The sequence below is a fragment of the Aphis gossypii genome, chromosome 2 (genome assembly GCF_020184175.1).
Source record: "Aphis gossypii isolate Hap1 chromosome 2, ASM2018417v2, whole genome shotgun sequence".
Taxonomy (NCBI): Eukaryota; Metazoa; Arthropoda; class Insecta; order Hemiptera; family Aphididae; genus Aphis; species Aphis gossypii.
Window position 1 is genome coordinate 38,444,509 of NC_065531.1, and position 72,089 is coordinate 38,516,597.

The 72,089-nt window shown below is 28.2% G+C and overlaps 2 protein-coding genes across 2 annotated transcripts; both read right to left on the bottom strand.

Moving 5' to 3' along the window:
* Positions 1 to 28,840: 28,840 nt before the first annotated feature.
* Positions 28,841 to 30,535, bottom strand: LOC126549777 (uncharacterized). The gene has a single exon (XM_050200147.1). The coding sequence runs from the start codon at positions 30,533 to 30,535 to the stop codon at positions 28,841 to 28,843; it is 1,695 nt and encodes a 564-aa protein (XP_050056104.1).
* LOC126550329 (uncharacterized) lies at positions 29,844 to 32,400 on the bottom strand. The gene is made up of 3 exons (XM_050201643.1): positions 31,533 to 32,400; positions 30,751 to 31,248; positions 29,844 to 30,648 (listed from the first exon to the last, which is right to left on the bottom strand). Exons 1-3 carry the CDS (start codon positions 31,956 to 31,958, stop codon positions 30,625 to 30,627), a joined length of 948 nt encoding a protein of 315 aa, XP_050057600.1. The 5' UTR covers positions 31,959 to 32,400; the 3' UTR covers positions 29,844 to 30,624.
* Between the last annotated feature and the right edge of the window lie 39,689 nt (positions 32,401 to 72,089).

Here is a 72,089-nt window from a genome sequence, read left to right on the forward strand (position 1 = left end):
AACTTTGGGGTAATCGATTAAAAATTAAAAATTAAAATAAATAAAATACAAAATACCTGAAATCACCTAAAATAAATGATAAAATTTCACTTGGATTTAAAATAGATAATCACTGAACAGCACTCGTTAAAAAGGAGTTTCAACAAAAATATTCGAAAAGTAAACTTATAAACGCAAGGAATATTACATATCTAGTTTTAGAACATTACAGTGTATTTAATAGTAATAAATTATTTAGTTTATAAGAGTTAAATAAAATAGGTAATATTTGTCATCGAATATTGATGAGGAAATTTAACCTGACAGGGCACTATATTATTCTGATATTAGTTAAAGTTGAGATTAATATTAATATTTTATTTTTATACCGTGTCCTATGTAAACCTATGTAAAGGTTGTTACTATTACACACTTTTACGTCGATGAGTAAACATTACTGTTTTAAAAATGATTAAATTATAAAAAATGAATGAGAACGTGACTTAATAATTGTACATCAAAATTATATATTTTTCAAAGAAAAAACATTTAAATGATGGTTTTTTTCTTTCAAAACTATACCAAAATGAAAATTCTATAGTTATTTTTCGATATGAATTAATACTTCATAACCAATAATCAAAAATCGGTTTACCTGGAAATATGAAATAGCTGACAAAGTATTTATAGACCATTAAAAACATTTGAGGAAAAGAAATCAACACTCCTGTAAAATTAAAATAATTATTAAATAATAATGAGATAAATCGAATACAAAAAATATATATATATATACACCATGAACATCGAAAAATGTATTGAAATCACACATATTGACCGATTACAAACAAATATTCATAAATATTTTTTATTGGATAATAACTTTGCATACATAATAATATTATATTATATTTTATTACATATTTTATTTTCAATCAAAAACATTAAATATATTCATGTAAAAATTTGATTTTTGTGAATGGTACTTTTACATTTTATTGTTCAAATTCATTTATCAAATGTTCGAATTGCATAAAAACATCTTTAAAATAATTAGTGCATTGAATTAGGTTTAATATTTATGCCAAATTTATACGTGATAGATTTTTGACAAGCAATCCATAATTCAGTTCATGAAATGTTCTTTTTATGTAAAATGATAAGTTGTGGATTTCTTTATTGAAAAATATAAAATTTGATACTTGTAATTGATTCAAAATCTAAAAAAAAAAAATACTATAAAATGCTTCGTAATATATATTTAATTTCAGCTAGAGTTGATGAAACTTATATAGATGGTTTTATATCAACTATTCCAGAGACTCACGCTGTTCAATAATTTAGTGACTACTTAGTAAATAATTATATTTCTAACTATGCACTTTTTATGTCTCATATTTATGCTTTAAATACAAATTCTAGTCATACGACTATAAATGTAAGTGAAATCGTCCACGCAAACTTATTTTTATTATCGTGTCCAAATATATTTGTATGTGATGATATATTAATACAATTATAAATAGATATAATAGATTTAGGTTTTAAAACTGAATACTGATGTAAAATCTACAAATTTATAGTAAAAAAAAATAATAAAAAAGTTGAAAAATAAATGAACTTGTATGCTCAAGAAGTGATTACTAGATAACAATTCTTAAATGTAGTGTATTTACTTTTGGTACTACCTACTATTACAAAAATGCTTTAAAAAAATGTTTAGAAAAATAATATGTCAAATATATTAAATATATATATAATATTTCAATTTCAACACATCAATGATTAAAATCATTATTACTGTTAAGCCTACAAATGAAAGGTAATTGAGGGATTTAAACTTAAACACCTTCAAATGATTAAAAATTTTTTCAAGATGCCAATTTTCAAAGTATACTTTGTCCAATACCTTTAGCCAATATATTTTTCTACAGAGGTCTTAATGATGTGGTATAAAATAATATAATACACATAATAAATTGTACGACAATTTGGTCCAAAAGGTTTTTACTGCACAATAGGTATGACATTGTATTATGTATAATATCAAACATGATTAAAACTTACCCCCAATCACGTTCTTGTAAAATAATAATCGTGTAATTAATTATTCAGAAATAAAAAGTATATTTCCGTAGACAATTTTGACTCAGTACCCTTACGCATAAATTCTACGAAAACTTAATTTCCAGTAGTTATTTCGTAATAATATAATCATCATGCTATTTATACATCTCATAGACTCTATGGTATAGATTATATAGAAAAAAAACAAATACTGTCACTGCAGTGCAGATGTATAGTAATTCAAGCAGTAAATGTCCTATAAAAGCAAAAATAAATTAATTTTCCCTTATTTGCATTGATTTGTAGACATATAGAGCTGGACCAAACAATTATTTAGGTCTAACACGCTGATATTGAAGTATGAAGAAAATATATAAAATAATATTTAGTGATACAAAAGCCTGTCATATGATTACCAACCTCATTGTATGACAAATATGTAAAATCTTTCCATGTACCTAACTATAAAACACAAATAAAAATATCAAATCCATATAATATTTCTTCTCTCCCCTTCACTAATAAACACTGATTTGAGAGAGACCACAATCAACACATACTATAGCTGTTTTGTAAAAATATTTAGAAAAAAAATATTTAATAAAGGAAATCAAAAGGCTCATGAATAATCCAAAGAAAACATTTAATCGAATTAAACTGTAATCAACATAAAAATTAACACCAGCTGCTGCCGAGCCACATTAACCTGGATACTTAATTCACATTTTCAAAACGTACCTACTAAGATACCTTGCAATATCATATTATTATCATTTTATCACACAAATATTGCTGTTAATAATATACATTTAGAAGTACCAATTAATATAACAATGATACTATCTAATAGTATTAATCTAACCGACGAATTGCCATCCTGTATATAGCTGTTTGCTATAATAACACAGTGATTACGTTCATTATTATACTTCAGAGGTATCGACTAAGTTCCGTTAAACATTTACCAACAGTTTCATTAATAGCTCATAGGAACGAAAATTATATAGTAATATAATGTAATATACATAATTTATTATATAAAATACTAACTGATTTAAAAATCTATTCAACAGAAAAAAATCCCAGATAGAATAGATTTAGTGATAAATCCTTTCAAAATGGTAGACTACAATTCGGGGGACAAGATTTTCCACTCTGGTTGAATCATATCTGAAATGTCTTATAACGTACACCAAAAATGATCTGAAAATGCTAAAAAATAAAAAAAAATATGAAGTAAAAGTCTCACCTTTGAAGTATTTGTTACATGAAACAAATTATTATATACTTGAAATGCGTTGTTCTAGAGGACTCAAAAAATAATACACTCCGCATTGAAATCCAAGTCCTACTCATAATACAATAATATAATTAGTCAGTGTTGTTAAAAACCTTTTATTTGTGCAGCAGTATTATTTTCACGTACAGCAATACAAAGACTGGCGCCAAACATATAGATTTACTTGCATGCTAACTTTTCAACTTCCAATCGTCCGTTTAACCGTTGGTTTTAAAAATTAATTACACACAATAAAATAAAATATACCGATTACAAAACTAAAATGTATACTTTAATAATATTATATAATTAAAGTTAATTCAACTTAAGCGGAAATTGTATCCAAATAATCTGTAATAGTACTATAATTATCAAAATAAATAGATGTAATTTTTTATCTAAAACCACCCTCAATGTTTAAAATCGAACAATGTTTTTGACTACTTACACTCACACGACCAATCATTGTAAAATTAAAGTTATCACATTCATCACTCATCTTTAAACATAAAATGTTTGTGCTGAATCTAGATATATGTTTTACTTAGGTTCACACAGGTGGGTATGCTTTTATTTTATATATAATATATTACATACTAGGCACTGCAAAGACATAAATTTGATGACGTGAGTGAACAATGGCTTGATATTATAATAAATAAAAAATTGTGTTTAAAATGTGGTTAATATAATAATACAACAATATATAATAAAACCAATTACGTATCATTGTAGTAAGACATTGAGATACGCATACGACGTAACGCGTGAAAAAAAACATGGTTAATACCACAGGTAGGCGTATTGGGTTAAAATCTGAACCGTATCGCATCAAGGTTTGTGATATAACTATACAGTCTATAATAATAATTATTATAATACCACAATAAACCACAATATTCTGCCGGGATTTAACGAAAACAAATCAAAGGCCGCTGGCGTTACGTATACGTCGGATGCTCGGAACGCATAATAACAATGTATCATATAATATTATGTTCTTAGTAGACTATATTATTATTAAACCGTTTATAATAATTGCTATAAAGTAGGAGTAAACGAGTTCATAGTAATTTATTGCATATTATAATATGTGTTTAATTTTATTTAGGTTATAATATGTGTAAGCTTGTGCTTCGAGCTATGTTGTATTTTTCATTAACAATGCAACAAGAAACAAAGACGCTTGAGACAACTTTTAACTTTTCGGGTATAATATTTTTCTTATTCTATATTGTATAGATTCAAGAAAAATGTAATATATGATGTTACGTTGACGGTCAGTATTATGAAGATGAGACTACAACAATACTGTGTAAACGCTTACCTATCTACGGACTATACGATAAGCGTTTATGATGATATATAGTCGAAAACTACATAATTAAAATAATAAAAATATTTGGTTTCTTGAGGTTCTCTTAGAATATAATTTATTGTATAATTGTAATAAATGTTATGAATAATTAGTGGATCTACAAGGACGATTATTTCTGTTTTATATTATTATTATAATAACTAGCAAAAGTGATTAAAAGCGCTAAATTTAACTTACGATTACTAGATTGAAATTTTGATTTATTTTTGGATTTTGACTATAATTAAAGATTATTTTATACTATTTAAGGTATTCCTTAATGTTCTATGGTGATATAGATTTTTGTTTCTCAAATGGGGGGGGGGTCTTTTTAAAATTATTTAATAGATAATTCTTTTAATATCGACATATCGATGATTCAAATGAGTAGTTCTCAGTTATTAAATGTTTATACTTAAAATATTAAATATTATAAACCGTTTTGTAGAAGTATAAAATACATCAACTATTCTTATAAACTATACATTTTAATAAGTGAATACTAATTATTATCAAATTAAAAATAGCCGTGATATCTTCAAAATACACTATTATGGACCTATTATAACTCATAACTAATTATTCTAACTACTTCGACTTTGATGTGTCAATATTTTCAGAAAAATCATCTACTAAATGGTTATTACAGTGAAAAAATGGGTTCTCAATTATTGAAAAATAGATGTTTGAATATTGAAAAGACATTTCTTAATTACTATAAAAAAACTCACAAAAATTTGAAATGAAGGTCTTTAAATGTATTTAGGAATTATAAAAATTAAACTTTCAAGTTTTTTTGAGCTCCAAAAATTATTTTATTGACAGTTAAAAAAAAAATACTTGGAAAAATCAAAAAAATTTAGTTGTCTATAAATAACTACAAAATATTTTAAAAATTAAATACTAATATAAACATTTGGTGAAAAGTTCAAGTATTTACAGTGATTCGTTTTTACAACAATATAAAAAAAAAATCGAAAACTGGTTTTGTGTAAAAATAACTGGTTTTCCGTCACTTTTTTTTTTTTATTTTTCTCGATTTCTTTGAAAACTGTTGGATAATTTATAAGATTTAACTTCTATAATGCACCAAGGATATTCACTTTTCCATCGGAAACCACTTCAGAATTTTAAAATTTAAGCTTTATTTCGACATATTATGTTGTACTCAGACACACAAAAAAAAAACACACACACATCATTATAAAATCAATACATTCATCACTTCGTTCAGAATTTAAAATATATGGTTTCAATAATCCGTGTCCAGCGTAATATTATAAACAGTTTATAATTTCCGATGAGATACTTAAAAAAGATATGGATGGTTCAAAAAATGTCCTATACATCGTCAAATTCAAAATACATTACCTATGTCCTATATTATAATCGAATCCCGATCGAGTGGTTTTTATCTATGTTGAACTACTAAAAACAGAATATAGGGACGTATTATAACAATAATAAATAATTTAGTCAATGTTTAAACATAATCGTCAAAAACAATGAATCATATAGCCAATAGTAAAAAAAAAAAAATTTAAAAAATCATTGAATTCCAAAAAGTTTTTAAGCCTCTCCATCGATCATACTGATCATAATGATAACGTTGAGTTGTATAAATATATTACAGTTCAACTATTTCAATTATAAGGATAACTAAATATATTTGAGTGTATAAAAAATTTGAGTAATAAAAAAAGTTACAAAAATTAAATTTGTATTGTTTTTGACAAAAATAATTTGTATACCTGATATCTGTAATAACAGATACATCCTATTGAAAAATTAATTCTTTTTAGTAATAATTAACCACTGTGTTATATTTTAATGATCTACTTATAAATTATAATATAATATCAATATTGTACCTGCTATAAAAATAAAATCTAAAAAATTATTATTTTCTTATGAGATTTTTTTTAACAAAAGAAGTCAATATTAATTCTTGTTCTACGTTGTCATATCCTAATTCGTCTTTATTTATAGTAACTAGGGCCAAAACATTCAACCTTTCTTCATTCATTGTATACATAATTATTATACTTATAAGTACATGTAGCATGTATAATAATAATTTATGACGTGTAAATTAGTAGCATTTCTCGCGGGACCCTCTATGTTGAACACGTATATGTCTGTGTAATACTCATATTTTGTTACTTGTAATACATATACATTAAAATATATTATAATATAGTGTTTTATACTAACCGTCTGTTGCTCCAAGGTAAATACGATTTATTAGTTTATTTAATTTTAAATCTAATGAGAATGCTTACAATTTTTGGATTAGTTTTATTTTGGGAAAAAATGTATAACATTATAATATAACTTCAGTATTCTCTTTATTGAGCGCTTGATGTAAGTAGTGAAGATGGATTATTAAAGATTTTGCGTCCTTCAGTTTATTCAGAGAAGTTGATCACTATATGATTGATTGAAAAATGTGCCTTATATACACCACAAACTGGTACCGATACTTTGCTTATAAGTATAGCTAGAATTTATAATAAGTAATATTTAAAAGTGGAGTGTTTTAAAATATGCAATAAAAATAAAATACAATGCACAGTGATTTTACTAATATTTTTAAAACTATCATCAAGTTAGTGAGAAGCGCATCTTATAATAGTACTCTAGAATTAAATAAAATCACTTTTAATGTAAACTTTATTAATTTTGTTAGCCTTAATTTTGAAAAATATCTAGCACTTTTATATCTTTTTTTCACAAATTCAAAATAACCGATTTTATGAATTCAAAATTATGAGCATTTTACAACATGGAATGTAGGTTTTTCACTACGCTTTTGTTTAAATATACTATAAAACATGACGTTTTCCTGTTTAATATACTTGTAATAAAAATAAGAAATAATATACATTTTACTTAAAATATGAAAAGTAAAAATAAATAATCTATACCAATGTCTCACCTGTGAACATTCCTAACCAAATTTCTAAAATTACGATTGCATAAAAATACACCAGTCATTCGCTTATAAGTTTAGGTCGAGTTCGGTGTGTGAGTTTGTGTTTTATTTTTATTTGAAAAATATAAAATTGTAATGTAGTTTTAAAAATGATGTCTGATAATTATTAAATTTAATTTACCATGACACTAAACAGACGTTTTTTGATGCGTTCGTTATTTCAGCTATATAACTGTTAATACTCAATTATTTCACTAATGATAATACCATACATATTAATTCTGAAAAAATAACAAAAAAAAAAAAAAAAATGTCTATTTCTTTTTTAAATTTAAAAGAAACGGACTTTTAGGTAAGTAACGAGTGCCATATATATCTATATATATGTTATGTATAGGTGATAGCATATTCGATTAGGAATCGTAAAAATGTATATATATATATATACCTAAGTATATACAGCAATTCCGTTTTATACTTACAATATTATACTTGTACACCTTTATATACGTTCACGTACCTTCCTGCGGTTTGTACTATACAAGAATTTTTATCTTCTTCAATGAATAAATATATATTATATACATTATATATATTTAGGTTCAGAATTTTATATTTATCTCTGGTTTTATATATTTTTATATTAGAGGTGAACAAGATATAACAATTTTCTAGTCCTCGTAAGGAATATATTGTTATAAAAAATTAATAAAAGAAAAGAGCCATAGAAAAAAAAAAAGGTTGATCGTTTTGTGTATATACATGCTATATATACATTCAACATTCAAATATATGTACTATACTCGTATGCATAACGCCTAGGTGGGCCACTGTACTGCATAGAATGAACGCATAAAAATGAATAATTTCACGATATAGTATTATACTTTTTCAAAGATAACACAGTATAGAAATTAGCTGAGATGTTATATTTTACTGCGTTAAAACAACAACAGAAACAAAACATAAACTAAAATAAAACTTATACATTATTTTATGCATATACGTAAATTGCTCCACTTCGACCAATGTGGCTGTGTACTTACCTATAACGTTAAAATATTATAAATAATTCATATTGAAAATGTTAAAGCTAAACACACACACACATACACAAGTATTCATGCATACACTTATGTAATATGCACACACTAAATTATGATGTATAATATTATTCAATTTTCTTTGCGCCGTAGGTAACGACTAACTTTCAACCTTTGTACAATATAATTATATTATGCGATACTAAAAGTCGAAGGTATGTGAGATTGCTACAGTTTCATCAGATATAAAATTAATACTCATACCTATTATGAGATGAAAAGATTATTTTCATTACTTAATGTTATACCGTTAGATCGTCTAAAGTAGGTAGGTATAATAATCCAACTACTCATAATAATATAATCTATTTTCTTTATACATACATTAGCTGAATGCCCAGTTTTACATGAGCGTGTGTTTTTGTATTTTCATTTTATTTATTAATTAAGTAAATATTATGGGTAATCTAAAAAGCAATCGATTTTCACATTTTAGGTTTAGTTAGTACTCCCGTTGATTTTTTTGTTGAGTCTTCATTCAAATATGTGATAAATGATAATTCATTTTGACTTACAAAAATCGAATAATTGTTTTTGTACGTTTAGGGTTGTCATTGGACACGAACAAAAAATAAAACAGTTATTGTTTGACCAAATGGCCACCAAAAATAAAGAAACAAAATAAAAACTATGATTATTTGACTGATTTTATGAATCTAAATGTTTTTTTATATTATTTATTTTTTTAACTAACTTTATGGACCTTATATTATATTTGTAAAATGAGTATTGGAATTCTTTATAAAAATTATTTCATATTTGACTAATTTTATGGACCGTGTTGTATATTAAATTAGTTAAATATGTATGGAAGTATTTAAAAAAAAGTATTAATTATTTGACGAATTGTATTTTTATATGTTAAAAATATAAAAATTAGTTAATAAACATTATATATTCGTATTAATATTATATTTGTGTGTTATACTTTTATGGCCCAATCTCCGGGTACATTTTAAAAATATAGATTTAATTTGTGGCCCAATTCCCGGGCCCCCATTTTTTATACATAATATACAAAACAATATATACATGTTTGTAATTTAAAGACTCAAGAACTACGCTATTAATTTCGATGAAAATGTCAGAGATTGTTTTCAGATATATCAAGAAAATTTAAAATTTAGAGAGTAGGTTAGACCATATTTGAAAATATTCTTTATTGTTTCATTTATTCTATCGCATATGAATTGTCCACATCGGTATAATTAATTCACAATGATATAGAGAAAAACTGACATCGAATTGTATAACACCATATTAATTGTTCATTTTTGCTTCGCTGGATCGGGTTTAATTTAACTATACGAAAAAAAATTATGATAAAGATGACCATAAAGGACCTTAAAATATGTATATATAAATATAATGTATAGTATTATCATAGTAACGGTCCGTTTAAAGTCACCCTAGTAGTAAGGTTATAATGCATGCACTAACATGTAGATTTTTATCTAAATGGTTGCGACCGTCGGGTACGCGATTCGGTGGACGATTTACTTAATCCGATGTGTTTTTAATAACCATACCAATTATATAGTAATAACATTGTATTTATTTTTTTTCACACGAATATAAGTACTCTTGTTTCCGCGTATTTGTTGTATTATTTTGTTGCGCGTTTAACTCACGATATATATTTTTTTAAACTTTTTAGTAAAACTACGCATAACGTCATATTATACTCGAATCGAAATAATATTATAAAAATAATAACGCCGATGCATTTTTTTATTTATTTTTTTTTTTTCATAACGCGATGTCGGTACAATCGGTACATCTGTATTCTTTGAACTAATATACATTACATTATTTTATTCCACTTAACCATACTTACAAACCGTATGCGTACACTTTCAGCTGCAAATCAATATATTATTTTCTCCTCCGCGCCGTTTAAGCATAATAATAATAACATCACGTAGAACACACCTCCGTCATAGTAAATCGTGTTATATGTATATATAATAACGCGCCGTACCCCGTCTGTCATGCATACGGTAATTTTCGCAATGTGGTTTGCGAGTTCGTATCGTTTTTCGTTGACCTAGTGCGCGAGTACAAAATCAGTAGGTACCCGTTGTAGGTCGCGTGACGCGCGAGTCTCTTCCGCAGTCAGCCGGAAAGACGCCGCCGACGTCGTATCACGTTATGAAAATATATTACGAAAACACACGCGCCCAGTAGTTGTAGGTGTACATATATAAGGTACCTACAATTATATTTTTAGTACGGAGGGCGTATTATATTATTATTTTATTAATCGCAGTTGTACGTTGTACCTCGACTATACACGAGACTACGGTTTATTTTATTTTGTTTTTATTTTAATAATGTACAATGTATATAGGTAATATGTTTATATATAAATACATATATATATATATTTTTTTTTTTTTTAATAGCATTTACAATATTATGATAGGCTATATTATATTTTTCATTATTATTAAGCGACCACTCATCAAACTTTGATTCACCTGGTTATAACATAGGTACACATACGGCCAGTGTTTGGAAGGTACATATTGGAATTTCACTACCTAATTTATTCTTGAATATTATAGCCGCATATTAGGGAATTCAAATGATTTATAAAACTAAGAAAAACAGCATTAGCATATTTATATAAATTAAGTTGGTATATAAAATGTAATAGGTATAATGTTAAACTTATAAATAACAGTATACAATAATATATTGACAATGTTTACAAAGTTAAATTCAGTCACAACTCGTGGTTAAATTCAGTTTTAAAATTATTGATGAACAAAAATTCCTTATTTAGAAACGAGAATATAAATTAGTTTATTTCTTTAAACCGGGATGAGAAAGGATTTAGTTCTTTTTTTTATTAAAATGGATGTTCTTCATTTTGTTGACGAAAGCAGACTATTTTTAAAAGAATATTTTGTAAGCGCTGTGTATGGCCTATAAAGATTTCGTCTACGTGGTTCAGTTAGTATATTATGTCACCGTTGTTCGGTCACTATATTATGCTACCATCATCATGGAATGCACATTAATTGGAACCAAAATGTATTTTATTTTTTCGTCGATTGCTTCATAAAAATTATTTGATTCCGCACAAGTTATTAGTAATGTTTTTAAGATTCAACAGTTTTATAATTTTATTCTAGAATTGATCGAGGGTGGAGTTAATATTTTGAGACTACTTGAACAACTGAGTATCTGAGTTGTCACCAACGTTACAACCTATAGTTTCAATATTGTTTTTTTTGTTTATCCTGTGGTTGATTTTCTACGATTACTCTGGTATCAGAAAATGATAGTTGACTAAAATTTAATCAATATAATATTGTACATTTTAGTTCTAATCGACACGTACAATTCGTTTATTTTTTTTTAATTATGTTTTTAAACGGTGGTATCTGAACGTTGAACGTGAAATGTATTACATTCATCTGTTAATAGTACTTTTGTTATACTTCGGCGCGTATCCCATTTAGTAATAAAGTCTAATGGCATCGTTTTTTTTTTTTTTTGTATTGCTAAATAAATAATCGTACAATCCACAATGGGACAGTCTAAACCGCCATGCGTACTACGAACAGTAGGTACGTAAGTGCACCGAAAAGAGTGCGATCTCTGTTCCAAGCCGAGTACGTATCGCCATATGATTTATGTTTAGATACTATGTGCAATGTGCATACCGTTATTATATTATATGAATAAAATATAATAATATTATATTATATACGCGTGCAAGTACGGTAATAGTAATAATAATGATAATAATGCGTACAATCGTCCGCCGTACAACAACGCGATATTTCCCATTAAATTTTATTGCGTCATTATACGCGGTTTTCTCGTTTAAAACGTACACAAACGGTAATAATATTATTATTGTGTGTGTATTAATAATAATATGTGATGTGGACAATAACCCACCGTCATATTTTTGCAGTGCACCGTCCCCACGCGTGATATACATATAAAATACGCATCACGATTACTGCGCTTACTGTTTTTAATAAAATATGCGCATAATACGACGTAGATACTTGGGACTACTATTAAAAAAAAAAGAAAAAAAAGGAATACGTAATCGTTATAAATCGTAATAAAAAATAACAAAGACAATTTAAATAACGTTCACACAAAAAGGAGTAATGAATCTGTCATCAATCGTTTACTCGTATTATACGACTGTTATCACCTAAATGCTGACATAAACCCATAGATAGGTATTACGGCAATTTGAGAATCTTCTCCGTGGTGCGTACAGATAAGACGGTCACCAGGCGAGACCAGATTTTCAATTCCGTTTGGGAATACTATTAAATATGGAGATGATGCAAAAAAAATTATCATTTTAAATAATATAACCAACGTGAATACGAACAATACGAACGGCCGCAGTTAAGTTGTCGATGTATTTCAATCAACATATACAGAGATATAAATACGCGTATCCTGCGATAACCCATACAACAGTCACAGGCGGTAAACCACGACCCCTACCGCCAGATACTTAGGTGATCATTCGTTGGACGACGTGTTTTAAGTCTTTGTGCGGGCGCCAAATATCTTTTCTCTAGTCGTCGCACTGCGTCCCATAAATCGTTTAGGACCCGTTTGGCGTATGTTTGTCCTAGATAGTTTTCGAATTGTTTGGAATCCCTATAAATATCCGTGGTGGAAATCACGTGTGACGGTTGTCACGGACAACATTTGTAACGGCACTTAGCACACGGTACAACAATATCGTATTAATTACATACAATATACATATATATGTATGTGTGAGTTTATGTGTGTACTGTTACGACATACACACGTGCTGAGCTAATGGTTAATTAAATAAAACAGATGATCAGTATTTGATCGTTATGTAATCGCATATAAGCGAGACGTAACCGCCAGACGATTAGTCAGATGAGAGTTAACGAACTTTCCAGACCAACGTTGTTTACGCGGCGCGTGACGGTACGTCATAAGGATACTTCCACGAATTTTCCGCAAATTACCGTGTAATCGACACCTGTAAGGACCTCAATATTCACGCGGTCGGTGTCGATTTTTTTTATCAATTTAGCGAGAAACGACGACTTTAATCACCTTGAAATACTATGAAAATATAATTTATAACGGGCATCCACTGTCCGCATGGGGAGTGCCAGTTTTGTCAAAAGATTGTGGTCGTAGTACGCTCATAGCGACTCAGTGTCTATAATGGTACAATATGACGATTTCGTATTTCCTCATTGTAATATGCACATTGCACGTACTAGATGAACTACTTAAATATTGTCTACACTCGTCGTTCCAAGAGTATTTAAAAAATGTATTTTTTTTTAATTCTTTGATAATATTGCAATATTATAAATATTTGTATCATCGATTCTAAAGTTTTTTTTTTACTTTTTTAAATGACAATTTGTTAATATTTAATATCATATAGATGTATCGTTTTAATTTGTAATACGTATTTATTTACTAAAATTTTAATAATTAGTTAATTAATAGATAGGTAGGTACCAGATACTAATGACATAAGTATTTAAAGTTTGAATAAACAGTGTAGATTTTCACACAAAAGTAGATAATTCGTAAATGTCGATCTACCATTTCGCTTATTTAAACTTTAAATATTTATAAAATTATAATTTATAATTAATTAAAAACTAATGCAAATTTTGGTGTTTATATCATAAAATACAATGAAAAATAAATACTTCGAACTAGAATGAACAAAACTCTGCGTCGGAATGTGAAATTAAAAATGACTGTTGTCAGTCGATAAACCAAAAAGTTAAAACAATTATAAAATCATAATCTTTTAATCGTTTTTTTTTTTTAAAAAAAAATGTGTTTTAGCATAACTTAAACTTGTGTAAAGCTAATATTTAAAAAAAAGTAAAACTTTAGGAAATAATGAATGTAAACAAGTATTTACATACCTTGAATCACTTTTCATAATAATAATGGATTGGTTTAAACTTGAAAAAAATAAGATAACAAGTGAATATTTAAAATAAGAATTAATATAATGGAATGTTTTTAATAGATTGAATGTTGACTATCATAATATTTTCATTATTCTTTTATATTTTATCATTATTATTATTAACCTTATTATTTATATTACCTTTATCCGCATCAGTATTAGTCAATGTATGCTAATGTATTTAATAATAATATAAAAGTGTTTATTTTATGTTATACCAAATTTTTATTACCTAGTATAAATGTTTTTTTATATATTTCTAATGTTCATAACTAGACTACGGAATTAAAATTTAAATATTTTCATCGACGCATTATACCTCGGTAGTTGTAGGTACCTATATTTTATTATAACATGTTAAATTATTATTATTCAATGATCCGTCATGTATTACCGCCAGACAATAATTAATATTTAGACGTGCCATTTCCATAACCTATCAACCAATCGACCCATATCAACCATTATTCAGTTACCCCTCGAAACCACTCCGGGGTTTCTGCGCCCCCCGGTGGTCTCTCTCCGGTATATAAAGCTGTATGCTGACTGTGTGGTGCCACTTATGAGGGCGTGTGCAAAATGCCACGATCCGTATTTATATTTGTAATGGAACGGACTTCGACTAACCTAACTGGTGCGCCAGACCAAAAGGGTGGCAATTTGTTTTAGTTTCCGCAAAGTGTACAGTATGATATTACACATAATATTTTACATATATCATTATTACGATTCGCGTGTCTGTCATGACGTGAATTTCAGTAAATAAATATGACAGTTCGTTGTCGCAGCCAGCCGCGTGAGTCGATGCTCTGCTCGACGTGTGTCGTGCGTGTATTATTGTCTAGAGACGAACGACGACGACTGAAATACTGATATCGACATCATTATCAAAAATGTATATATACGATATAACAATAATAATATTATATTATAATGAATTATGTGTACACATCGAAATGTATAAGCATTATAAGCATAAAAGCCGACTTCATTTTCTATGTCATGTTACAGACTGTAGGTACACCGAGAAGGCGAGACAGTCTGTAATAAATTAATAAACAGCGTTTGTCTATAGACTGAAAATTTCAGTCGCATAAATTAATGACTAAAATAATACATAATAATATAATAAATTATGCACATATACGCGATATACATTTTATGTGTATTAATGTTTAGATGACATATTGTGAGAATATAATAAGTATTTGTCTAGAGCATTATTGTGTAGTTATTATTTGTTAAAAAAAAAAAAAAACAATCTAAAAATATACAATAAAATAATTTTATTATTATAATTTCATATAAATTTCTCGTCATGTTGTAAATTATAAATAATCACAGTTATAATATATTTTAACGTATTGGATGTATAATTTCAAATAATCACGAAGAAACATAACTATTTCTTTTTTAATAAATAAAACAAAAAAAATAATTGGAATACTTTTATGGTACTCGTACCGTAAATACTTTATTTGGAATACTATTTTTCATAAGAATTCAAGTATTTATTACAAATACTTTTTAAAAGTATTTTACCCAATTCTGCCCATCGTATATCAAATATGTGCTCGGACGGATGCATAAGTAGACATGTCAAATACAAGTGGGTATGGAAAATAATAAAATAATGTTTAAAACAATTTTTCATGTAAAGGTATCTCGAAAACATCACAAAATGCTTTGTAGTTTAATGAGTGCTGCGTATTATTGTAAACATCATATTACATTTCGCTAAAGTGCCTTAATCGTTAACGAGTAAACTACTCAACGATTAATTCCAATCAAAATAATCAGTGAAACGGTAAGTAATTTTAATGAGTTCGAAAACAAATCATTTATTAAAATACAAATCACCTCATCTCGCAGATAATTCCACAACACTTCTGGACAATTGGACTAGGTGCGTGGCTCAAACATCGGTGGTTTCAAAACCCATTTAATTATTAGCATACATGCACGATTTTCAAATGGGAACATAAACATTATAAACTATAATATTATATTGTCTTCAATAAATATTGTGCTTTCTTTGAGTCATTTTAAAATTGTTCTCAAATTTACTTATTACACAAATTATTTTAAATAGTTATTCAATAAATATTTTTTCCAAATAAAAAAAAATATGTACATACTACATACCTATTTATATTGTTTACTTTGAGTGCAATGCTTTTATCACGAAAAAATTCTTTGTATTATAGTTGCGACACATGATTAAAATTGAAAATTCTTCTATATTATATATTTTAAATAACTATTTACGTATAATATAATATGGCTCGGGGCTGTTATTTTTCATTTTTCTACGAACGCCTTTTTTCAATCTAATAGTTTTCGGAACAAAATTTCACATATTTTAGTTGTTATTTTGGTTTGTCTTTTCATTATTCTTTTTATTATTACTGCTATGACATTAATTGGATTCATTGCATTTTGCAACATCGGTAAAAGGTATTTTTTTCTTTTTCGTCAGAAAAAATGTTTTATACTAAAAAATGTAATAATATTACGTTATAAACATTAAACGACTGGGCTTTGTATGTAGTTAAAATTTTGCTCCAGGTCGTATAAAATATTCAATAGATCGTGTAAATATATTTTGAGAAGGAAAGGAAACCGAATAAACACTGCACTAATGTCTTAAATTTAAATATAGATTCTAATTATTTCAAGTACAAGTGAAAATTCTAGACTACGAACAAAATAAATACAAATATTTCCATTAAAAATGTAATATATAATAATCTTTAATTATTATATTGATGATAGAATTCAATACAAAATAAATATATCAAAGAGGCTATGTGAATATGAAATTGGATAGAGGTAATAATAAATAATGATTTAGATACCTGTTCGTTTCAGAACATTTAACAAAGCATTTTTTATTTTGTTCCGTTAATTGTTATCAAATCAAAGCCTGTTTCCAACTTGTTAAGTCGATCTTCAAACAAATGTTGTAGTTATTATTGAAATAATCCATTATAATTTATAGGGCGTTTACCTTAGATGTGATATTTTATTATTTGAATCAAAACATTTTAAACTCAATATACATCATTATACGAGCTTAACTATAATTATCATTTACATTCAAAAACAAAAATGATAATAAGATTTGAGTACAGAAAAATAACGACGAAATTACGGACAACAACAATTTCTGTGATGAAACTTCGGAGAAGAATGTTCGGGAAATATGGGCATCGGCCATCCCATAATGTGGAAAAATCTTTTGCCGTTCGAACGACTGCACGGCGTATTTTATTTTTATTTTTAAAGAAAAATCTGTTTCCTAGTACCAGAGCTCAGATATAATAATAACTAAAAATTTACTACGCATGACATGTTCAGTGATGCGTTCGACAAAGTCGAAATCGCTGTATCTTAAACGTATATTATATAATATGTATTGTTATTGTTGTGCAGTTGTGTTATTATTTTTCGTTAGAAAAAAATGTCGAAATAGTAGTCCACGTTTATAAGTCGTAATGCGGTTTTTTTTTATGTATTTATTAATTTAATTTATTTATATATAGTACCTATATGTATATTATGTATTATAATAGTAGTCTCACAAGGTGGTTTTCTTCAGAACTCAGGTTCGTTGTTAGTACCAGCTCTAAAAGTCGTATCGTTTACTTGTGCATGAGTAATAAGTATTATATATTTTATTAACATATAATAGGCTTGCGTTTTGAATGATAGTTCCCTGTTTGAACCATATCCTAACTACATAATGTGTAATACACAACGGTTAGTGGTGGTAACTTATTAAAAAGTTTAAGCTTATTTAACTATATACTTTAAGTTGCCGTTTTAATAATTTAGCTTTACATCGTTTAATTTAAAAAAAAAAAAAAAAACATATGTTAAGTTATTAACACATGCTTATTAAACTATATTTATTACAGCTAATTAATTATTTATTTGCGTATTTAATTGAATTTTATGTATAATTATTTAAAACAAATTAAAATAAAAAAATAATTAGTATCCCTTGATTTAATAATTTTGTAGAACAAATCTATAACAGTCGAATAGATCATTATAGCTAGTGTGTAATAAAATGGAAGAGTATGTTGATTTTTTATATTATACTTAGTTATTATTTAAAAACAAATTTAAAGTTACACAATAACTATATAATATAACCTGTAGGTGGCACATTTTTAACCTAGTTAAATTAGTATTTTTCTGCATGTTAAATTTAAACTTTAAGAGTTAAATTTATTGTTTAGTAACTATTAATTCATAACTTTGACTTTCTTTAAGTTGATTTAACTTTACTAACTCCAGTTAAATTTCTCATTAACTCTCATATCTCTGCTAGTAAAGGATTAAAAAACTATATCTGGTAGTAAAGGATTAAAAAACTGAGCTACTCTATATACGCTTTATTTAAGCAATAACTTGCTTAAATATGTTATTATTATATTATTTAATTTGTGTGCGATATTGCAGTAAAGCAACACTTTGATAATAAAACTGCATAAAAATTATATTTCAGTCTTAAATTGTTTATTACTATGTAATAAAAACAACAATATATTTTGTATTATAATATCCGCAATGTATGTAAAATAAAATCAAAACATATTATGATAAAGTTACAGAATGCTATTGGTAAGCTTTTATTTTGCGGAAAGACAATAATAATATAAACATAGTAGGTATAATGGACGATTGCATTTAAGGATTATATTGTTGATGATTAATTATGCAATTCGTTTACCATTTGACTGTCGAGAATCCACATTTCTATATCACATTAATAATGTAATTTACTTATTAAATTAATTCACAATATGTAATGATATCTCACGGTATCCTGGAATAATTAGGTAATTATTTAAGCTACGTCCTATACATTGCATTGGTATATATTCGTTAATATTATCCTATATATTATATTGTTTTGTTTTCAAAATGCTTATGCTCGCACCAATATCAAAACATTGTGTACATTTAGCAGGTGAACAATTTTTTTTCTCTCTTTCCGTAGATAAAAATGCAATTAACATCTCTCTCTCTCTCGTGTCTGCAGGGATGTTGTATTCTAGCAGTTACACACACACACATACGTTTAATATGTACATGGTCGTTGATGTGACGACGGTAAAAAACTAGTGACATTTTAACTGCGTTCAATTACATTGACCCTCACAATAAAATCGATGGCTTACCTATTTCGTTTTTTATTTTACTTGTTGGACAAATCGTTAAAAATTATACAGGTATAATTGTATGGTAATTAATTTATAGTTACGTATCAAACTAAAATATTAAGTTATATTTTTACAAATAAACAACGTTTATAGACGGAATTAAAATATGTTTTCTCTGAAAGTCTGACAGTACCTATTTTTAGTATTAGAATATAATAATATATTATAACATTTTCATATGTATCTAACTATTCTCTCTCACATCCCAAAAATAATTTTTCTAGGAAATAGTACCAATGTACTTACGCCGCATCACTGCGTAGAATCAATGGAAGGAGGATGATGTTTTAGTTTTTAATTAAACTATTATCAATCATTTTGCATCCGGAGTAAAATTTCCATAATTTTACTAGTGGTTATTAAATTCAATAATTCCGTAAATAGAACTATAGATACACATCTGTAGCGTAATACGTAGAGTTGAAACAATATACTATTAATGTATATTACCTCGAGCATTCGTCGCCTACGTTTTTGTGAATTCATTAAAATCACTATGGATATTAAAAGTCGTGGATTTAATTAAGATTTAGTACAAGCAAGCAACGACAAAAAACTTTTTTACCGTAATTTTATTAAAACTGTTTGCGATATCTATATATATTATCTACTATAATAATAGATGCCATTTTTCGTATGTACGCGCATATCTCGAAAAATGCTCAACGGATTTTAGTACGATTTTCACCAATGGATCGATCAAATCTCGGACTTCCGAGGAATCTCGGGAAGGTTTTAGTGTAAATTTTTTTCTTGAAAAAATTAATTGGATTATCGAAAATAATAAAAAAATGAAAATATTATGTAATCGATAATCTATAATACGACAATATAATATGTATATATATAGTTTCAGATTATAGTTTATTCAGTTGTGTCGTGACCATCCTGGTATTCCCAGAATGATAAGGTTGTTGTTCTATAAATTATATAGGAACCTATTATAAAATAGAAGCCCCTTTTTTGTATCTTGAAAATAGACTACGGATTTTAATACGGTTTTCACTTATATATCGGATGAGTCAATTGAGCGATTTTAATGTACAATAATTTGTCTTGTGTGGCCAGAAATAAATGTAAGAAAAAAATATATAAAAAAAACACGTTACATTTTATCTTATTTTTACTATTTAATTGATTTTGGTTAATCGTAAGTAGCATAAGCCCTTGCAAATTTTCTTGAGAAAAAATTAAAAACGGGAAGTTTGATATGTCTCGAGGAATAAATAATTACACGATATCTTTTTTTCATTGTCGTATCATGGTTAGTAGGATGTGGAAATGGGAAACTGGCAAATTGTCGCGGAAACTTTTAATGTGAAGTGTATGCCCTTGGTAGATAATAATAAAATGTATCTTACTCAGTAGTCTCGTGACCATCCTGGCATTCCCCAAGTGATTAGGCTGTTTCACACTAGACGTCGTGTAACCGTTGTAAACTGTTTGCATCTCCGCGAGTGTGATTTTGATGTCTTCAGTCGGCGCATTTGATTTTTCTTTTGTATTTAACAGTCGCATGCGCGCTAATAGCGAATTCTTTTAAAGCTCTAAGTTTATTTTTCCCTTACTGTGTTTGTGGCATTAATAGGCACAGAAAAATCTGTGCAGAAATAGCTAGTTATAAATAACTAAAATAGTCAACTTTTGAATCAAATAGCATTGCAATTATTGTTGACACGGTGCATCAAGACTCGCTGAACGGAACGATAGATATAGTTGGCCGTAATTATGAAGGTTTAATATAAAAACCACATTATTTTAGTTATAAATTACCACGTAGCATTCCTATCCAAGTTAGGTAACTAAACACAAATAAACACTTTTATGGTTTAAAATGTATAATACTTCCTTATGAATTCATAATTTTAAATTAAAATGAAATGGATATGTTTGAACATATTTTTAAAAATATAAATAACTTGATTCAATATTGACTGTTTTTTTTTTTCTCAATAATTAATAATTATATTACTTCAATTAAATCAAAGGTATTATGTTTGTTGACATAAACCAAGACGTAGAGTGTATGTATTTTACTAAGATTTACTTATCATGTTAAAATAAGACCATTACTTTTTATGCATTGAAAAAAAAAAAATGAAATCTGTGGAATCCATTTACTATAAAATGTATATTAATATACAAATATATTGGACTGATTTAGTTTTTCAAAAGTTTATAGGACATTTTTTTCATTATTTTTTTTTATTTCGTCAAAAGTGTATTTTTTGAAAAAAAAAATGGACTATTAAGCTTTTTTGTTTTATAATTCGATGATATTTTAATTGTATTATATCCGGTCGTATATGTTGTGCGCAGGACCGCTTATATCCTATTTTCCGGAAATGACCAATAAGCATATTATTATCGTTTTTCGTGAGCGGTGATTCAACAAAATATTTTAACTTTGCTCCAATTTTCAATACAAAGTGTATTAATATATAGATGCTCTAGGATAATGTATTCTAAGACTCCGGGCACTTACATAATTTATATCATGTATCAAATACTTCAATATAAAAATTATAATTTTCAATTTAACACTGTTTTTAGTATTTTTTGAGAATTTTTTAGCAGTTTAGGTAATATTATTAAATATTACTTGTTAATGTATATTAATATATTGTATCGGATTTTAGCATGAATTAGAAAATTTAAAATATTAATTAGGTATATATTGATATAGTTACTATTTTCATTATAATTTTTTAAATATTTTTAGATATTTTTCATGTAAATCATAGCAAATGTAGATTATTTTATTTATGAACGCGATGTAGCGTTTTTATCTATATACAAAAATTATAGTATTATGTGGGGTCTTACTGGAACTTAAACAAACAACAATACTAATTGTTCAGTTTATGTCGGTTTTACAGTTTATTTATTATTTTGAGATCGATATTTAGTTTTTGTACTATTTTAAGTTAACTTAAGATAAAGCAGTTTTAAAAACACTCTCGTTTATGTGTCCATAAAAAATTTGGATATTTTTTTACGAACATAATACATTATAGTGCTGAAAAATAAATTTGGTTTTTATTTTTTTTTGAAAATTTGTTGATAGAGGATTGAAATCCGAACTTTGATTGTAATCTATAATGCACAGACATGTCTGCCCTGTAGGGATGATCATGTTGCAGGCTACGCACGTCTGTGTTTCAAACGGCTACCTTTTTTATAATAATGTAACGTAATATGCAAAAATGTTTACAAATTATTTTTTTCTGTCATAAGTACCTTCCTTTCTATTTATAATATATACCTACATGTAAAATATAATACGCATATATTTTTATGTATACCTCATTGTATACGTCGACGTGCGCCAATGATATAAAACGGCTGACAGTTAGGAGGTACGTTAAAATCGAATTACACTATCTGACGGTCTTACGACATTATATTATATCTGCTAGCTGGTACTCTATACAGATGTCCTCGTTCTCCAGCATCGTACAAATCGTGTGTATATAATATATATATTTATACATAGAAACTCCTGTTATATATCATGATAGTATGACGGATATTCCTTTTTATGTTTTGTGAACGGACGGGCGGGGTGACCGGGCCCCCTGTGAAAAGCGGAAAACATAAATCGCACATTGTGTCGAGAACTCGGCTGGTGGTAGTGCGGTTGTTACGAGAGAGGGGGTGAGCGAAAACGGCGATTCGGCGAAAATGCCATCGGTATATAATATCCAACGACCGGCGGTGGGAAAATGAATAATGTGCACCGGAGACGAGTGACCAGAGAAAAAACAAGTATAAAAAGTAAAAAAAAAAAATAAATAATAATATTATTATAAAAAAAATAACAATTTATGACGTGCGGGCGGCGACCGACCGATTGGTACGCATTATGCCGGTTTATATATATCGAAATATCGTTTTTCGGCTTATATATATATATATATATCTAAACTCACGAGACGATACAACTACATGCGATGATAATAATGTATATATATATACTATATAGATGTATATAGAACCTTTTGTGGAGACTTTAGAAGATACCGCACGTGGACCCACGGGAACGATGCTGGGCGTAGAAAAGTGTCCGGATTTTCAGGTACCTATATATACAGATGGAATAATTTAGCACTTTTTCTATACCCGACGACTGGGCTCAAACGACACAAACAGTTTTTTTTTTTGCCGTTTGTCATTCGGTCACCACTATATATTATATAATGGTTACGTCGTCGAGTACACGCGCTTCACAGACGATTTTTTTCTTCTTAAAAATCGTTGCAAACCAAGTTCAAAATGTATTTTGTTCGATCTACCAGTTATGCTAATACAATGTGGTGATATCGCGTAGCAAACAATCAAATTCAGTGCGACTTTGGGCGTTATTTTAATATAATATTACGATAAGTGAGGTAGTTTAACGTTAATGCATACAATACAATGTTTAAATGTCTGTCATAATATTTTTAGATATTAAAATATACACAGTATCGTTAGAAAAAAAAAAAGTTATTTACGAGTAAAATAATAGTGTTCTTAAAACATACATGTTAGTTTTTTTATACAACTCAAAAAAAAAAACAAATATTTTGCAATATTTGACAAAGCTGGAGTTAAATTGTTATAATAAAAAAATCATTAATCTGTACACTATGGCTGAAACTACACTGTCGGTACACTATACGTTTAATCACTTAAGCAAAAATTTTAGATCACGCACTTTCGACAGTACACAGAATCCTCTTATTGAAAACAAACGGAGATTCATAATATTAAACTGTTTTTTTTTTTAATACATTCCCATGTGCGTAATTTTTCACGCTCGCAATCGAGTAATTATTTCCAAAACATTAATATACGGAAACTCTGTTGTCAAGTATTAAGGCAATTATTCATCAGCACTCAACTCACAAACACTTCTCGACGAGCGTCCACTAAATACATTCCAAAATAATAATATTATCATTACCATTTTCACGAACATGTTTGTCTGGCACTACAAGCAATTTTACTGTATTATATAGTATGCAAATATTATATACATTATATACAATGAACCGATTTAAAAACCCAGAGCAGTTCGTAAAAAAACTACCCTAGTTCAATAATAAATTACCAACTAGCACACCAATCCGAGTGCACAACTAAATCTAAATTTATCATATAGTTGTTTTCATCAAATGTATAAACAGGTAAAAAATCAAAACCATTTGTAACACCAAATCGCTTTATTCTACTTTCATTTGAGGAGACACAACTCGTATCTTCTCCACTGATAATCAAAAATTCCATGTTCATAACGACTTTTCAGAACAAAATACTATCATTTTATTTCTACACTGCACCAACTATCTATATAATATAGGTATATTATGGGTATATTATATACTATAATAAACATCTCCCTTGAATACATAGTGTTGGCGAACACTGTAAAAATGGTTCAGTCTATATAGTTCTGTTATTAAAGCTGACATTGTTGCTTTATCACCTAAAAAAAAAAACGTAGGACATTTAAAAATGTTTAACTTATTTTTATTATTATATTATACGCATCAGATTTAATCAAAACACTATGTTTATGCCCTTAATTGTCATACGAGACCGCGTTTGTACGTCATGCGTTACAATAATATAATTATAACCGGGCGTTAGACGTTATATGATCCTCATCATTCATGTATGTCTCTATCACCCTTTCATAAATCACAACTTCTATCAAGTTGAAGTGAACTTGGTGAATTTAAGCGAATATCATCAGCGTATTAAACTATGATATCTGAAAATGCATTTTCCTCTTTTCATTCTCACTTCAAGTTTTATTTTCAACAATGATATATTATTTTAAAAATCTACCTCACTTTTCGGCTGAATAATAGTTTCGTTTTAGTGATAATCTGAAAATAGTGACTTTAATCAGAATTGCGTTCAGTTTATAGACAAAAATAGGGTTTTCCCGTTTTAGCCTAATGTCGGCCCAATTAATATTTACAATTTTAACGTATTGTGTTTATCGATTAACTTATTTAAAAATAATAATAATATTGCCATTGTTCGTTTTTTATACTAGTCGATAGTTCTAATCTCAGGTTTATTAAAATATTATTCATTATTATACTATAACTTATCTTTTTGAGATATTTTTTGCACTGAACTATCATTGATTGTTAAATAATTGCAGTTTGTCTTGTAGTTTAATAATATTAATTTAAAAAAAAATATATGATAATTGTATTAAAATAAAACAATATCATTGGCCTATTTTTTAGTCACGATGATGATATATAGATTTATGGCTTGCAAAAATAGAAACGAATATTAAGTTCCATGGTACACGATATTTATTTTTGTATTTTGTATTCTTAATCAATATAAACTTATAAAAAAAACTTTAGCTGAAATTCTCACTTTTTTTTTTATAAAAACCTGTGTTCAAATTAGTAATAAAATAACCCAAATTATGTCGAGAAAAATCTTGATGACATTCTAATCATAGGAAATATCTAGTAAGTGCTACGCTTTTCAATATCGTAATTATTAAAATAATTTCAAACCAGAATTCACTTATTGCGCCTTACCTAAGTTGTGTATTATAGTTGTGTATACATATAATATAATATAAACATAAAACTCACTAGTTACTCACATGGTATTAAAATCTGTAGTTTTATATTTTTACTCTATAGTGTAATGTATCAAATGGCATTTAATAACTAACTGATCTGAACTTCTATCAGTTGCCGTCAACTGCGTGACCTTACATGGTATCCCATATAGAAGCCGCTTTGTCTTCAAGAGTATGTAAGCTAAACGTCAGCAAAACGTGTGTAGCATTATCACGAAAAAGTGTTCCAAACTTCTGAAACTTTTGGTAAGACATATTAATAATTCAACCCCAAATCTCACTTTAACTAATCCTGGTACGGTGGCACTTTCACTTCTCTGCCATACTTCACTACGGTCACGCGTGGGTAGCTCACAACAGAAATTTCCTCCTCATCGTCGCTCATCCTTTTCTAATAGTTTTAGTAATAGATTTTTTCTCATAGAAGTTCCATAGATTATCCACTTATTCTACTAACCTTCCTTTATCTTTCTACGTATCAAAACATTTTTTTATTATTTTTATCATTAAATCATCTCAACAGTATTAATAATAATATGATTAGGAAGTAATTTATTATAAATGATCATATTTTATATTATTTATTTATTCATTTGGATAAAATATTACCCTAGTACATAATAAATAGTAAAAATGGAAAACTTTATGTTAAAAACTTAACAAGTAAAAACAAATAAATACACATTAAAAGTTACCAATTTATTATTTATTGGTATGATTTGTAATAACTATATATAGCGTAAAATAACCATATTGTCGTTATTTAAAAATTAATTGGAACAGATGAGAATTTTCAAATTATTTAACTTGTTCATATAACAAATACATCGACCGAATACATTTACAATTTACAAGGGTAATATTATTATACTTAATTTTTCGTGAAATATTTTATTCAAACGTTAATGAAAATGTATGTGTTTCGAGCTTCTGTAATCAACCTTCGAGCTAAATATGAACATATAAATAATAAAACACATTTTGGTATGACGGTGATGAAAAATTAAATATTTGAATAATAATATTGTATACAAATAAATGAAAACACGAAAATAAATTGTACATATACTTCCAATATTTCAACGCCACACTTTAGAATCATAAAAGATACTTCGTATAAACTTCAGGATAATATTATTATATCAAGTATGTTCAATCAGTAGCCACATATTTTTTTTTTTATTAAACTATGAATTAATTTTAATTTTTTTTTTTTTTTAAGAAACTTATGAAACTATAGTTTAAATTATTTAGATTTTTTTCGAATGTTAAAAAATGGTAATTCCAACTATTTTTAAACAAGGATCGCCTATTTCTTATTCATTCTTAATACCTAGTACAACTTTCTTTTTATAAATTTTATCATACATAAATTTAAATTTGATGGAGTATGATGATTTGATAGTTATAGTAATAATTATTTCATAGTTGATAAAAATCATCCAAAAAAAAAATAATTCAAAATGTAATTAATTAATTTATTGTTATATGTATATCAATCTGCATGTAATATTATCTTTACTATAAACATTTTAATAACTCCATTTGTTTTGGTTTTGATTTATACACATCACCATATTCAACAACATCATCTACATTAACAATTTTCAATAAAAATATAGGTTCTTGTAGTCACAAAAAAAGATAATTGTATCACCCTTAAACACTTCTTAAATTGTATAAAAATATAAATAATTTAAATATAGTTCTTAAGATTAGGTACTTAAGAAATCTAAAAACTAAAATTTTAAGAAATTTATCATTAAAGGAAAAAATAAAAATGAGCTTTATTACCTCATAAGATCTCGTAGTATCCTGTATCTTACGATGCTAGTTTATTTTTTTTATTTAATAATCTTTTTAACTTTGAAGTGACTTGCTGTTATAATGAGTTCCTACAATAAAAAGAGTAGGTACACAATTAAATCGGCAATCAACAAAAACGTAAGTAAATATGATTAACGTTATTATACAGTATATTATTCGATATTTTATTATATATATATTACTAGCTGACCCGACACGGCGTTGCCCGTGTGTTACTTTCTTTTTTTGCATTTTCGTATGCCGTGTGTTAATTTTTAATTTAATCTTATTGATAGTGCTAATATTACGTCGAATTCACGACGAAAGATTTGTAATGTGGCAGTTTTTGTGCCTACGTATTTTAAAAAATTCTCCTGAACAGAACCGTCACCCTGGTGATAGGGCGTTGTGAATAAAAAATAATTAAATAAAACATATATAATGATTTAAAAGTAAGTAGTTATAGTTTTAACTGTTATAGTTTCATTTAATTATTTTTTATTCACATGTCCTCAATTGAAATCAATGCTTCATTGTAAATTTCTTCACTGATTTGTATATTTGGATTTCCCATTCTATTCTGTATTTGATACAAAATATCATCACACATATAATCTTTGTACTTGATCCACAAATCAATTGGGTTTGATGGGAAGCATGTAGATATGATTATAGAAAACAATGTTCGTATTTGATGAGCGTGTGATGATATTACAGCATCATTGAGAGTTTGATCCCAATGAGCGTCATTTTCAAGCAATTGCAAACGTTGACAGGCTTCTCTGTAGGATACACACAATTCACCATCAACAGTTCGTAACTGTTGGAATGATGTTGGGCCACGTACATTGACTAATAGCAGTCGTAAGTAAAAACATTCATCATTGCTTGGATGTACTGAATAAATCCGGCCAATCGCATCGGTGGAATATACATCTGTATATCCTGGAACTGGTTTTCCTTGTTTCCGTCGTATAAATCTCCTTGAGGATTGATTCCAGGTATAATATTTTGGCATTTCAGAATATAGCAATGTTTGTGCGAAATCATCGTTTTGGCATGTCTCAAAAAAACTGGTTAATGTAGTAGATGGTGGCTGAGCAGCTCTTTGTACTGCGTTCTGTGCTGTAAAATACACTCTTTGTCCATTTTCTAAATGCACAGCTAAGTGAACAACAGAAGGGTGTCTCTCATGAATAGGAAAAGAAAATATTCGCCAAACTGCTTCATTACTACTGACATAGCGGCCCATTTGGTATTGGGTAACTTCATCATTGGAATTCTCTGCACCAATTCCAATCACAGCCATATCACTCCCTTTGGCTACATATTTGCAAATGTATTTAATAGATTTCACTGAATGGCAAGATTCAACGTTGATGTGTGCTTTGAATGTCTTTGATAAAATGGGTGAATATGGAACAATCCAACGATTATCTATTTCAATATCTTGTTGATTTAATTTGACAATTGTTGATTTTCCATTGTCTGCTGTCAATCTGCGACGATACAATGGATAACCGTCATTACCAGTAATTGTTTCCGATATTAATGTCCGTGGATATCGTTTTGAACATTTACCATCCATCATACACGGTGAATTTTGATTAAGAGTTCCACAGGGACCATGTATCATGTTTTTGATAACTACCTCATGCAATCCAGGATCTACTTGTACATTAGGGATTTCAGCTGATATCACTGCATCAACTTCATTTGGCCTTATATTTTCAACCAACCAAATCAAAATGTGTGCATGTGGCAATCCTCGTTTCTGCCACTCCACAGAATACATCCAGCAGCGTGTCTCACCAAACACATTATGTTTTACGATGAAATCCATTAAAGATTTCAACTTTTGTCTAAAGACTCTGGCTGTAATATCATGACGATCAATGGGTGATTGCCCAGAGATTAACTCCTGATTGATTTCTATCCATTGCGGATTGCATGTAAATGTGATGAACAAATCTGCTGTACCATAATGACGAACATACGGCATGGCATCTTGAGCATATTCGTGCATATGCCGAGGGCTTCCGATGTATGTTGCTGGAAGAATAGTCATCCGACCGACATTCTGTGCATTTCCATCAGTATTAATCGCATCTCGAAGGTGAATATACTCTTCAGATCGGAGTTTGGTTTGATTCAACCTGATGAATGTTAATCTTTCCGTTTCAATTTTAACATACATGTCAACAACATATTTGTGATATAATCGCCGACATTTCAATATGTGATTATCTTCATTTTCCCGAATCATTAGGTGGTATGAATAATAGTTCATTGAACTGACTTTTTCAGAACCTGTAAATAGATTTTGTTTTAATAACATTCAAATATAAAATTAAAATACATAATATAATGACTGAGATATTATCGCCATAGCTAAACTAATATTTTAGTTACCGCTGCAATGGGATTTATCATTTTTATTGAGAAATCGTAGCCATCTTCACCTTGCCAAAATATAATGGGATATTGCAGTGCATCATATGAGCGGTGTGTTTCCTTTATACGTTGTAATTGATCATTCCGACGACGTAAAACAATATCACGGGATTCCAAGTTTTCTCCAACTACAACGATAGCAACTTCATCAATAGTTGGTGCATTAAAACGTCTTGTATGTTGACCTGCAGGTGTTTTATCAGCTCTGATTACAATTTTGTGATTATCGGATGGCATCAGATCCAGGGCAGTTTTAAACAATATAATCAATTGATTGTGCTGATGAAATAAAGTTTGTAATTGTTCTACAATAGACCTCTTTACTAAATTGTTATGTGCACAACGCAGATCAATTTCTTGTGGTGAATTGCCCATAAAATAAATTTGCAGGAATTTGTTGTCGCTATCTGACACTGGTAACAGTGAACCTGCTCTGTGATATATTTGCCCTTGTATCTGTAAATAAAAAAAATATTATGGTGTGGTATAAATTAATGGATTGTCGGTGATCAAACTTAAATAATATTTGATCTTAAAAAGTATATATTTAGTTTTAACTAATATCTATCAAATATAAAATATAATAAAAGTGTCACTGAAACTGAAACACCATATAATATGATGACTAAGTGATATATTTCGTAATGATTAAGAAATTGAAGATTAGTGACACATCTTAACTTTGGTGACAGAAAATTTTGTTCTCTAAAATAATTATGAGTAACTGCTATAATACATACCTTGAAAGTTGGCATAAAATTTTCCCGAACTACATTTGTTGCCCCAAATGAAGTCATTTGAAAGCAATTGTTATATTGTTGGATATTTGTCAAAAAGTGTATAGAATCTGTTCCTATTCCTGAAACCAATGAGTACAATGGTTCTGGTGGTGGATCCAATGGTATCAATTTCACTTTACCATTTGCGCAACACAATCCATTGGCTTCGTTTTTGTATTTTAATGCCTTACAGTGTGAGCAAACCGAGTTCATAGAACCAATAACAACACATTGGTAGTTACTGTAGTCAATTGACACATCGTAACTAAAAGCAGCTCGATTCAAACTTGCTCGCGCTTCACGCGTTTGTGAATTAGATCGGTAATTAGCTTGGTTTGTAGCATTTCTGGTTCTTCTACCTAAATTGCTTCGTCTTATAGGAGGCATATCAAATATAAATTATTTTTTCACTAATCACGAACTAAACAAACACTAACTAACTAAACACTCTGCACAAAACACGATTGTTGGTTGCCATGGATACGATCAGTATTATATTATAAATATTATAGGAAGGGCTATTTTAAAAAGAAAAGGGCTATTTTTAGGGTTTTTCCAGCAATAATTCTAATTTTTCTAGCCGTAAAAACCATCCTTGGACTTCAACGAACATTTGCGAACATTTGCGTTGTTTGTATGTCTATTTGCATGCATTTTTAAAAACATTTTAAATAAATGATTTATTTTATTTAAATGGTTGCCATTGACTACCAAAAATAATTTAGTTGACTATTTGCTGGATAGATGGCGCCTCTGTAATTTCATCACCACCTCGTCATATTTCTCTAATCCGATAACTTTCTCAAATTTTTTGTCCGTAAGAACCTTCTCCTGACAATTACGACCCAAACAAAAAAAGAATGAGCGAAATCGGTCCAGGCGTTGTTGAGTTATGCGCTTACCAAATTTTGCGATTCATTTTTATATATAAGATGTACACATTATTACAATATTATAATAATATGATTAAAAATTAATATGGTTAAAGCCACTATTTTTCCACAGTCCCTATCTGCATTGGGTGTTGTTCGCTTTATTTGGTTATATTATTGGTCATTCAATACCAAACATGAATAAAAGTATTATGTGTTAAGTACATTTACGTTTACCGTCTGACGTACTTAATATAATAATTTATAATTGTTTGCTCCGCGTGTGATCGTGTATATTAATATAATGATGCGTTGTGTAATCGTCTACATTGTATTTATCAAACATTTAAATCTAATCGTGGATTAACTCGCGTGACTCTTAACAAATAACGTTACAATCCTGTAGCAGTTTATCATCCACATCCATGGACAGACATTGGACTAGACACTAGTGTTTAGCGATGGAGTGGAAGAGAGAGATAGGTAAAGAGAGTGTGTAAGTGAAGGAATTAGAGAGAGAATCGGAGACTGCGGAGGGAGAGAATAAAATATAGAGGAACAAATGAGATCAAAAAAGAGAGATACAAAGATGCTGCTGAAAGATATACGTGTGAACTTTCGTCTCGCTAGTAACATGTGCAACAAACGTTCACTTGGGTGGGCATAAATATTTTGGACTCAAATACAGAGGGAATTTTTACTTTTCACCCCAAGCACCCCAAGCACAAACCCTATAATATAGTAAATTATATACGTAATAAACACATATACCTTTTATACCTACGTGTATTGTTTTTACATTATAAATAGCTATCGGCGAACCTCAGCGTGTATAACATATATACATTGCACAGCAAACGTGATTGCTGATTTCATGGTGAGTAGGCCTGTTTAATTGACATCACCCATGTAAAATGTACATATTATATGCTTTAGATGCATAATATCAGAATTTTGTGTGAAATTCAAAATTATTTACCATATCACATCGCTTTGATATCAAACTATTCTTACGGTATTTAAAAATGATTATATCATTTAAACATCACTAAAATATGAATGGTTATTATCAATCGTTACTATGAATATTAATATTATTGAAATAGCACAGAATAAATTGAAATATTTGTCTTATAGGTAGTTAAATAATAAATAGGTACTTATAATATTTGGTAAATGTAATATAATATATATATATTATATAGATAAATTAAAATTGAAAATAAACGGCTAGTGGATTTTTAAGATTCTTTTTGTTTAAACCCATAAAATATTATAATGACCATTATATTATTTTTCAACGTTTAATAAACACTCTCGTTTGTTCATTGGTGGTATCTTATTCAGTAATTATTTTCAATTTAACATTCATTAAACTGTCTTTCTTCAATGAGCGTTGTTACTAACTATAGGTATCTGTTTAACTGTCCCTTTTTCTCCACAAGCGACGAGTTAAGACGAACATTGCAAACAACACAAACTGACTCGCTGTCCAATCGTAGTATCACAGCTACACGTGCAGACATACGAAATTGTTATATTATAATAATAGAGACACACTACACTAATTAGGCAGACCGTAGAATAAAATAAACAATGCACTAATGATAACTAACCTTATCATTGTCTCATACATAAAAAACTAACTTATACAAATTGAGTTAGAAATTTGGGATATTACAAACACTAATTTATATTTTATACTCTAACTTAATTTGTTTTTATTCTATAGTGACTTAACTCTAAATAGATGAAAACAATCACTAATTTTCCCATTTTTGGCCAAGTGTCAGTTGTACATGTATTTATCGTTATGATGTCTAGTTACAATAACTAGATATCTAATTAGCATAACAATATTTGAAGTCAATCACTATATGTGTGTAGTCAATGTTTACATTTATTATTGTTATCATTTCTTATAACTAACAATACAATATTATAATTTAAATGTTAGTAATTTATTATACAATTATAAAATATAAAATAAAATTGTTAATTACATGTAACAACTATCATATGTGTAACTATATAATATTATATAAATGTATGACTCGTAAAAAAGAGATTAAACAAGTTTATCCAGGTTAAAATAATAAGTATTAAATCAATATAAAATTTACATACAGTAACGTTTTGCACTTACCTATAATAAATATAATTTGATAAGAGAACACATTAGGAAAAGTATTAGTATATTTATGGTTTTGATCACCCAATATACGATATGTGTTAATTTTGATCTCAAAAAAGTTGCTTAAGTTGAAGGTCGATCCGAAAATACTTCAAACAATGACTATAACATTTCTACAACTCAATATAATAATAACTTTTTCTACAAATCAATGCTATTATGTACATGGAAATGGTGAGTGGTTATAAAATAGTATACTTTTGCCTGCCTCCAACTAACAGGATTATAAAAACTAATTTACTTATTAATTGTTGGCCTGTTGGGTAACTTTTTAATTTGTGGAAAAATGTAGATATTAATTTTTTTTCTTATGGTTCGCTGGAAAACAGTTCAGTTGGCAATAATGTAGAGTGAACTGTAAATCAGTTTGAAAAACTAATAATATAGCTTCATTTTTTAAAGATAGTTTATAATTTCCTCCGTTATTTTTATAAAAGTCTGATTGTTTAAAATGATCGCTACATAAACCACTTACTGCATTTGGCACAGATTCGTTGAGACCATTATCTTTTAATAAAAGTTGTGATTTTTCGGAATCACTTAGAGAAAATCTAAAATTAATATAGGTAGATATCTACTTTAATAATTTTTTTTTTCTGTTTAAACCAATGACGCCGTTGGAATTGTTTTCGCATTACTTTAATACTGACAGGTTACATCAATATATTATTTAATTTTTACATGGACCGTGTTATGTCCCTCGAAGAGCTCACATTTAAGTTAGTGATACATTGTATATAAGAAAAATTATATTGATGGCCTAAGGCCCTCTCTGGTCTGTGGACTAGCCAGTGTTGGGTTTACGGTTTTCCTTCTGTGTCTTCCGTTATGTGTTGTCCTTTGATCGATCCTTTGATTGTTCAGTCAGTATGGTGGTTCTATTTGTGCACCCTTTCTTTCGCATCGAACGATCTGCGATCAGATACCTAAATTACCAATGAGTACAAAACAAATTCACCTAAAAAATGTATATTTCACTTCGATTTTGCTCGATCTGTACTACAGCGATAAGCTAAACAGGCAGTCAGCGCTTTTACTTAGTAGTTAGTACATAGTAGACAGTAGTTTTGTACTTAAAATACTTGAAATACATTTTTAATATTAATTAAATACATTTAAGTATTTAGATTTAGTCATGAATATATAATATACATTATAAAACGACAATAATATGATAATAAATATTCAAACTGATAAAGTGATAACAAACAAAAAAAACTACCACGCTATGGCTTTTAGCTTCTTTATCATAATGCACCAGATATAATCAATTACCAGCTATATAGTTATTGTATATATCTGCTACCACAACACAAAGACATTGTGTAATGTCGGAATTTGTTTGAGGCATTCGAAACGTTCGAAACGAGTCGATTGACATGTTGAGGAGGTATTTACTCTCAAGTCTATACAATAATGTGCAGTATGGCCTCATATTAATAATAGGAAATTACATATTATGTTCGTATTGTTGTCGTGACGTATATCTGACATTTTTGACCGCACTTATTATAGTTCGTTATAATATTGTATAAAATTCAGCGTTTTTACGATGAAATACTACGTTAAATATCATAATAATTTATTTACTTGGAAATCGGAATAAATTATCATAATAATTATCAACCTGTGTTACGCACATTTTTTATGACTATACCCATGGCTGATCACAAATATACTTAATAACGGAGCCATAATATTTTATGGAATTTTATGTACAATATGAATAACAATGCATGTTGGGACTCCACACATTTTGCATAAATAACACGAATGTAATAATGTATCTATACATACAAAAACTATACTTAGTATAATTTTTGGCATATTTTGCAATCGCTTGAATTCCAAAGATATTAAATACCGATTATTGACGAAGAGAAAATAACGCTAACTGTTATAATATATTATCTGATGCAGTAATGTAGAATACACAACATAATCGTATACCTACAACCTAATATTATGTACTCGTAAATCCAAACCGCCACATCGATATATGTTACTTCATCATGCACAAAGTATTCAGAAGAAGAAAAAAATCAATTTTATCAGTTAACCCGATTCGATTTTTCACTTGGTTAATACACAGTAACGACATTAAAACTATTACTCTGGCAAATATATCTGTTAAGTGTAAAAATTTATAGGATGTATATCATGATTATTGTTAAGTTGTACGAAGTGCAAAAATCTAATATATAACTATAATAATAATATATGAATATAGTTTACAATAATAATATAATAATGTAATCTATACTATTATTATAAGCCAATTGTAATCTATATGTAAAAATATTAACTTCAAACATAGAACTTGCTTCTTTTGGATAGATGATTAAGTAAATAAAAAATGCTGTTGACATACAGTTAAAAAAAAGAAATAAGCATTTAACAACATTTTGTGTTTTTCTTCTTTTAATTTATGTTCCTCTAAGAGGATTACACACTAGGAGATTCGAACGCCTTTTAGTATAAAATACTGTATAATTATTTACATTTCATATAATTGCATACTAAAAAACATTAGACATGGTTTATGAAATAATATGTAAATTATATAATTCTACTTACCAGCTCATCAAACGATGTTATAACATTCGACAATATTTCATGAATTATTTTGGGTAACTACGCATAAATGTCACCTGGAACTGACCATTGTCTGTTCTTATTAAATTTAAAGGATGGACCTAATGTCGTCTTATAATTTCGTTTTGTTGATGTTTCTTGTTGATTTCATGTTCCTCGTATAATGCAAAAATAATAAATGTGACTTCAATATTATCAAATACTTCTATACTAAAAAAAACAAATAGACGAAACGAAATACAACGAATTTTAATGTTCAGTACAAATTGTACAGCAGTCATCCACAATGAGCGGTAATAGCAGTACGACTAGCCTAGTATACAACAAGGTACAAATATGAAATAATTAAATGGTTCAAATAACATTTGGAGCTCTTTTTATTTTTAAAAAATGCACACAAATTGTCTAGTATGAAAGCGTAGCGCGATTTTAAAACGTGACGAACACGTTTACATGCGTCTAATGTAGTAATGTATAAGGAGTGCGCGTCAGCGTTTTAAAATCGCGACATTTTAAAAAAGCGGACACCCCAGCTCGAATCGCCTAATGTGTAATCTACTTTAGTCTAAAATAGCTGGGTTTTACGACTTATACATAATTATTACCGTTTAAACTCTAAACTGGCTTGCAATAATAAGTGGCATGTAGTTTGTGCACAACGTGGTTTAGAGTAGTATTGTCGCTGCGTACATTTTTAACAATATATGTATTATTTTTTTTTTCTGATAAAAAATGTTAAGCTCGTTTTGTTGGACTTTGTTGAACCACTTCTTAATTTTTTTGAATTTAATTCTCGGCAGTAGAGCTTTTTTAAGTTTTTCGATGCCAACTATATTTCAACAGCACAACTTTATTTATTAACAAAGTTTTTTCTCGGGAAAAAATGTCGTGCTTGATCTATTGGATATTATATATTATTGAATTGCAATAAGTATATGACAATTGATGTTTAAACATGAACGGATTACCAATGACGGTATCAAAAACGAAAAATATAAAGTCCAATGAACATTGTAGGTTTTCTCTCGATTTAATATATCATAACTAATAAATAATATTAATATATGACGTTAACGATATCTAAAAAAAAAAAAAACACAAAACTCAAAAGTCCTCATGCTTAATTATCCGTATTATTTAAATGGTCCAACGAGGTACGCCATTTGTCAACTGATATAATAACATGTTGAATATACATACACGCGACAGTTATCACTTGTGCCCTTATACGCATATATGTATACAATATATTTTAATATATATATATATATATATATATACGTGCATAGGTCAAATTATGTGGTTTTCGTAATTATTATTATTTTTTGTTCTCGTATTGTTATTATAATATTTTATCATGTATACGCTATGTACACATACATATACATATAATAATATACAATGTGCGGCTTTATACGCGTATTCTGGTCTCCGGAGAGGATTAAATGTAAATACGCATTTTGAATTCCTGGCGCAGTTAGGAAGTTATTGGTTTTACGTTTTTATTATTAGTATACATTTTTTTATTATTATTATTAGTATCGTATTATGTTAAACATAATAATATTATCAATAATCATACCACTAGACATATATAGGTCACAGGGTACTATAGAAAAAGTCAAAAATAATGAAAATATAAATAGCTTAATGCGATATTATATTGTATTATAAATTATATTATAATTATAAAGTTATTTAATATTAACTGCATTATTAATTAATCATCTTAAAAGTAATTATATTGTATACATACCTACGATAAATATTTTTTTATTAATCTATGTTACGTATGTTCTAATCTTTTGACTTTATTCAACTTGTTGTCACTTAGTAATACGTTTTGTAAATCTAACTAATACTGTATTTTATTTTTAGTTGGACCTGGGTCCGTAACAAATAAACAAATACGAGTATTAATATTTTTTTTGTAAATATTTATGGAATGTTGATAACCTGGGGTATGGGTCCTGGATACACCATTGTCAAGACTTACGTGGTTAATTAATTATAACTTTTTTTTTTCAACTACGTTAAATGTTTACATATAATCATTGTGGTTTGAAATATGTTGTTCTGGCGTAATAATAATGAATAGTTAATAGGTACTATAATAAATATTTCTAAACTCAACTCTGCAGAGGTCGTGTCGTATCTTAAAATGAATTGGAAAAGGAACACGCTCAAGACTTTGCAGTGGAACTTGTTTTTGTAATTTTTCTCTGGGATCGTGCGCGCATTAACATTTATTTATACATCAATATTATACAGGTATATGGTTGCGAATCATAGAAATAATTTAAAACATAAGAATCACCACTCAGTTGTGTACGCAGCTACAAATTATAATATTAATTTTGGTGTACCGGTAAATGACTTTTGAAATCTCCAAACGAAGGTTCAAATTTTTAACGCCCTAGTTTTCCGAGTATTAAATCACGCGTGGTTAATGAAAATACAACAGTTTTTGATCAAAAATATAGTGAATGTAGTGATACAAAATACATATATACATATTTTCGGCAATTATAAATATTTTGCAAAAATATGTACAAAAATTAAGTTATTAGATTACCTTCGTATTTTTTATTTTAATATAAGTTCGTATATAGTCAAATATGTATATAATAGTCGTTTCAAGTTTAACAACCCGAGGCGTATGTCGTCCATCTTTATTGATTCTTCTTTTGAAGAGTATGTTTTAGGAGCGACATGCGTTTCTGCTCTGCCGCGTGGAAAATTTGAATTTTACCGTCTTCGTGGTTTTTTTCACTTCGATAATAATAATAATAATAATAATAATCCCAAAAACATATGCTGATTTTTTCCAACTTCCCGTGTTTTGTACAAAAAAACGGATTCGTGCCCAAAAACATTTTTATACGTTATGCGAACGAGACCATCCTGCACGATGTGCAGTAACAATATTTCCTTTACGTGATTTTTACGTGTACCTAAATACGTTTTCGTGTATTTCAACGACAGAATAATTATCACGTTCAACTTTAATACTATGAAAAAATTATTTTTCATACTGATTTTGACGATCAAGATATTATAATATAATGATTGGCGTTCAAGTAATTTATAATTTTAGATTATATTTTGTTTCCTTGGTAGTACGATTATAATTCCATGGCGGTGGGTTGTAACTTGTAAGTTTTTGATTTAAAATTTTAATTTTTATACGGCAAAAAAAATCATAATGATATTATATTCTTGAACTAATCCCGATTGAACGAATAATTTATTTCAAATGATGCGTACACCGACGGTAAAAATAACCTTTTACTCGTCGTTTTTGTCATGATTTTATCACAGGAATTTAAATCATCGAGCCAGACCGTAAACAACGACGAGGATACATTTATGTGACACGTTTCTTTGTGTAAATATGTTTACATATATCATGGTTTTACCTCCAAATGCGTATACAAAATATAAAATATATAATGATATTATGCTAAATGCATTTAATAACGTTACAGCAGATATCGAGTATACGTATATATACATAATAATACACTAATAATAACAACAATATTGTAATAAATGTGTTGTGTGTATATTTTACGCGTTATCTAAACAAACGTATATGTATAAACGTTATTCATACGAAAAACCGTCAGATCGAATGTTTAATCTCCAAAAAAATAACACAAATTACGATTCATCATTATCATCATCGTCGTCATCATCATATTATTATTATTATTCCGTGCGCAATATGTTACCGTTATAGCATTTTTACGCACGTCCAACATAGACACATTTTTCCATTATATCAATACATGAATGTAAAAAATATTTTGATTTTATATATTTTTTATATTAATTAATTTTATTAAAATTGTATTATAAATATTAAAATAATACATTTTATGGTAACCTAGTTTGCAAACGGTTTGTCATCTATGCGCCATGCAGGAATTCGGGATATATTATTTGATAAAAGATAGATAAGAGATAATTGATTTTGCACGTAGTAAAATTTTAAATACAGTGATTATTTAACTGACAATTATATCTCTCAAAATTGTATGTTTTCTCCAACAATATCGCCCAATTGTAGGTCAAATATTTCCAGAACAAAAATAAATGTTGAAAATTTTTAGTTATACTTTAATGAACAATTTTGTAAATCACATCCACACATTTATACATTTTCAAACATTTTCATTTTGAATGTTCAAAACAACGTATATAATATACATTCAAATTAACAGTTGAAACTAAAGTATGCAAGGACCTATAAGATGTAATTAAAAAAAATAATATTCATTAATATAACAAACGCAATATTGATGAAGACAAAAATAAAACAATTTCAAGAATGATATTTAAAAAAAGTTATTACAATGATTTATAGAATTGTTAAGAATATTCTACTATATAACATATATATTTTTTTATTGAAAAATCTTTATTTACAATTTATATAAAATATGGCATAATAGATAAATGGTTTGAATATAATTTAAAATTACTTGATTGACTTGAGGAAGAGAACCATCCAGCAACATTATGGGTTCAGAAAAACTGTTTTATTATTATTATTATTATTATTATTATTATTATTAAGAATAGGGATTGATGACATACGAGAGATTAGTGGATTTTCGCAGATTTGAATGCAATTTGTCCAAAATTATATTATAATTGTCTTATGACGTATTAAAATGTTGTTTGTCAAACTCATTGAAGAGGATAATAATAAAGGGTGAAGTGAAAATGATGTAGGCCAGTATTAGACTGTTTTCTTTTTTTAGTATGTTTTTTCCAGGTTAATCTTATGTAGAAAATAACTCATAAGTATAAGTATTTGGTTAAATTTTTAATTGGTATATAATATATATATATATAATATACATACATTTAATTATGACCAACTTAATTTAATTGATATTCAAATTTTTAAACTTCAATCTGAAAATTAGGTCGAACAATTTTTTTGTGGTCATTGATACCGCCTTCTAGTGGTGTCCATGGTTCTTAAACCAAATGGAATTTGGTTAAAATAACTTACGGCCAAGTAAACCAGTTTCTTATTTTTCTTTTTTTCTTTTTTTTTTTGGGGGGGGGGGAGTGGGACACCTTGTTTTACAACCATTGTGTATAAATACATCATGTCATTATTTTGAAGTTGAAAAAAAATTACACAAACTTTTTACATAAAATATATTATACAAAATACCTACAAGTTGCAGTCTATTCTATAAGCTTTGAACAAGCTATTTCACTCGATCCAACAATATATTATTACAAATAATGAATAGTACACGTTAATTCGTTAAACACGACCGCATAATACTATGTTAAAATTCGTCAAATATTTCATTTTAAAACGTCATGACGTGCATTATAATAATATAATTAAATAATATACACCCAACATTTTTTTTTGACAGAGAGAGATTCATATTAATATCATCATACACCAAACTAAATACACATGGACAATTTCAGAGCATTTTTTTATGTAAGGGTGGAGGGGAGGAAATACTCAATAATTCAGGTTTTTAACTTGAAAGTATATAATCGATAACATTATTAAAAAATAACTATCATGGTAAATGAAAATCATGGTTAAAATAGCGTTGCGTATTTGTTTATTGATAAGTAAAAACCGTAATAAATTACAAAAAAAACTTCAATATAATATTTAATGTTCTCTCTGGTAATCGTAGACACAAAGCACACAGATGGATGAAAGCTCAATAATGATTCCATCAGTACACTTTAATATGATATGATCATTAGTATTGCATAACTGTGATAATTATTTTATAAATTAGTGCAGTATTTTGTTTATTTTCAATGTAAAGTATAATGGTATGAGTAAATATGCATATAAATTATTATATATAGATAAATATATTTTAGATTAATTGTTTGTAACTCATATTTAGAGCGAATTTCCATCAAATGTATATAAATTCTAAACTTCGATCGCGTGTTTTAAAAACAACTTATATATTTATAAATACATTTGTATATTATTTATTATAGTGTATAGAAGCAAATGGTATCATAGTAATAATATCGTGTCATAGTAAAATAGTAAATTATCATTTTATAATAATTATTTATACATTATCACTATCAGCCCTTGCTTTATGTCAAAAATGGAATAAAAATATTATAAATATCGCCATTGCAAGCAGTGATCATATAATGTATGTTTTGTAATTTATATTCAACTAAGTATTTTTTTAGTTTTACTAATTTTCTTTCGTTTTTTTAATCTATAAATTATACTATTCTACGTTTTTTTAATTGTAATAAAATACTTTCAAATATTATACTATAATTTATTATACTTTAATAATAATTTAAACATTATAATCGACATTTTTTGTGTACCTAATTTATTTTATAATTATACTGGTCACACAAATATTGTGGTACAGCAGTGAATCACGTCATCATGATACGACTAAAAGCTGATAGAATTTTCATCTATCCGATAACTTACTATACCGAATTTTTACTATACATATCACGTAGATGCAACTGAAATCAGCGATCCAGACGTTCGTAGACTACCACGCCATTCACAAATTAGAAGATTTATAATGAATTTTATTTTTCAACTATAATGTATAATAAAAATTTAAGTTGAATGTATATCCTAATAGACCTAATGTCTATTATACTATATCATACGCATTTTATTTATTACATCGTTGTATGTGTGGTGTTAAAGCTTGAATTTAATAATTTTTATTAACCACAAAATATTTTGAAGTATTATATGACTTATATCCAGTGACGCCGAAGCTTTATTCAAAGTTTTATTACTGAAAATAAATTTAAAGTTTTATACAAATACACCACTACGCCCAACTTACGTTATTTTTACAGACTTATCGAAAGATTCACAAAGTATTTTACCTTTCAATCTAATATCATCAGATATTGACTAACTACATTAATTGAATAGCACAGGTACATTATGGACAATTTAATAATAATATTAATTTATATAATTATAATGTATAAGTGTGCAGGTAAATCGTTACAAATCTAACATAAACATACCTACTTAATAAGTAACAAATAGTAACAAATAAATTATTGTTATTTTTTAATCAAAATTATATCAATACTTAAGAGCTTTAGATAACAGTATAAATTCCACATTCTACATTATATTTAAAGCCTTTTTAAAATTACGATTATATTAAAAATATTAACATCACATTTTTTATTTTCGTATTCATATGCGTTTTTTATAATAAAAATACGTCTGTTCTTTTAAGTTTAATTATAATTAAATCCATTTGTTTTAAGTGAATTTAAGACAATTCCTCCTTGGCCATTTTTGGTGGAATAAGGTATTGAAGATGATTGAAGACATTTGAGTTTGAATTTATTATCATCATTATTTTTTATAATGTCATTATTCGTAAAATAAAAACAAAATAAATTTCCAAAATGCCATTGAATATTTTATATATTGATTGATCATCTCTCTGATAAAATTAAAAAAAAAGTATTTAAACGATTATTTTGAAAACAAATATAGTATAAGTACAACTTTAAAAATAATATTAAAATTAAAATATAATATTTAGATTATAAAAAAAAATGGTGATATATTCTTATATAAGAAAGCTATACAGATATTTATGAAATTATACTACGATATGCTCATTTAACTACATATTATTGGTTGTATTAATCATATACCGATAATTAATAATATTTTCTATATACGTATAGTGTAATACAATATATCACATATTATAAAATTTTACCAACGAGTACCTATATATTTTATTATAAGTAATACCATTTAAAATAAGGAATTAACACTATTTCATAAGTTCAATGAATACATAATAATATTGTACAATCAGTTACCGGGGCCAGATAAATTGAAATTGGGGCCGTGATAATTTGCGTATATTTAGAAAGCAGATAGTTGAGTCCAGGTATAAAAAAGTAGTAGGTGAGTTGGATATCGGCTATAAATCCAATTTTAGAAATTGAGCAAAATATTTATATCAAATTTGTGTTTAAGTTTGTATCAAGAATATACTATTATAAAAAATACATACAATTAAACGTATATTATTTACACAATATTTATATTATAATTATAAAATGTAACTTCTAATGAAGGCGATAAGATATATAAAAAAAAATACGAGTTAAACGTACTAACTTTTTTTTTCCGGAGCGCAATTTACCAATCCCGCAGTTACCACACACACAAAACATAATGTGTTGCATCCTTGACACTCGGATATCATATAGAGTTCAGCACTACTGCAAGCTATTTCGTTTTATAATAATATTTACATCGATCACTTTGCCGTTATAGCAATTCATATACAACAACACCTGTTGGGGGTGTTAAGTTTGAGAAAATGTGAAATACGAGATTTTCATGGCATCCGCATGTGCGTCGGTATTCTTTTTTTTATGTTGTTTTTTTTTAAGAACTTTTATTTAAATACATAGGGAATACTATATTATAATATTTTTATAACAAAATATATAAATATATAATATTACTTTTAGTTTCACATGGACGAGGAGTGGTACTGAATATAGGTAATAATATAAAATAACAGTATCTGCGAACCCACACTGCGTTTTACCCGCCGAGTTCCGGTTCAGAACAGAGAAAATTAATGATTTTACCGGACGATGCGAGCGATTTTAAAGTTTATAATATAATATGTATAAACTGCACATAATAATATATATAACACTCCCGACGGGACGTTTTCGAATTTGCATTTCCCTGTTTATAATGCGCGCAAAACGCTCTCAATAATAATATAATATCGTGGTCGACCGAAACGGTTAACGATTCGTACCATTGTGTGTACTATGCTACCTATACCTATATTAATACCCATACCTATATATACCATTGTTGTTGTTATTATGTTCCATTAAATGAACTGTAGGTATACACATCATAATATAGGTGTAACAATAATTTACTCGCTTGCACACACATATTGTCGTTCTGTACGTGTAATAATAATATGTTTTCATATCGTCATATATTATAATAGTGTATTACGTATCCGTATTTTGTATAATATTTGTAAGCGCCTACGAGTAGAATGCAGCGACCTGCGCTTGTATTATTCCAACAAAACGTTGTACGACCCGCGGGATTTTGAATAATATTTTTTAATCATATATGTCCACCATCGCGGCCCTTGCCGATTGCTCGCGGAATCACTGAAAAAGTATGTTTTCTGTTTAAATAAAACATCTTGATAATATATTGTAAAATACCTACGCTATCTCATATCGTAAATACCGTAAAAATATACATCGTTTTCAGTAAGTACATATCATCATCGTTTTGTCAATATTCGAACTCTGAACTATTACGAAACTATATTTATTACAAGAAATATGATATATATATATATTATATATACATCTAAGATACTGTTATTATTGTATGTTATAGACAAACGTTATTTTATTTTCACCAAAAACATATAACTTTTATATTGATATTTATTATTGGAGTTGAAAAGTTTTTAAATCAATTTCCCAACATTAAAATTATTTACCGCAGTAGAATAAATCTGAAAGAAATTCAGTAGAACATACAAGTCCCTAAATGGCCTAAACTACTCTAATTAAACTAATTACTTATTTTTGTTTTTTTTTTTAAACACATATATTATCTAAATATTAAATGTGAATATAGGTAATAATGTAATATTTTATACTAAAATAGTATAGAAGAAGATTTAACGTATTGACAAAATATTATTAAATTAAATCAAGCAGTAAGTGTTTCGATTGAACCCTGCAGAATATTAGTTGTGTAGAATTTTAAGTTGTCAACGTTAAATGTAAAAAATATGTTCTTTAGACTATATTACTTTATCCTTTTAATATCACTTTTATTAATTATAAAGAATGAATAATAGTTTAACATGTAGTCAAAATAACAGGAATAAAATTACTTGACGTAGTATGACAAGAATACTTATAATATCATATTATTAGTAAAAAAATATTTTATGTCATTATTTACAAATAGAATTTGCTAGTTGAAATATATTTGATAAATTAAAAAAAAAATGGTTGTTTTGTTTTAACTATAGACGTGTAATCAACTTGTGATAGTTTATGGATGTTTGATAATAGTTTTGCTGGGGAAGAAAGTCACAGTATACGTTTTACATTTTGAAACATGTAATGGGGGACATTTATGATGGGATTTAAATTGAAAAACTTGTATTTGTTTTTTTTCCCTCGGGTCTCTGTAGAGTTCGATTCCACAAGGGATTTTAAAGTAGTTTGTGGGATATACGTTTATTTAGGTACAGTGTTCGTTTTTGAGTTTTTCACTATATGAGGGACCATGTCGGATCAGATAATTTGGTTTTTTTTTTTTTGTTGTGTCTCTTTCAATAGCTTGTTTCTTTGATTTGATATCAGGGCCAATCATCTAATCAACGTGAAGACCTCGAGAAACGAGTAGTCAATTTTCCTAGAAGGGTAGTCGCTACACGAATGTGTATACTGTTTATTTTTTTTTTGTACAAATGTTTTTATCTTTTATCTTAAAAAATGTTAACAATTATTATACATAATATTTATAGACTTATAGTACCTATTACTTTATTGATTCTTATAAAATGTGTTTATAATTGCTTAACACATTCTTTGAATTTTTTAATTATTACAATACTAAGATAATATCTTTAAACATAAAACATATAACCTAAATATAAAGTTATGATTTACTACATTCACCAAAATCCATTATCCTCTGAATGTCAGTTATTATCTTCAAGATTCTGTTAATTTGCGTAGTGATTATAATTTTATGAATATTTGCTTTAAATCATGGATTAGTCTTGACCACGTGTTTTTATATTGATTTGATTTGTTGTAAAGCCTTAAATCCGTTGACGAATAAACATAATATATATATAAAGATTTTAGACTTAAACCTTCAATAATTATAAGGTTATCTAATGGATTATAGTTCAATCAATACTTTAGTATGATTCTTTAATTTGGAACCCGTATACTACTGATAACGCTCGCTAACTCGAAAGGGTATAGTGAAAGTTAACGAGATTCTATAAGCTACTTTATTGATATCACTTTTCCACTACACAATTTTTACTCTTTTTGTCAATCATCTGGACTTAGTTTTATTAGTGAAGCTATATCACTATATTGTGACTAAATTTTTAAAAGGTCTATAAACAGGCGATGTTTATTCACCTCCAACCTTACTTGCTCTTTACAGATTAACTTTAAAGTTTCTCGTAGTTTGATTCATTTCTCTTCAACGTTTCACACACCATTTAGTAATTACGTGAGTAAAGGATTCATAATATGGTTAATGTTTTGTACCAATACAGACTCCATAGGACTCCCTCCTATTATTGTATTAATGTGTTATCTAGTATGTTTTTTGTAACTTTTTCAAAAGCTCATTCTGTGTATTTTAATTATTTGACCACGCAATAAAACAGTGATATTCTATATTCATATTAAAATATAAATAAATATATTGAGAAAAGTAATTAAATAAATGAATAAATCAAATTTCATAATTAATAAATATTTTATGAGCCAAAAAAAGAATCATGTCGAAGACTTGTCTTGAAACGACCATAAAAATTTAGACTATGATTCTGGAATATTGCGGATTATATGCACCTTGTGTTTTCAATATTTCTTTGATAGATAATATGAAATAAAACATTACCAATCAATATAAATACATAAAGTATTTCATATGACACTCTATAATCGCCTTCTAGCTGACAATATTTCGTGGTCAAATCTAGGAATATTCCCGTATATGATCGCAGTCATTGCCATTAACCAAGCCAATCGTTAAATATATATATAAAACACATTTATATAATTGCTACTTATTTTTGACATAAGTACTCATATTGGATTCGAATAAAAATTATCTCATGGTGTTTTTATTTTCTTCGATAAATAACAACAATCAAATAGTGACAATATTTGAAAAGGCTTCTCTTTATTCATATTCTATAGAACCGAACATAGTGATTTTAATTGATATTATGCAATATATATTAAAATCTTACAGGTAAAAAATAAATTTTAGGTTATCTTTAAAACAGGTAATAGCTCTGATGTACAGTAAGTGTCGAATGTTGAATAGTCATTGCAATGAATGTGTTAAAAATGAATTCAATGATAAATCAGTGCTACTGAAGTTAAAAATTAGTTTATTTTACTATAAAGAGTATCTTAAGATACAAAAATACACACACATAACGTTGTAAAATCAATACATTCTTCGCTCTGTTCAGAATCTAATAGATGGACACGCTCAGTTTGACTATTCAACGGTAGTAGAAACAGACCAGTAGTCGAGTATTACTATAATATTATATGAAAGGTATAGATTATCAAGAAATATTATAAAATTATAACTTTTTTTTTATTTAATAATAATGTTAAGTGTTAATAAATAAACTGATATTATGTCATAAACGACAATTAGTTATTTTAGCTTACACTCAAAAATGTCTGTAATTATGAAATACGATTATTAATATTATTAAATCTTTATGACACCGAAGAAATAAAATTCATCATTATTTAAAACAGCTCTAAGATAATTTAAACTTAAACTAACTAACATGAATAATTTTAATTATATCAATAAGTGTGTGTAAGTGAATTCCGTATACATTTTTAAGCTATAGCAATGGTAATGTAATTGTGACGACTTCAACAAGTAACCGTATTTCATAATAGAGAAGGAGGAATACCACTGGCATACGCCTGTTAAACTTTCTGAAATTAAAATCTTATTTTAGGCTGAAATTTCGTCCGTAAATTTATTTTAAGTATATATTGTTGATGCAATTGCTTTAGAAAATTAATTAAGTGCAATTAATGTTTTCCGAGTAAATATTCACTATAAAATACGAAAATAACAAAGTTAATTATTATGTTAAAATTAAAAAAAATATTATTTGTGAGACCTTTATTTTTTACGTAAGTATATCATTTATTATATTTTTTTATTTTATCATACACAATTAAATGTTTAATTTAATTTAAGATAGTATCTATTTATGAACCTGTTTTCACTATTTTATGATATTTACAGAAAAATGATTTTAAGTTATATTATAGGTAAATATAAAATGAGATGTAAATATTATATGTATTATTTTAATAATTAAATACTAATAATGTAATTAATTCAAATTTTTTATAAAAAATTATCTCGATCTACTGAAATTCTAAAAGTAGAATGAATTAATGAATTGAATAGCTCAAGTCATTTACTTTACTATGTATCAAAAATACATGTCATGTAGTATACTTAGTGATATAAGCTGACAGTCCGTTTCTGCTCACCACGTTCATCTGTGGTGGTTATTTGATAGTAAGTTCTAATACATTAAAAGCTTCATTCAAAGTCAATGGAAGAATTCGATGGGTATTTAAAGTTACTTAAAAAGCATATAAAAGCTTTGCTATTACTAAAGTATGTTCTAATATGCAAAAACTTTGAAATATTGTAAAAATATGTAAAATGCAATTTTTAATTTAGAATTCGGTACACCAAATAGGATATTTTATATTTTGATTCTGCTATGTATTGGCCCATTAAAAAAAAAAAAATAAAAACATGCAAAAATAGAAGTCTTTAGTATAATATTTTTTTAATATCGTTCATGATTCGCCATTCACTACAACAAGGATGCCGTAAATCGAACGATATGACTGAGTTTGTAGAGTGATGTGCCCACGCGTTACACATGATAGATTACAATGACGGATCGATTGAAACATTTGTAAATTCCATTAGAAAGCGTTTGACTTTGTTATGCTGATCCTCTTAGTATCTATATAATATAACATTATAACGCTTGTTTGGCCGGACAGAACCGCCCAAACAACTGTAACGTAATTTTGCCATCGATATTATTATTTTGTACAGTGCGTAATCGCTGGATACGAGCCGTTTCAATATATTTCAAAGCAAATCTTTGATGCTAAATCCTTCAGCTAAAATAGTAAACAACATGTAACTTGTGTGTTTATAAGCTTACCGGCGTGTGGTATTATGGGTTAGGTAAGGTTCTTTGCTATATTTACAACCTTTGATATACTTTTTGGGCAGAGTCGAAAATTTGATGAAAATTCTATGGTGTGTGTGTGTAGGCGTCACTAGTAACTATAACGTCTTTTCTCCCATAGTATGGCCGTCGGTTTTATTGGCAACGGTTTCCGTACGATGAATTAATTGCTCGACCTCCTTTTTGCTCAACGGTGGTCAATAAATCGTCTGGTGTGTGTCACTTCAGCGGGGCTTTTACCATCACCACTAGGCGGACGGCGTTATTGCAATTTAAACGCTTCCGAGTGTTACTTAAAAATACATGACATTCTATTCAGGGTTTCACATTAGCTGCACCAGTCTTAAATTGCATGTTATTTTTTTTTTGTTTCAATATAGATGACGTTGTTTTTATCATTTTTGTATATTGGTTATCATTTCTATTAGATGATCGGTCACATTTTTTTTGACGTTGTGATTGAAATTTTTTTTACTCAATTTATCCCGTGAACCCGTTGTCCTATGAGGTCCGTGAGTTTTAAAATTTGAATAACTTAACTTTTTTTAATAAAATAATAGCATGGGGGGAGGCGCATAACCTTACAGTATAATCATGATTTATGAACGCCGTTTCGAATGGAGATCACTGTTTTCGAAAAACACGAGGTTTAACGATCAACATAATATTATGACGTATCACTATAGTAAAAATAAAATAAAATTGAATTTATTTTATAACAAACACAAATTTAACTGATTAACTAAACTAAATGATAGCTAATATCAATATTGATACAAAACAACGGAAGTAATTCAAAACCAATAGTGTCGAAGGTACACCCTATATAATATATTATTTATACTACTATGTATATATAGGACATTTCAATTTATTAAGTTCCGTATGTCGAGATTGTTGGGAAACCTTCTGTACTTATAGTGGGTATGTAGGATGAAAATAAATTATTTTATGACGCGTTTGTCAACACCATATATAGATAACATTGCTGTAGTATCATATCTATAATGTAGGTAAATAATATCTAATCGGTATTTTGCAGTAAATCATGTATAGAATAACTACACAAATTAATTAGGATCAAATAAATTCGTTTAAGTTGCTCAGATGCCATTAAACCCTATTAATTTATGCTATGACATTTCGAAAGGTTTATGAATTTATGACCTATGTATAAAATTTAAATGCTATTGATTTTAAAGCGAATTATTCGACGAGCTACTCTTGAATCAATCTTTCAACCATAATATTTTATTGTTATTATTAAGTACCGTTTGTCGTGTGTTTTAAAGGTAAAAAAAAAAATATTTTCAATTTTAGTTTCTAAAGAAATAAATATAAAATTGACAGCCAAATGTTTGATTGTGCGGCAACAACTTTTCGGTGACGATAGTTTGTTTAACAATCAAATTCCTTTACTTTTCGTTAGGTTCACACTTCAATAACGAATCGATGTTACTTATAAGAACGTTAGTCGTAAAACGACCGATAAAAATATAAAAAAAAACCCGATAAAAACGATATAAATCCATCGTAATCTACAGTAAACATCATGACAATTCTGTTTATAAGGTTATGTTATATATTGGCATTATTTTATATTATTGTGTTCGGTTTCATTTTATTTTATTTAATAAATATCTATGCATAAATGATAAATATAATTTGGTTTTAAATATTATATTTTAAACTAATGTAGGTGTATGCTATTAAACTTATTGTCTTAATTTAAGAATAAAGAAACTCAATGTACCTATCAGCGTAGGGAATACTTTGATATTCGTTTTTAGCGTCTAAATAATAGATGATTGAGTTTATTGTTTTTATAGTCTCTGGACATGTGAGGGAAACAAAAATTCCTAGATTATTCTGATAACTAAATTTGATAAAAATTAAATAAGTATTTTACGGGTCAAAATTTGAAATAATTATTTTATTATTATTTTGTATTTAGTTAGTTGTAAGTTTCAAACAATGTGAATAAAAACGTTAAAATAAGTAATAAATATTACTAGTATGTTTTGAATTTTGCGGTAAATATTATTTTATTTATATTAATTGATATTATTTTTATTCCTTGTAATAATTATTATGTAAAATTTAAAATTTTACAATATCGAATAAATCGATACAATTAATGAAGATAAATAAAATAGAATCTAACATAAAATATTATAATTAAAAATAATTGTTGTTAACATTAAATGTCATTAAAACAAAAAATATATTAAATATAATATTATTGTTATTGCGTTCTAGTTTGCTAGATAACTATAAACTATCTATGGCTTACTCGGGTTCCCGCGAGGAAAAATAATTTTGAAATCTCGATTATTTCTGCAACGTAGATGTGATGTTATTTTTGTTATTGTATAAATATACATCGTACATACCAGCAGCTCATGCCACGGATTTGACTTTTAGACGGGTCCACTTCCGCTATATAATATTATAAAATATTATACTATCATATTATAATATAATACCGTACTGTATCATGTTCATTCTGTATTATACTATATCATTATGTACCTACTGCCGAGTTTATGTATAATACAATATGTATACATGTGGAAGTCCCCTCGTAGACGCCGCCGCGCCGTCGAGCACTTGCCAAAGGGTAATTTAAATGTCACCCTCGAGAAAATGGAAACCGATGGCCCGCGATGCGCGAATGCATATATACTTACGGTTCACGCGCCGTCCCGTCCGTGTGACCCTCAAGTCTGTCCGATTTTATTGCCACGAGCTCGCGGCGGCGGTAAATTATTATCTGCGCCCCGCTGCGATATATCCGCGGTCTCAGCTCCCGACCGTAATTTGATTATTTCGCAGTGCGTACACGCGTTACGTAATATGGTTCTGGTAGAGAAAACGAGACAATAACGTATAATGCGTACACATACGCAATACACAACAACAGCTGTACAATGATATTATAATATTATATCATACAACATCGTTATAATTATAACGCATATTACAGGACTAGATTTTCGGAACAAACCGAGTGAAATTAAACTCTTCAACCTGCTGCTTGCCGCGTACGCGTTAGTCGTACACGTTTTACGAATTATACGTATTGAGTTTTGTTACCTCCACCTCCTCTCGCCGCCGTCGGGATTCGATGCGAATAATCGTTTACGCGGTGGTGAGTTTGAGCGCGATAACGTGTTCCGGTCTTATTGGTATTACCTTTTGGCCGTAGGATTCTTATGCTCGCAGAACGTATAATATTGTAAACTACTAATTGATGACTTTACCCGGTAAAAAATTGAACAGTTGCAAAATGCTGTCTTCGGCTTATTTTGGTTTTGGTATTATCTCAGTTCGCAGCACGTCAGCTGACGGGATTATGTACATCGCTTTGTGGACAATTGCGACCGAGGTGAACAATCCAACTGTGGTGGATTGATCAACAACAATATTGGTTTAAGTCTATAAGTACAATAGCTTCTAGATATATAATTGATTTAGGCGTTAAGCGTATACCACTTACGAAAATAAACAATTATTTTAAAATACAGCATTTGTTATTATTGTTAGTGTAGTAGTCAAAATAAATTTAATTTTAAAATCATTAAAAAAAAAGAAAGTTTTTAGGAGTCTTCAATTGAATGTGTTAAGAACTATTCTAAAACGCGACCTCTGAAATCGGTTCTTAAAAATCGGTGGATAGGTTTTTAGTACGTGTATTGCCTTAAGTATCTAATATAATATAATTTTTTCTGGATGATTAATATCATAATAAATTAAGTTTAATTAGGCCAGGGCTCATGTTACATAATATTGTATTCGTTATTCTCTATAACAACGTGTTGCGACTTGCAGTGATCTATATTAAAAAAAAAAACAACAAAAAAACCCTGATGTACAAATGATCTGAAAACGTTCGGTTGTTGTTTGGCGACAAAAACAGGCGTATGAAATACAATTTATTACGTCCAAAATCGTACACTGGTACAGAAAAATTTCATTATTAATGAATATAATAAAACTGAATATCCCAAAATTATTGTTTTCTGGAAACAAGTATAAATTGGATCTAAATATCACGGGCGTTGCTAAAATATCACCACTCACTACTATCGAGATTGACAAATCAGTAGGCCACTGCACATAAAAAAATACTCAACAACAAAAAAATTGAAACAATGACCATGATAGTATTTAAAACATAAATTTATTTGAATAGTCTGAGGTATAAGCACGAGTGAGCATGAATATCCAAAACAATCGTTTTCAAATTTCATGAAATCTTTTTTTTGTTTTTATCAAATAATAATAATGATGATTTTATATTTGTATAATGTATAAAAAGTTATAATCGAGCCGACATATTTACTATTTATTATATTGTATAATGCGGTTCTTTAAAGTAAACATTGTTTTTTTTAATAGTGTTTATGTCTATGAACAATTTGTAAATATTTATTGTACATAGTTTTAAATCATAACTAATTATAAAACAGTATTTTTGAAAAAATATTTTTTTTCACATTTTTGACATTTATGATAGGTGGAATATATTTTTAATTTAATATTTCAAAGCAGAATATTTTTCTGATAACTTGTAGGTTGATCATTTTATACAAATCGAGTTATAAATACCACTTGTTTTAAATTCGATTTTAATAAATTGAAATTGTCAGTCATATTTTTTCTTTTCTTGCAATAAGGAATTTAAAAATATATTTAAAAAAAATATTAGTTTATAATAACTTCAAATTATGCCAGACAAAAATATAACAGTGTAACTATTGAAAATAATTGACATTTTAATAAATTATTATATGAATAGATAATGAACCATGGTTCGCGTTAAGGTTCCCATGTAGATAAATAGTTTGATATTATGTAAAGTGTTAATTTTTTTGTATTGTCACCTTTGTTAAATCATTGACAAAACTGTTAAAATGTATACATACTTTGGTAAAATGTATTTATTGACACTAAATTAATAAATATTGTTAATAATAATTAATTTATAAATAGTTACAAAAAATTTATTGTTATCAAGAAAATTAATGTTTACCTTAAAAAAAAAAACATTTTGTAGAATAAAATTAAATAAATTATTAGTTATATATAATTAAGAGTTGAAATTATAATTTATATATTAATTTATACAGTTTCTATAAAACGTAGGTAATATATATATATATATTATGAGCTGAGATATTTTTAAATTTTGTTTTGAAAGTCGTTAAACTAAAAATAGGACTGTTAATATTTTTAAGATTCAATTTTGTAAGATAGGTACAAATTTATTCAAATTGAATTATTACACAAAGCCAATTTCCAAAAAATAAACTAATATGGTATGATAAATTAAATATTTTTATTCAAATTTTCTTAATAATTAGTTATTTTAGTAGTAAACTATTATGTATTTACTAATCCAAAAAGATAATATATGTTTATAAATTTTAATTTAATTTTTCAAATAAGCTTGAATATATTTTAATTTTCAAATTTTTAACCATGCCCAAATTTTAAATGTGGCATGTAATTATTTGTTGGGAGAAATTCAAAATATATTTAAATCCTTTCTTAAATTATCAAAAAAATTAAGTTAGCAGTGCTAACATATGTGTATTATTTCATACATATTTTCAAATTTTGACTATTAGAAAATGTTTTTTCATAATTCGTAAGCATAAATCCTTATTTTTTTCTTTTGTTTAATATTTTAACGATTATTAATAAACAATGTAGAATAAATAAAATAACTATATGTGCTTCAATGTATTTAAATGGGATTGAATCGTTCAAATGTTTTCAGACTATTTTTTACTCATTTAACTTCAGTCAAACACCCACTACGAATAAGTCTCATCTTATAAAGAAATGGCTCACTGTCTTTGTATGTATAGAGATATAGCTCGTCAACAGAAGTCTACGAAATATTATTTCATTTGAATTCTAACTACGCATGCGGTCTGGTAATATTGTATATTATGCACATGGTTCGACGGGCACTCGATGAGTTAAGCCTCGAATGTCTCAGAGCATACGTCATTTTCAGACACATATTTAGTTCAGTGAAAATGGGTGTGTATTTGAAACAGAAGAAAAAAAAAAATAAATAAGCAAACATAATTACTTCATTCAAGAAAACGCGTTGTTATGCGTTAAGTCAAAGTAAAACTGAAAACTGATATAGAAATCGCACAGTGGTCAGATAAGTGTGTAGTTACAGTATTTATATAGTATTGCATGTACGTTTATCTCAATAATTAGTAATGAGACTTTAATTATAATATTGTAAATATATGTTATATAACAATATGTGATATAAATCGCTTAGTGTATATTATCAATGGGTTTGAATGATTAATCGTGATCACTGTGATCTCGGCTTTAATAATATGATAATAATATTATGTTACCTCACTTTCATAAAGAATTTCTATAGGTATTCGTTTCGATGATAATATTATATTATTGTACCGTGGTAGAGAATTGTGTGTATTACGTATATTATTATTGTTCGTAGGCTTTTCCAGGAAATGGAAATCGTTTGAATCGTTCTTTTTTTCTGGATGGTGCACGCGAGCCGAGTTATGTTTAGAACAATATTCGATTGGAATTCAAATATTATACGGTCGTACGTGAATATTCAATTAATCTTCAATTAATCGTATAGCGGTAGGTATTCACACCGGATACAGCGCGGAAGTGTGCATATAATATACATAATAATATTATAATATGCGAGCGTGCGTGCGTATACGTATGAGAGAGAGCACGAGTGTGTTTTTGATAGACCTTCTTCGACTTAATATTTGTGCTCGGTGGCGGTGTTCAAACACGGCCAACGCGGTATTAATACACACGAATATCGCGTAGTTTATTATAATATTGTTGTATTAATACGACGATAAGAAAATCAATTATCTGCACTACCGAACGCACACGTCTCGCGTGTATGTCGTGTATATTCCGTAAACACACACACATGAGCCAACAGCGAGGTTTACGGGGATGCATGCGTGTACCCGCTCTCGAATACTCGAAATAATCATTATCATAATAATATCACCGTAAAGATGCTGGTTTTTCGACGTACGTGGTTTTTCGTTTAATTGAATATATTATCGAGACGGGCGAAAAGCTCACGGAGCCCTATCGTTAAACAATCGTAAGAGCGCTTTCCGCCACCGGGCTGTTATCTAATCGTGACCATACTCGGCGAGTGGCGGCGGCGGCGGCGGCGATGGCTGAGGTAAATAATAATAAACTCGACAAAAATTAAAAACAACTAGTCTACAAATCCAATTATAATAATAATACTAATATAATAATACATATAGGGAATTATAATAACAGCAAATAACCGTCACCGGTGGTTTACACAGAGAACAAAGAACTTAGTCGAGTAACGAAACGCATTTTGGAAAGCCAATAAAATCCTATAATAAAATATTATGTATAATATCAGCGCCAGCACCGGCACCGTTAAACATACCTATATATATATATACATAGTGACGGAAGCTGCGAGGTTAATAGGATTAATAATGATAACAATAATTCGTATTGTGCACGTCATTATAATATCGGCGGAGAAAGTTCTATACCGGAATAGCATAGGACTATCCGAACAAAAGGTTATTGTATCGGCTTGCCCACACACACTGCAAACAAAGACGCATTTGAGTGTCCGTTTGCAAATAATCCTTTTTTGGAACAGTTTGATAAAAAGGACAATGCGTCCTTCGGCGAAGTCTGCAGTGATGGCGGCGGTGGTTGTAGTGATGATGCAGCTACGGCTCATTCGGTTTGGCTGCCTTTCCGTTTTTAATTATTTGTTTACTATAATTATTATTTTTATATACTTTGCGAAGGTCAATCGACTCCACTCTCGGTCTTCGCAGCCTTCTTTGCAGTCGGCCAGCAATGGCATAGGGACGTGAAGAGTGTTGGAATGGATGGTAGTTGATTAATGACGTATTATATTATATATCTATTTAGAGGAAAATTCGTTGTGAGATATGAACAAAACGAAAAGGGACTTATCCAATGGTGTTGCGTATGGATAGGCGAGGGTAGGAAATGGAGGTAATTAAACGATTTCCCCCTTCTATTTAATTATTAAAAGCCACCGCTTTCGCTGCCGCCTTACGCTTCTCTTCCTGCGAATGGTTTTAAATGCAATTTCGTTTATATATAGGAATCGAATATTTATAGGTATTTATTTGATTTTTTTCTTCGTAATAATAAATTATTGAGCACACGAATAATTAACGGAGGCGTATATTTGCAAAAGGGGAGCTTAAAAATCCTTTTTACGGGGAAACGCACTTGCAGACTGTATTATTAAAATAATTTATACTGCGTTGGACAATTATTATTGCTCTATTGGTATACAATGTTTTTAAAAAAAATGTTATATATAATATATAAATATATTATACATACACGTATGTATGTATAATATACATAATATATATTTACACATATTACGTATATGACGCGTATACATAAGTAATATTAAGTGTTTAATGCTCATTTTAATTCCACCGGCCATCCTGATTTGTTTGTTTTTAACTTTCGTCTGCATTTAGTTTTATTAATTATAGGTTTTGAATATACCGTGGTCTGTGGTCCAACCTGTGTTTGACAATGAAAATTATAATAATGAAATCAACTTGAGTATTTCCGTAAAAACGTTTGCACGTCTGTATCGAGTATTACTAAAATAATCCCCGTACATAATATATGCCCGAATACTAATACATTATTATTATTATTCACGAAATGTTAATTATGTGCCATGAAGTCTTAAATCGGTCTATAGATAGCCTATTTTCAAGAGAAAAATATAATCTAACTAACACAAAATTGTATTTTGGTCAGTCAAGTTTCAATCTTATCGTCACTTGGTAAAACGCATAATATGTTTTTCAAACTCGCAGACGTACGTCAAAGTTTTTTGTTGCTACTTTTTTTTTAAAATAATATTATATCCAGTATGAAAATAATATCATATTATAATATTAACAAAAAAAAAAAAGTGTGGGATTGATAAAATATGATTTTTTGAAATACTAAAAACCATTTTAGCTGCAATTTAATACACGTTATAATCGTAACCAAGATCAAAACTTTTTTTTAAAATTTCAATTTCCAAAAAAACAAAGTTGCATAGATATTTTTCTGGGTATTAGTTCTGATTTTCATTTTTGTGGAATGATTGTAGTCTCTTGAATACAATTTATTGAAAAAAATGCTCTAATAGCAATATAGCATGATTTATTGATTTATTAACGACATTAATGAGACTATGAATGGTTTATAACAAAAAAAAAAAAAGAGAACTATAAAAATAAGATGTTGTTTTAGTAAAACTAGCAATGAATAATAGAATATGTTATAATTTTTAAACGAGCTAGGTTATAATATATCCATTTTACCGTTTGTCAATGGCATAGACTCTATGCGATCATAAATGTTGCTCTAGAAAAACGTTATTTTCAATGACTAAGATCATTTAATCTTTAGAAAGTGTGTACAAGCTAGACACATTTTTCTATATAATATGTCTATAAATAGTAGTCTAGAAAACTGTTTCTGTGAAAAATTTTTCAATTTTCTAGATTATTGTAACAATAATTGGATAATCACGTATTTGTATACACAAACTATTCATAAATACCTAATATTGTTTTTTTCTACAAGTGCAGCTTCTTAGTTTTTCTTTGATTTGTCTTCGTGAAAATCATGTCTGCTATTATATAATACACGAGTAGGTATATTATACGGCAAAATGTCACAGCCGTTCATTAATAATTTCGTTAAAATCATATTGGTGATTTATTATTATTGTGATTATAACGTTAAACGCCCGTGGTAAACAGATATTGAATCGATTGTTTTGATATATTATTATAACGACTAGCACGCAACCATTTGTCATTAACGCGCATTGTCCGCACATTTTTTTCTGTTATTTCACACACACGCACAATACACACATTAGTTGTAAATTTATCGTCAGGTTAGGGATGTTTGTATATATATATATATATATGCATTATACATAAAAAATGTTTAAAAAAATGTAAAAAAAAAAACATTATACGAATAACCACCGAGGGGTTAAAAATATGTTTTCGGGGTGTATCTGTTTACGGCGTATTTCACGCGATGAAACGGAAAGAAAAATCAACCGTCACGTGCTCGTACCAGCGGAAACGCGAAATAATCTGCAATTCAACTGCAGTGCATGGGCCCCATCGTAGTCAGAGAATTAAACTATTAAGCATACAGGATAATATAAACACTAATCACATGGTCGCATGTTCGCTCTACAAATTACTTTTTTCTCTATTAGTGGAAATCAATGTTTTTTTATTGATTGTTACATTAATTTAAAATGTTAATAAGATATTCGGTATAAGGTAAGAGTGAATACTTACCTAATAATAAGTTATTTCATGCAATCGAATTTAGAAGGTATAAGTGAAGACGGACACGAAAGTTACAACATATGTATAATATTATATTCATCACGAAAATGTGTATACAATTTTAATATTTTGTATTATTTGAGTACACACTTGGGATTTTATGCTCATCGTTCTTGTTGTTGCCTATAAGCGTATATACAACAAGCTGAATATTGTTTGACGTAACATTGTCATAACTATTATGGTGATTAGTAGGGCGGTCGCATTTATGTATGGACATATGACGGATGGTTTCGATTACGGCTCATGCTTTTAGGTCAGACTAAACAATAATAATAATAATAATAATAATAATAATAATATAACAGTTTGCTGCTTTTTGGTTATTTAAAAACTCAATAATTTTTTTTTCTTGACAGGTTTTGGAGAAATATTGACTTTTTCACGGGTTCTAGCTAATTGGATCACAATAATTAAAATTAAATATTTACAGATGTTTTCACTCAGGTTAGAAATTTGTAAATAATTATATTATATAAACATCTTTAAATACATTGATTTTAGATTTGAAACAGAAGTCGTCCCGATTTAAAGATAAAATAATATACCTATATTCTGTATAGTAACAACATTGTTGAGTGATGTACAGCAAAAACAAAAACGCGATTACATGGTGTTTTAATAGCGTATGTTTATTAGAAAAACTCTAAATAAAATGGGTAATACTATTTGTGAAAATTAATACTACAGTTTTCAGTAATCGAATCACTGCAGTGAGTCTACTCGTTAAAACAACTATTTCAATTGGGTTTTAACGGTGTCGCCAAAAATCATTATTTACGAGATAATTTTGATTAATGTTTAACGCAAAATGTTTTACTATGTGTTTGTAACGCCAAGTCTTAGTAGAACATAAAGTTTTTTAGTTGAAAAATCTGTATTTCGTTTTACTGCGATATATTACAAGAACATAATATATTACATATTCTTTACAATAGAGACTACAAGCAGAGTACAGACGCCATACGATGATAACTTGGGAATGAAGCCAAAATAGTACTCTCGTTGTGTTATATTTTTCGTGAATAAATCCAAAATGTAGAAACGACACAGCCCAAGATAAAATCCAATATTAAGTGATACAACATAAATAATAATATTTATGAAAATCATTTAATAATACTATAATATTTATAACACGGCGCATTGTATATGCAATTTCACTACAGCGAAATATTTGCGCGTATGAATGACGTATCCTGCATGCAATAATTATTTGAATTTCGAAACGTTGCATTTTATGATAGCTTGTGGGTACCTAATGTTGTGTTGTAACAATGTTATTCGAAGGAAGGGGAAAGAAAGTTACATCGTCTCTCTAGGGATTTAAAAATAAAAACACATAATATAACACGTGAATAATGAAAATATTCAAATTAAAAATATATGTTTTGGAGAGTGATAAAAAATAATTGTAACCGACAATTATGATGATATGATTGTGGTGATACAAATTATAAAAAAATCATTCAAAATAATAAATATATATTACTACTCTGAATTGTGATATATTTTATCTAATAGGCGTTCTTACTGTGTTTTTCCAAATATGTATTTATAAATAGGTACTTGAAATATTATATTATAATATGTTTAATTATTTATTACAATTTAAACGGTCAAGTCCAGTAACAAGTGTAGAAATAATCTATAATTACAATACTATTTTGTTACTGCACTAATAGTTAAATTTAATTATAATTCATAAAGTATATAGTAATATAAACAGTAAACAGATAGGTTTACTATAATATAAAATATAAAGTTGTGAACATTTATAATTAAAAAAATTCACTAAAATAAATGATTAAAAATATAAAACAATGAAAAATTAACTTAAGTGTATTACATTGGCATTATATATTACCATATATGATCTGTTAAAGGACCAATGGAGTGATTTTAATATTAAACAATTGTTAAAGTCTTTACAACTACAATTAATAAAGACTTAGAAGAGGAGGCTTTTTTTTGGATATAAATAATAATAATCATTGAATGTTCAGAATGGTTCAATATAAATTTCCAGATCTTTGTAAAGAAAAATTCGATTAAGTAAGATGTTTTTTAGATAATAATTATACTTTAATAATTTTATTTTTAATAATTTTACATTTTTCAATATTTTAAAATATATTATTTAGATAAACTAATTATTAAGACAATTTAGTCATCTCGGATCAACAAATGATCTCTCTTGGATATGTAATATACGATTAATTTTCATATAATTTGCATAAAACCATAAAATAAAATAATGTATAAAGTTTATAAATTTAATATAATTAATAAAATAAGTTAATTAAAATGGAACAAAACAATAATGAATTAAAATTCTTACTCTAAACATATAGCTGCGTACCAGTTAAACGAACCAAGAATGAAAAGGATCACGTATACTTAGAGTATATTATAACTTTAAGCTAAGTGCAATGTGATCATCTTTATCAAACGTTTTAAAGAAATCTGTTATTATATGACATCAACGTAGAAGCCAGACCTGAGAACTTACAGTGTTTATATTGCTATTGATTTCACAATTAATATTGATAATGTATAATATATTAAACAATATTATAGATAAAGGGGTGACTAGTAATCGTCATCCATGCTTTCGGTACCTCATCAGAATACAAAATCCGTTATGCTACTGTGACGTCACTGTCGGTTTTAACCTCGCCCTATATTATTTTGCTTTTCATATAATATTATTATTGATTATCCAATCCTAAAAGTATTCTACTACAACACATTTTCTAAAATATTAAATATTTTTATACTTCCAAATCAAGTCTTGAGACAATTGTAGATATTTTAATTGTTTAAAAATGGCAACTCAAATATGCCATCTGTACCAAGACTATTCCGATTTTAAAACAGTGAAATAAGTGATATTTGGGTAATAAACTTTATAAGCATTAAGCACACGTTTCTCTTAAAGTATCTTTAATAAATGGCTCCTTTTATTAATAATTTAATTTATATAGCATTAAATTGTAGATTTACCTTTAAATTGTAATATTTATATTGTGTATTATAATTTAAAATTAGATAATCAAAAATACATCAACTTATAATACATTACTACTAATTAGTTTTAATTTTAAGTTTAAAAATTAAGTTGTAGTAAATTTTAACGTACAAATATAAATATTTGATTATTAGACAATTTCGTATCGACAACATTTTTATTGAATTTTATTCCTATTATATCCATATAGTTCCATTTGTTTGATTTTTATGTATTATACATTAATACATTTTAATATACAGATAAATATTTTCAAACCTTTGTGGGGGCGACGCGATTCGGCTCATGGGTTTCTAAAATTGTAATATTGTTATTCTACACGAATCTTCCATACAAAATCAAAATAAATATTATAAGTATAATATGTTACCTTGAAAGCAGTACCAGATATTTTCTATTCTATATTATATTATCATAAGTGCTGAAGGGGCACTTTGACGGTATGATCGAATCGTTTAAAATTTTTGCAACTAAAAGTTACATGACCACTCGTCCCACAATGATTATTAAGATAAAAAATATTTAAGTTCTACGCTCACGTAAATGTCCAAAGGAGAACGATCGATCATCGTATTCGGTGAAGTTTACCGGCAGTAGCGTGATCAAGCGTGTAAATCATAAATGCAGTAAAAAAAAAAAAACACAACGAAAATAACGCTATTATAATATGTGCGATAGTCGCGTATATAGGATACAGCCGACGGCGTATAAAAACCTTAGCAATGCGCTTATCTGTTGGGCTATTTTTTTATTATTATTATTATACATTATTCATGTGCACGTCACGGCTTAACAAAATATTTTTATTTCCGGTTTTGGTTATGAACGGAAAGCAATAGGATATATAGAGCAAAATAAATTGTCGTCGCCGTCGTTTTTACTATTGCAGATCACGTCTGTAATACTCGGCTATTTCTAAACGCGCGTGCGTGTGTATATGTGTATGTATACGCAATATTATATAAATATAAAATCTGGCGCCGAACACGCGTCGTTTGTATGAAACATTTCGAGATTTCGTTTTTATTTATTTATTTTTAAGTCGTTTTATAATAATATAATATATAAACTTGGTACGCGCGTGTACGCCATTTTCCGGTACACAGATCGTCTTTTTCAAAAATACACCGACATATTGCGTACATCGTGTACCCCAAGTATTATAATATTATAGATATATATATAATAGTATAACATTTAAATGGTATATTAGCATTTTTTTTTCGACGACGGCGCCGACCTTCGCCGACGAACTCGTTATGAAATATTTGTAGAACCACTGAAACGATCGTGTTAGAGCAATAGCGCTAATAATATTGTGGCGTGCGTGTGTGTATATATACGTGTGTGTGTGTGTGTGTGTGTGCGTAATAAAAACTATTATAGTCGAGTGTTGTGGGTTTTTATTTTTTTTTATCCCGTCTGAGGTCAACTCCCAGTATAGCGCGAAAAGTCGGTGCGAGTTCAGTTTTAAAATTCCACGTGATAATGACCACCGACCATAATTTTTTCTCGTTCGTAATACGTTTGCTTCATTGTGTTTGCACGACAAAAAAGGGTCCGCTGTAGTGTCGCCTTTGATTAACGTTCCTTTTGGAATTTACAGTGTTCAGTCACGAACTTTTTTTTCCAAGTCGCATTACATTGTTTGTTTTACTCGAATAGATCCGTTGTCGTAGCTATTGTAAACAGAGAAGAAAATCATAATATTACTTTATTAGAATTTACGAGTAACAATACGTTCGATTTGAGTTTTTTACACTGCAACCATTAGGGCAGTGTACACGGCAATTCAGGTTAATAAAAACGTATGTAGGTATATTAACCTAATTGTATAATGTAGCGGTGACCCAGTACGGTCCTCAATTACTTATTAACCAGCCCACCAAAGTTAATTTAATACATCAGTGTACTTATTTGCCAATAATCAAATATAATATTCAATTAAAAGAAAAAGTTTAAATTCTTGGACCAAAAGAATTTTTTTTTTGGTTTATGACCATCGGAAAAAAGGTTGGTAGCCACTCCTATAATGTATAATATATCAATACAGGAATAAATATATTTTAAAGATAATATATTTGCCACAAGATGTTACCAATAAAATTTGAACTTAAATCCTTTTAAACCCATACAAATAATAAAATTATACTTATTGAATTAAAAATACATAATATATTATAGTAATGCTACGATAGTATAAAATCAAAATATAAAAATATTTTCTGATGTGCTTGCCTATCATACATCACCGTGGAAAGTTTTACCTTTACGGAACACTTTATATTTTAGACGTAAAACATACACATTTATACACACGCTTTTCTGTCGTGAAAGTTTTCATAATTTTTGAAAGTTTCATCAGTAAAAAGTTTGTTTAATTAGTGAAAATGATTACGAATCGAGACACAAATAATGATTATAAGAGAATCGTTTTAACTATAATGTGTGCTCATTGCTCGCTAATACATTGATTACAAAAAGCGATGAATAATGACAACGTCAATGTCTCCGTTTCCAGTAAAATATAATACTACAATACTACATGCATCTAATACCGAGAACCACGTTTAAAATCAATATCTTATTATGTATATGGATATACACACATATGCGCTCTATTATTATTATCCTGATTGATGTACAATTTCAAAATACATGACTAAACGGACGGGGTTTTTTTTTATTTCGAAACGATCCGATTTAGCGTTACCACAGATGTATTCACGAAGACAGTTGACTGGGTTTGTTTGTCAATACGAAATATCTATTTGATAACCAAATACGCGATATCGCTTATATGGCTGCAGATATTTAGAATTTAACGATCACCCGTTCTATAGACGAAGATACACTATATAATACAAACTGACAATATGTAATATGAGATGCATTATGATTCATAATAGGTACACGATGTCATATTATGGTGTACTTATAATATTATTAAATTTTGATCCGATGACACGGATATTATACAACGATAGTATCTTTATATTTAGTGATTTGTTTTCAACTATAATATACATAAAATTATTCTTTGTGCACCGTATATACCGCATAGTACGTAATGGTTTCATTCAATATCATCAAAGGTTAGGGTATTAACTAATTAAAAATTTACAGCTACTTTGTTAAGAAATCAATTCGATTTTTTTCTTCGAACATTTCAAATCAACTTAATTGTAAAATTTCTAATATTTTTTTTAACTTTAGTGTAGTTAAAGAATCTATTGTAATAACTTAGATATTTTCAGTTGATGTTAAATGTAAGTTAATTATTTAGCACCATGTGTATAAAATTATTTAAAACACATAATAATATGAACAAATAAAGATTCATCAATTTGATAATTCAGTTGATATAGGATGATGTGCAAAGGAATAGTATGGAATGTATTAAAAGAAAAAAACAGTTAATTACAATTTAAAAAAATTAAAGTTATAAAATCACTGTCTAAATGTGTGAACAAGGTTGTAAAAAAAAGTTTTTTAATTGAATCAAGTGAATTTTTTTCTATTTTAACTTAAAACTTTTACGGTTAAACGTATTGTTTGTTTACTATTACGCTAATATTATCTATTAAAGTTAAATGTTTTTGTTTTTTCATTGACTTGACTTAATTGTGATAATTTTTTTGATTAACTAGTCCAAAATTAAACATAAATATAAACAAAATAATAAAATACAAATAATATACAAGAGTATTCACTATGAGTAAAAAAAAAAAAAAATGCAAAATGAAGTCACAAATAAAACGTCTCAAGTGTAATACGATACAGATGGAAAATGGTGAGGCTCAAACATTTTTACTCGAACTGTTTTTCTCTCTCACAGTTACTCTATACCTGCACGCATTCATACCTTGTGGTTTCATCGATCCAACTATAAGCTACCGTTATCGCGTTAAAATCGTTGACTTCCGTTCTTCTCGTTTTTCCCGTAAGTGTAAGCTGTACTATTGTTGTTACGTCTACAATAATTTCGTTATTAAAATTCTCAAATTGACGGAAACCACGAGGGACTTGGTTTATACATCGCTTCGCTGGATTGCCGAATTTCAATATATACGAAAGTTTGGCACTACTATGTACATAAATATACTTACTTTGGCGCAATTTTTAAGCGTGTATGTGTATATGAACTACTGCAATGCGCTCGCAGACGTCTCTCAAAAGAACCATATTACATATTATACGAAAATCCTCTTTTCAGCTATATGTATTATATATAATACAGTACATTGTACATGTCATATTATACCCGCTACAGCATATAACACCATGTCGACGAACGTTTGTAAAATCCTCTTTCGATATCCTTGTGCGTCCTTCCCAGTCACCCTAACCTTTGCTACGCCGTTAACGGTACCACCCTCACACATAAACATATATACACACGCATACACACTCAGATGCGCCTTTATCGTTATTGCACTCGTTCTCGGTCTGATATATCTTTTGGGCAAACACGATGGTTTATAAAAATATACCAACCTGTCTCTCCGAGGACTGTAGAATTAGTTTTACCGCCAAAGGAAGGACTACGACAAAGTGTTGGGATAAGGAATAAAAAAAAAAGTAAAACATAATATATTTGCATGCATATTGACTGAGAACTCGACGAAAAAAATCATTAATTTTACACTTTGTTTTTGCGTCAAAACACTTTGATGTGTGCATACACTGTATTCGAAAAGCGTCTACCATATTATTATGTCATACTTAAACGAGCACATAAACGGCCGAACGTGAAAACGAGATATTTGCGGGGCGCATGCATTAAATCTGATGGTGCCATAATATAACGATTATGCGATACGATTTTTATGGAATTTAACGAAACTTTTTATGTATCATATGTGTGTGAATATATAAAAGAATCACTTAACGGAGAAACATATTAAGCAAAACTGCGGTGGACACTGCAGTTGACGGTGGCACTTAATAGAGGCTTCTAACACTTGAGATTGCTTTACGAAAAAACCTCTGCTCGTTGTGTTATTGACGTGGTTATTTTCGTTTTGGTATCAATTATTTTTTAGCTGAAAAATGCGTATTTACTGTTCACATGTGAATGAACTACGCTAAACAGTCCAGTGATTAATAAATTTCATTATGGATGAAGTGTGCAATACTACTAAACTATATTATCGTATGTACAGTCAGTGAAGTACTCTGCTATTTTTAATTAACTATGAGAATATAATATGTATTTTCCAACTATTCTTAAACAAGGGAATAACAAAAAAAATAAATAAATAAATAAAATGTATTCTTACATTTATTTGTAAGTACTAATTAATTGTAACATTATAAGTATAATTAATTCTAGTTAAGAAGAATTTTTTATTGTGTATACATTACTGCTAACGGTTTTGATGTAAATTAACCCTCGAACGATAGTAAATATGTTTTAAATGTTTCACCGCGTCCTTAATTGTTAGCAATTAAGAATTACACAGAAAAAAAAATATTGAAAGCATATAAAATAAATTTTTACTTTTAAGAAATCAATAGTCAAAAATAAACCAAATCTAAGATTATCCCTCCCCAACCCCTTGAGCTTGAAACAGATACATAGTGGATGATATTATGATGGAAATAATTGTCATTCATTTCAAAAACGCTATACACATTAATATACAATGTTTTGATACATGTATTATTATTTTTAATTATTATTTATTTTTATAATTATTTCCATGCCAATAATACGCGGTTTTGTTCGGGGAAAACAATTTAATATTATTACAATATTAGTATAATATTACTTAATAAGTATACTAACACTCTAATTTATTTGTTTATGTAATAGTATGTCTTGTTATAGTCGGAAACTATCGACCCTCTGAACACGGTCGTTTCGGGTTAGGTTAGGTTAGATTAGGTTGAGCTCAGATCGCGGTTTCGAAAATGTCGTTGTATCGATATACAGCGTGCGTGTCGTAATTCCAAACTAACATAACATTTTAACCTCTATAATATTGTAATGGTGGCTGGCAGAATTGGACACGAAAACCGCAGGTTAGCTTTACCGCGTAAACCGCTCTAGTCCGTGCTCTGGTCGTACGCATTTTATACACTTTTCGAAGCTGGCGCCTTGTACATTATTTTTGACGAAGGTTGAGCGTAATTTATAAATGTGGAAGCCAATGTACAGCGAATCGGAAGCTGCGTTAGATGGACGTAGTGTTGCGGTCGATTGATGGCGCAGTGTACACGGCCTCTGATAAAGACCAAGAGGTGTTCGATAAGCCAGCTCGGACGGTCTAGAATTCGTATAAATCATTATTAAACGCGACTTTGATGGTTGTCACCAGAACTTTTGACCGGATTTGCGTTAATGTCCATCCACTGCCGACTCCATCGACCCTTATCGCTCACGCAACTTCAAGCGTTTCGTGTAATATATAGCATTTAAATCATAATTTTCACATTACGTTCAACTTTGCTGAAACCCTAATAATGCATGTGACGAGACTAAAACATTACAATATTCTACAGGTAGCTCTGACATGTTGATATCAACAACAATACCGAATAATATATTATTTTATAAGCATTAAATGTTTTTTTTTTTTTTTAAACGAATATCGTTTACATAATATTATTTTCCGTTTTCGCGAGGTACCGGCAATGTGATATAAAATGTATATTGTATATAGTCTTCTCGTTTGACTTGCAAAAAACTATTTTTGTACATTACATGCTATACGACTAAGACTAGCATAAGCTCAAATATATATTTTAACAAGCAAAAAAGCTAACATTTTAATACTTATGTGTTTACACTGTCTTACACGCAGTGTATACAGTATTACAGTGTGTGTATCGTTTAGGTGTTATTTTATGAATAGAGCACAAATTAATGTATGTAATATGATTGGTAACTAAAAACCTAAGGAGGATCACTTTTACTTGAGTAGTATCATTATTGGTGTACAGTGTTTATGCACCGCTCACTCTTATTCTTATTTTAAATGTGAATAAAGTTGTTTTTTTAATAATTAATCTCTAGTGTGTTTTTCTTTGAGAGCTATTAAAAAAAATATGGTTATTTCACTGGAAAGTCTTTATTAAGACTATATTAAGACAGTTCTATGGCTCGAGGGAAAAGTACTTAGCTGCCAAGTGTCAACGATTTCTTTCAGTATAGAACGAACTCTTAGTAGAAGACATAAGGTTGATATGTTTATCGCTGTCAACTTTGAAAATGTTTGTTTAGGCCAAAAAGGAACTTTCATATAGATACTTACTT

Excerpts from the sequence above, each read along its gene's own strand:
- LOC126549777 (XM_050200147.1), bottom strand. The coding sequence starts at position 30,535 with ATGTATGTTAAAATTGAAACGGAAAGATTAACATTCATCAGGTTGAAT.
- LOC126550329 (XM_050201643.1), bottom strand. The coding sequence starts at position 31,958 with ATGCCTCCTATAAGACGAAGCAATTTAGGTAGAAGAACCAGAAATGCT. Across the intron at positions 31,249-31,532 it reads ATTTTATGCCAACTTTCAAG|ATACAAGGGCAAATATATCA; the intron begins GTATGTATTATA and ends TTTTATTTACAG. Across the intron at positions 30,649-30,750 it reads TGATAAATCCCATTGCAGCG|GTTCTGAAAAAGTCAGTTCA; the intron begins GTAACTAAAATA and ends ATCTATTTACAG.